General features: G+C 44.0%; 1 long non-coding RNA gene across 1 annotated transcript; it reads right to left on the minus strand.

Annotated features, from left to right (window-relative positions):
* Positions 1–41536: 41536 nt before the first annotated feature.
* Positions 41537–52466, minus strand: LOC145723366 (uncharacterized). Its single transcript, XR_014148303.1, has 5 exons — positions 50714–52466; positions 50530–50624; positions 49371–49530; positions 45914–46099; positions 41537–44358 (listed from the first exon to the last, which is right to left on the minus strand). It is a non-coding gene; the product is annotated as an uncharacterized LOC145723366 (long non-coding RNA).
* Positions 52467–70212: the final 17746 nt, after the last annotated feature.

The raw sequence follows: 70212 nt of genomic DNA on the forward strand, positions 1-70212 counted from the left end.
AAATCCTGGCCTAGGTTTGCTCACAAGCGATTGGTGGGGAAGGGGATACCAATAAGCAAGGACAGGATTCTATTGAGAATCACAGAAAAGAAGGCAACAGAAGGCAAGCTGGGGAAGAGTAGGGTCTGTAGTGACATCCAGATGCCAGGGGCATGATCCCTGGTCTTAATGAAAGAACAGAGACTTTCCAGGTGGACAGTGTGAGGAAGGGCATCCTAGACAGGGAGAAGCATGAACAGACAGAGGAGGCATGAAAGATTGAAAGACTACAGTGTGCTCAAAAAGCAACTGGGCTCTGTAGTTGGGGTGCTACAATCATGCTTGTGGGTGGGAGGCAAGGGGGCAGGAAATGGAATTGGAAAATCGTCTTGGGCCTATTGCAAGGGGCTTTGTAAGCTTCCAATGTAATTGGTATTGCCACAGGTTGAATTGTGTCCTCTCAAAAGAGATATGTTGAAATCCTAACCCCCAAAACCCCAGAATGTAACCATATTTAGAAATAGGGCTTTTACAGGGGCTCCTGGGTGGCTCAGTTGGTTAAGCGACTGCCTTCGGCTCAGGTCATGATCCCGGAGTCCCGGGATCGAATCCCACATCGGGCTCCCTGCTCAGCAAGGAGTCTGCTTCTCCCTCTGACCCTCCTTTCTCTCATGCTCTCTGTCTCTCATTCTCTCTCTCTCAAATAAATAAAATCTTAAAAAAAAAAAAAGAAATAGGGCTTTTACAGAGATCATCAAGTTAAAAAGAGGTCATTAGGGTGGGCCAAATCCTCTATGACTCGTGTCCTTATTAAAGGTGGGAGATTTGGACACAGAGACAGACACACAGAAGGGGAAGACAACGTGGAGACAACAGGGAGAAAGTCTTCAAGATGTAGGTGTGTAGTGATGATACATTTGCAATCCAAGGAATGCTCAAGACTACCAGCCGTAGGAGATGATGATGGAATGGATCCTTTCTAGCAAGTTCAAAGAGGGCGTGGTTCCACTGACACCTTGATTTCGAACTTCTGGCTTCCACAATTATGAGACGATGCATTTCTATCATTTAAGGCACCCAAGTTGTGATATTTTTATACAGCAGCCCCAGAAAACTAATGCAGATGTATACTGCATGCTAAACTGCCGGGGATGAAGGCTTCTGCTGGATTGGAATTGCCTACAAGACCTCGGCAGAATGCATGACCTACCTTCTCAAAGGGCTAAGGGGAAGGAGGGCTTAATGGTTGAGAGCTGAGCCTCTGCCATCAGTCTGCTTCTCAGTCCCTGCTTTGCCTCTTTGTAGCTATTTGACCAGCACCTCAGTTTTCTGATCTATTCAATGGGGGAGATGCTAGCATCTAAAGGGTTCTAGGGAAGAGTGAACCACGCATATGAAAGTAGCCAGCACCATGCCTGGCACCAGGAAGTGGTCAGTAAACTCTGGCTCTCATTACTGAGTCTATGTCCCTTTGGGTCTTCCTCAATTACAACTGCTCTTTGCTTGATGTAATTTGCCCGCAGGCCTCAGTGTGACAGGGACTCTTCTAAGAGTTTGTTTACATGCATCAAATTACCAGCATTTTCCAAGAAAAGTGTTCCCTTTCACTTGAGTATTTACTTACAAAACCTAGTCCTAGCCCAGGGAAAAATGATGCTTGTGGCTGGTGAGCTGGTCCTTGACCCTAAGCCCCTCCCTCGTGGTTCTGCCCAGAATTTCTAGAATATATCCCAAAGTAATCAAAAGCACAGGCAAGCATGTAAAGCGAGACATGTGGTTTAGTAGGAAAAAAATAAAAGAGTTTCGTCTGGGACCTGGATTTGAATCCCTTCTCTGTCACTGAATAACAGTATGAACTTTGACCCATGACCACGTCTTTAAGCCTCAATTGTCTCATATGCAAAATGGGGCTACTGCTCGGTTGGCAGTGATGCCTGTGGATTTCATGAGGCAAAAACAACTGTGATCCTTGCACATGGCTGGCACTCTTCAGGCCCCTGGTGCCCAGTCATTCTCCGCATCTTTCCCCCTCTGGTGAGATCAGTGCCGTAGTCCTAAGGGGGCTGGGGAGAAAGAAATGGTGCTTGACTGTGAGACTGGGCAGTGATCAAGTCTCCAGCAGCCAGTCTCCAAATACTTAGCAGCCACAAGTATGATTCAACATCCATAAATTAAAGAATGCACTGCTCACGACTGTCTCTTTAGCATTATTTTTATTGAAATCAAATTTCAACCTTGAGCCATTAGGATCTTTCCTGTAATGTTGGAAATGATTGACCAGCCAGATGTCGGGTATAGAGTATCAGGAGGTTTCGGGTTTGCTCTCCTGAGGAACCAAAGAGGGGTGACTCACATGGGCTGGCAGGACAGCGGGCTGGTGGCTGCCTGGCCAGGGTGGGTCCCACAGTGGCAGTGCCATCCACACTGAGAAATGACAAAATACGAACCTCATCATTATGATCGTCAGGAGAGATAAATTAAGTGTTTTATACAAATCAAAGCAACCCTTTGAGGTAAAAACACAATAAAAGGTCTACCCTCTGAACAAATTATTAGGGACACGATACTTGTTAACTACAGGCACTGTGTCCTACAGCAGAACTCTGTAACTTGCCCATCTTATTACTGTAATTTTATACCCATTCCACAGTCCCCATATCTTGCTCTTGCCCCCCCCCCACCGCCCCCTGAAGAAGCAACAAAAACAAGAACAACAAGAATAACTGAAGGGACATGAGGAAACTTCTGGAGGTGTTTATACGTATATGTTATGTGCTATATTTATATGTTATATGTTTATTACCTTAATTGTGGCAATGGTAAATGGGTATATGAATCTGTCCAAACTCATCAAACTGTGTATATTATATATACCAATCATCTCTCAATAAAAGGGAAAAGAAAGAAACAATCTTTTTTTTTAATTCCATTTATTTATTTGACAGAGAGAGACACAGCGAGAGAGGGAACACAAGCAGGGGGAGTGGGAGAGGGAGAAGCAGGCTTCCCGCCGAGCAGCGAGCCCGATGCGGGGCTCGACCCCAGGACCCCGTGATCACGACCTGAGCTGAAGGCAGACGCTTAACGACTGAGCCACCCAGGCGCCCCAAAAGAAATAATCTTTAAAGACTCAGAAATCTGTTCTCAGGGCGATTTGGTTTTTGAGACACTGTGGCAACATCCTTCCAACTTAATGCTACAAGTTACACAGACCTGTGTGTAATGAGGGAATGTGGTATATAGTAAAACTGAGAACTGTTCACACACCTAACTGTGCCTATAAATGTGATCTGTTTGCTGACAATGTCCTCACCTGAAAACTGGAATCACAGCACTATCCCCAGGACTGTCCTGCGGTTGTAAAAATAAAGAGTAACATGCATTAACATGCACAGTGTCTGACAATCAGTTACTCGTCAGTAAATGGCAACTCCTTTTGATTTTGTTCCTTTTTTTTTTTAAAGATTTTATTTATTTATTTGAGAGAGAGCACATGAGAGGGGGGAGGGTCAGAGGGAGAAGCAGACCCCCTGCCGAGCAGGGAGCCCGATGCGGGACTCGATCCCGGGACTCCAGGATCATGACCTGAGCCGAAGGCAGTCGCTCAACCAACGGAGCCACCCAGGCGCCCTTGATTTTATTCTTATAGTCATCATTATATGTAAAATATTTCGTACCTGTTTTTATGGAGCCATTTTTCATAAAGCAACTGCGCTATTAAAATTCTCCAGCAGAACTAAGGGCAGGTGGTTTGGTTTTTCTGGGGCATAAGGCATGCAGAAGGTGGTGGTGAGGGATGTGTCTAGGGCCAGGACTTACGCTACAAGTGGCCACGGTGTCAGGTGAAGGTACCAGAGAAACGAGGCCCTGGGGATGCACCTGGCTTCCATCATGCACCTGGTTCTGTGGCAGCCCCTTGTACATGTCTGATTATTTTCTGCTGAGACTCTAAGCTGGATGACTTTCACACGAGACCCACTCCTCTGGTCAGGCCCTGCCCAATTCCCATGGGGCTTCTGGAACTCTAGCCTTCCAAGAGAGGCAAGCGGCATGCAAATGGTATTGTGGAGCTGATCCTAATTGCTCAGATTTCTAAAGAACAGAGAAGTTAATAACAAGCTTTAGTTCTTTGTTACTAGTGACTTAACACGTATGCCTCATCACACTGAGATCGATGCTTACTGGCTGGGGCAAGGAATCACACAAAGGTATAGAGACCAAGGTAGGAGAGAGGTAACAGGTGCTGTAGAGTCAGAAGGAGCTGGTTCAGAGGAAAGAAAGTCAATTACTGTGTAGGAGGAATGCTGAGGTTTCTGGAAGCAGGTGGTTTGAAATACTGAAGGACAGAGATGTAAACATGTGCAAATGAGATGAGGAGAGGAAATGTCACCAGAGAACCACCGGAGAAGGAGCCCCCATCAAAGACCAGATAGATCTAGTGAGAGACCTATAGAGGGCTGTGAATATCCAGGTAAGGATCTGGAGCTTCAGTCAAGATATAACGGGGAGCCACTGAAGGTATGTGAGTAGGAGAGAGAGTCTGGAGCTACTCTGAGGAAGACTCAGGGCTGAGTATGGTGATATGATTAGATTGGAATAGGCAAGGGACCAGGACACCTTTGTGTTAATGCAGGTAAAAGGAGTGCAATCCACTTAAGACAAGGAGTGCAGTCTTACTAGGAGAAGGCTGGTGCTTCCAGAGACACTGGGCAATAATCATGACTATCATTCAGCGAGCAATTATAGGTGAAAATGTGTTCACAGAAAGGCCAAGCAGCTCACTGAAGCTCAGGTGGCTGATCCGTGCTAGCACCAGGATTTGATCTCAAACAGCCTAACTCTCAGGTACCGCAGGGTACCATGCTAAGGGGCGTGATCCTGAGAGTTAGGCTGTTTGAGATGCTAAAGAGAAGAGAAGCCTAAAACATATGCTGCCCTCACAGCTCACAGAAGTCCCCATCTGCTCTCATGGGGAGCTAGCAGAGTCAGGAGAGGTGGGTCTGGTGTGGGTCCAGAGTCAGGATCGGGGTCCCTTGATCTCAGGTTCCGATGGAGCATCTGTGGCAGGATATTCATCAGGAGACTGGGAAGGAAGACAGGAAGGTGGGAGAGACCCTGAGGAAGAGGGGTCTCTTCCTCTAGCTATAGAACTAGCATTGATTTTGCATTTCTGACCTCCACTCCATGGAAAACTTGTTGATGGATGTGATCTCTGACAGAGAGAAGCAGAAGGAAGGAGAAAGTGTCATGGGGAGAGCTGTCCCTGAGAGAGTAACAATTGGATGCTGAAGCCACAGGACCCTGGCTGGAGGGCATTTTTCCTGTGATAGCTGGGGATGAGGAGGGCCTTTGGGAACGAAGCAGAGCACACTGTGTGGTCACTCTGTGGAGGGGAAGAGGTCCCGATGTCACTCTCAGTCACTGCATCTCCTGGACGTGATGGATGTGCTCTCAGGTGCCAGTCCCGGCATCCAGATGCTAAGATAACGTGTGTGTTCATGCAGGAGGGGCTTGTGTTGTCACAATTACCTGGAGACAGGCTTCCAGTCCCTGGGTAGTGACTTGCTAAAGATCCCAGGTCCACCAGGAGCTACAGTGAGGGCACATCTAGGCCACAGGTAGAAGGTCAGGCGTGCTGTCTGCCACAGGAGATGCTCATCCTCACCATCAGGCCTGCTCACACTTGGCACTGGTGATCACTAAGGACAGGATTACTCTGGCCCACTCCCTCAGCAAAGAGCTTCCTTACCTCCCAGGCTGGGTGAGATGATGCTAGAATGCAGCATCTCCCTGGAAAGGAGTGCTGGGCCTGACAGCCCCTGGAGATCTGAAAGGGGATGGACAAATTAGGAGTTTAAAGAGGTGATGGATGGCCAACAGGCTCAATGTTGCCGAAAAACTCAGAGGGGGCAAAAATGAGAAGGAGCCAGAATGTGGCTCATTTGTGAGTGTGGTATACAATATCCATTCTCCCCTCCTGCCTGGTGGGATCAAAAACAACCCAGAAAAAGACTTTTTTAGCCTTGCCTGTATGTAGAATGGTCATTGAAATAAGTCTGGTCAGTGCAGTATGAGGGAAAGCATTGAGTGGGACTTCATAGGTGGACGATATTATGGGTTGGATTGTGTGCCCCCTGATTCATATGTTAAAGTCCTAACCCCCAGGACCCTAGAATGTGACCTTGGAGATAGGGTCTTTACAATGTTAATGAATTAAAAATGACATCTTAAGAATGGGCCCTAATCTAATATGATGGGTATTCTTAAAAGGGGGGATGGGATTTGGACACATAGAGGGAAGATGATACCAAGAGGTTCAGAGAAGACAGTCATCTACAAACCGAGGAGAGAAGCCTAAAACATATGCTGCCCTCACAGCTCACAGAAGGAACCGCCCCTGCTGACACTTTGATTTTGCACGTCTGGCCTCCAGAACAATGACAGGATACACTTCTGTTGTTTAAACCACCCAGTCTGTGGTGCTTTGTTAGACAGCCTAGCAAACTGATACAGTTGCTTAAAATGACGGGTCCTAAATCATGGGGGACCTCCAGGATGGAAGTCACATGAAGAGGGTAGTAGAGCAGGAAGGTGGGGGATGCAGGCTCCTTCTGACCTCATGGGGCCCTGGACCTCTTTTATGTATGAGAAGAAACCCTTATGCGTATTAATCCTTGTTAGGGGGATAATTGTGTCCCCTAAGAAGATATGTTGAAATCCTAAACCCCAATAACTGTGAATGTGACTTTATTTGGAAATAAGGTCTTTGCCAATGTAACTGAGTTACTCAGCATGAGGTCATGAAGGTGGGCCCTAATCCAATGTGACTGGTTTCTTTACAGGAAGAGGGCAATCTGGACACACAAAGGAGAAGGCTATGTGGGCACAGAGGCAGAAGCTGGACTTGGACAGCTGCAAGCCAAAGAGCATCAGGGACACACGTGGGGAGAGAGTAGGGCCCTGCCAACAGCTTGACTTCCGATTTTCAACCTCCAGAACTACAAGAAAATGAATGTCTTTTGTTTAAAGCCACCCAGTTTGTAATACTTTGTTACAACAGAGCAAGCAAACTAATACTCTCTGTTCCCAGCAAGCAAACCTAATTCCTAACTAATACAGAAGGCCACTGGGACCCTCAAGCCCACGATTTTATAAGAGCAATGGGAGCAGAACCCAAATTGCAAGTAGCGAAGAGTGGGCATCTGGGGAGGAAGTGATTATGGTGTAGATTCCTTGTGCTTAAGCTCTTTAGGTAAAATATGTAACTTCTCTAAGTATCGATATCCTCAACTCTAACATGGAGATAATAGTAACACCTAGATTTGTGGTTAAGAAAAATAAATGAGCTATTGTCTGTTAAGTGCTTAGTGCAGAGCATGAAAGGAGATAAGCAGTCTCATGTTGAGTAAATGGAAACAATTTTTAAAAGAGGTAAATACTTAATATACATTGTAGATGGCAATGGCTGAGAACTTCATTAGAGATTCAGTAATTCACTCCCTTGCTCATCAAATATTTATTGAGTTTTTATTGGGTGCCAGCCGCCATCCTAGGCACTGGGTATACATCTTGGAAGAAAAGGATGCAATTCTTATTTCCTAGAAGTCCATCAGTGGATGAAGTCATTGCCTCTGCTACTAATAACAAGGCTACCTCCCTCTCTGAGTATGAAAAGGCAGCCCTGCCGACAGTCAGGACTAGAAAATCAGCAGACCACCTATCCACCCGCATAGCTGAGAATCTGACAGCTTTGAAATAAAAACAGAATAGAAAGGATAAAAACGACCTAAAAGTAAGATGTTTTCCAAATCAGTAATGAAAAAAAAAAGAGAGAGAGAGAGATGAACAGTGTTTTCCTTGAAATGAATTTCATTTAAAAGTATTGCCAGAAAGAATTAGGGAGTAAAGACTTTGTTCAAATAACATCACGGGTTTGCAAAAGTGGCTTTTTGGTTATACAGGCATTGGGTTTGAAAGAGTTACAGCATAGTTATGCATCCTGTTGCCTCTGTGGTTAGGGAATTCTGAATTCCTCAAGAAAGGTCCATCTTAAGAGACTCCAAAATCCCTACTGCATTCAACCTTCCACCCACCAGCCAGCCTTAGAGTCTGTCTTTCCTATTTCTATTAAATCATGATCTCCAGAGTTGCTTACACAGATTATAAATACCACATAGCACTCAGCTCAGAGGTCTATCAGATTACTGAGCTGTACCTGGAGAGACCTAGAACCTGAGCAGGTAGGATGTGCACCTCTCATATTGTGTCATTCATGCTCTGTGACCTCGTCCATCTCTCCAATGACACCCTGAGCCCTTTGAGGGAAGGTACTTTTCTAGTTCATCTCCATATTCAGTACTTTGCACGGGTCTGACTCGGTGAATATTCATTAATGCATGAATGAATGAATATATACATGCATACATACATACATACGTAAGTGATGGAGGAAAAGCAATAGAGAAAAGACTGCCTGAAGGACTCACAGAAGACTTTGTCTAAGAGGTGACACAAAAGTGGGTCTTGAAGGATACTAATTCCCTAAGTAAGAGAAGTCAGGGATACATTTGAGATGGAAGAAGCATCCCATACACAACTCCCCATGGCCTGGCATAGCATGTTCTGTGCAAAGAGTAATAAGAACTTCAGGGTCTCAGAGAAGAGGATATGGTCATGAACTTGCCTGAGAGAAGCCTAGAGATTAGATCTGGACTAGACCCCCCAAAAATGTGCCCCTGTGTTGAACTTGGAGTCTCTCTGAAAGGCAACTGAGCACTCAGGGTGGATTTTGAGAACAGAATGACAATAATGGATTGCAGGTTTAGGAAGACCCTCCATTGCATAGGTCACATACAAAAGGAGGGGAGCAAGCCTAGTAACCAAGAGACCAGGTGAAAAACAGCAAAGGTGTGATTCAAGAGGATAAACACTGGGCAAAGGGAATGGAAGGAATCCCAAAGGTGTTCCCTAGGCACAGTTGGTGACCAGCATGCATAGTAAAAGAAAGGTTTTGAACTTTAGAGTCTGGGCAGATGGTAGTGCTAATCAGAGAGATGGGTAGTACTAAAGACAATGGGACAGAGAGGAGAAGATGGGGGTTCAGTTTGTTCAAACCACATGGGGGACAGCCGGGTGGAGATGTCGCACTCTAGCGCTTCAAATATACGGTTGGATTGTATTTGTTGAATCACACTAGGAGAAGATCTGCAGGTCATGAAGGAGCCATGGGACCATGACTGTATTTCAATATTGTTTTGAATGAACCTTCACTGGAGTGCACCATGTGAAAATCAACTCTCCACACTTTGAAGTTCACAGCATATTATGCAGCCTTTACACCTTATAACCCACGCACCACCATCACCGCCTACAGTACAGGGAGCCAGGTTTATAAATCTTATGCAGCCCCTCTGGGAAGAAGGCTTCTCTAGGGTCATGTAGCTCTAAGCATGCATCTTGGTCTCAACCCAGGACTGGATGACCTCAAATCCAACTTCACTCCACTTTTCCATCCCAGTGCTTTGGCCACTGACTCCATGATATGCTGGGCTGTGAAAAATGCCAGTGAGGTTTGCTGGTGGATTCCCTGGCTGCAAAGTGCATGGGGATGTCCAGCCTGGGCACAGACTAGGGGAGATGCTGGAGACTATAGAGATGTGTTGTCAAAACTGTATCTGTAGAGGGAAGGCTGATCAGGGATGCCTTGGTGCAAGGACAGAGACAACACAAGATTTCTCTGCATCTGAATAGGGTGGAAGGGGGACCAGAGCCACAAAGCAAAGGGCAGGTGCACTGGAGCTAGACGGAGTCAGGGTCCAAAGCCTACCTTCAGCACTTCTTGTGTTTGACCAAGTCACGCCAGCTCCTTGACTCCTTTTTTTTTTTTTAAATTTGACCTTTTCCAGATTTATTGAGATAAAATTGACATATAACACTGTGTAATTTTAAGGTATGTAACATGTTGATTTGATACACTTATGTATTGTAAAATGATCACCACAACAGCATCAACTGACATCTCTGTCACATCCCATAATTATTTATTTTTTTCTGGTGAGTAAATTTAAGAGAGAAGTCTCTTAGCAACTTTCAAGCATTATTAACTATAATTGTCATACTGCATGTTAGATCCTCAGAACTTATTTTTCTTATAACTGGGAGTTCGTACTTTGATCAACATCTCTCCATGTCCCCACCCCCAGCCCTGGTCACCACCATTCCCCTCCCTGGTTCTAGGAGTTTGGCTTTTTTACATTCCACATATAAGTGATATTAGATGGTATTTTTCTTATTCTCTCTGATGTATTTCATTTAGCATAATACCTTCAATGTCCATCCATGTTGTCACAAATGGCAGGATTTTCTTCTTTCTCTTAGCTAAATAATATTTCATTGTTTATATAGGTAGACATAAATAACAGATATAGACAGATACAGATATAGATTAACTTCTTTATCCACTCATCCACTGACACTTAAGTTGCTTCCATATCTTGACTTTTGTAAATAATCCTTCAATGAACATGTGATGCATTTATCTCTTTGAATGTGTTTTGTTTCCTTCAGATAAATACCCAGAAGTGGAATTACGGAATTATATGGTAGTTCCATTCTTAACTTTTTTGAGGACCTCCACACTGTTTTCCATAGTGGCTGCACGACTTTACATTCTCACCAACAGTGAGCCAGGGTTCCCTTTCCTTCACATTTTCGCCAACACTTGTTATGCCCTGTCGTCTTGATAATAGCCATTCTATCAGGTGTGACATGATAGCTCATTGTGGTTTTGATTTGCATTTCCCTAATGATTAATGATGTTGAGCATCTTTTCATGTGACTGTTGGCCATTCATATGTTCTACTTGGAAAAATATTCAGATATTTTGCCCATTTTTAAAATATTGATTGTATGAGTTTTTTTTTTATTTTAATTCCAACATAATTAATGTACAGTGTTATATTAGTTTCAGGTGTACAATATAGTGATCCATCAATTCTATACATTACTCAATGCTCATCAGGATAAGTGTACTCTTAATCCCCACCACCTATTTCACCCATCCTCCCACCCACTTCCCCTCTGGTAACCATCAGTTTGCTCTTTATAGTTAACAGTCTGTTTCTTGGTTTATCTCTTTTTTTCTTTGTTAATTTGCTTTGTTTCTTAAATTCTAATGAGTGAAATCATATGGTATTTGTTTTTCTCTAACATTTCATTTAGCATTATACCCTCTAGATCCATCGGTGTTGTTGCAAGTGGCAAGATTTTGTTTTGTTTGTGTGTGTGTGTGTGTTTTTTTAATGGCTGAGTAATATTCCATTGTACATGTGTGTATCTTCTTTATTCATTCATCTATCAATAGACACTTGGGTCGCTTCCATAATTTGGTTATTGTAAATAATGCTGCAATAAACATTGGGGTGCATATATCTTTTTGAATTAGTGTTTTCATATTCTTTGGGTAAATACCAAGTAGTGGAATTACTGGATCATACTATACTGGTAATTGTATTTTCAATTTTTTGAGGAACCTCCATACTGTTTTCCACAGTGGCTACACCGGTTTGCATTCCCACTAACAGTGTACAAAGGGGTTCCTTTTTCTCCACATTCTTGCCAATGCTTGCTGTTTCTTTTGTTTTTTTATTTTAGTCATTCTGGCAGGCATGAGGTGATATCTCGTTGTGGTTTTGTTTTTGTTTTTGAGAGAGAAAGAGAGAGAACACGCATGTGATTGGGGCGTGGGGGTGGGTAGAGGAAGAGGGAGAGAGGGAATCTTAAGCAGGCTCCATGCCCAGCGCAGAGTCCAATGTGGGACTTGATCTCACAACCCTGAGATCATGCCTGAGCTGAAATCAAGAGTTGGACACTTAACAAATTGAGCGACCCAGTTAAGGGGGACCACCCTGATACCACTCTCATTGTAGTTTTGATTTGCATTTCCCTGATGATTAGTTATGCTGAGCATATTTTCATATGTCTGTTGGTCATCTAGATGTTTTCTTTGGATAAATGTCTGTTCATGTCTTCTGCCTCTTTTTAACTGATTGCTTTGGGTACTATGGGCATTTTAACAATATATGTTCTTCCAATCCATGAGCATGAAATATCTTTCCATTTGTTTGTGTCATCTTCAATTTCTTTCCTCAATGTCTTATAGTTTCCAGAGTACACCTCCTTGGTTGAGTTTATTCTTAGGTACTTTATTATTTTTGGTGCAACTGTAAATGGGACTATTTCTTAATTTCTCTTTTCACTACTTCATTATTAGTGTGTAGAAATGAAACAGATTTCTGTATATTGACTCTGTATCCTACAACTTTACCAAATTCATTTATCAGTTTTAGTAGTTTTTCTGTGGGATCATTAGGGTTTTCTATATATCATATCATATTTGTAAATAGTGAAAGTTTTAATTTTCCTTACCAATTTGAATTACTTTTATTTCTTTTTCTTGTCTAATTGCTATGGCTAGGACTTCCATACTATGCTGAATAAAAGTGGTGAGCATGGACATCCTTATCTTGTTCTTGATCTTAGGAGAGAACCTCTCAGTTTTTCACCACTGTGTATGATGTTTCATATATGGCCTTTATTATGTTGAAGTATGTTCCCTCTAAATCTATTTTGTTGAGGGTTTTTATCGTGAATGGATGTTGTACTTTGTTAAATAGATGCATCTATTGAAATAATCATATGGCTTTTATCCTTTCTCTTGTTGATGTGATGCATCATGTGGATTAATTTGTGAATATTGAACCACCCTGGCATCCCAGGAATAAATCCCATTTGATCATGGTAAATGATTTTTTTTAATGTAATGTTGGATTCAGTTAATATCTTGATGAGTATTTTGCATCTATGTTCATCAGGGATATTGGCCTGTAGTTCTCTTTTTCTGTAGTGTCTTTATCCAATTTTGGTATCAGGGTAATTCTGGTCTCATAGAATGAATTTGGAAACTTTCCTTCCTCTTCTAAGTTTTTGAATATTTTGAGAAAAATAAGTATAAACTCTTCTTTAAATGTTTCATAGAATTCACCTGTGAAACCATCTGGTCCTGGACTTTTGTCTGTTGGGAGTTTTTTGGAGTTGTATGAGTTCTTTATATATTTTGGATATTAACCCTTTATCAGATATGCTTTGCCGATATTTTCTCTCATTTCATAGGTTACCTTTCATTTTGCTGGTGGTTTCTTCTACTCTGCAGAAGCTTTTTAGTTTGGTATGGTCCCACTTGTTGATTATATAGTTCCTTTAGTCTCGGATAAATGAGGGTATTGTTGGATGTTACCTGCTGGGCTATTACTCAGAGAAAGTGTAAATCTGTACACTGACATTCAACCACAGCCTAATATTGGTAAGTGCTTAGTAAGTTCACATGGTCAAAAGGGGCAAAGTTGCTTGGCCCACATTTATGTGGTGGGATTGCTTTCTTATGGGTCTTGCCCTTGTCTCTGCCCTTAAAGGCTCAAGGCTTTGCACCAGATGCCTGACAGCTAGTAAATGTTCAAGAAAAGAAAGAACAATCCCAGGCAGTAAATCAAAGGACAGTTTCTAATAAGAGAAACAACAGAACAAAGAATACAGGAAACATTTGAAAGATTCAGAACCATAGCATAAAATAATAGTGTGTCTGGACCTATAAATAATAACATGTGCTATGGGAGAGAAATCCTTCCTTTTTGATAGGTTTATAAAACCAGATGAAGGAAGCAGGGTAAGTATCTGTGTTTGGCGCCAGGAAAACACGTGAACTTCCATCTCTTGAGATTGGCACTCACCAAAGTAGTGCAGATGAGCACTGTTGCCTGACAATAATATGGGTTGAGAAACACCCTAAATGTAATAAAAATAATGATGCCTAATTTTCCAGGGGTTTAGTCCATGGGGTACAGGTTGGGAAGGACCTGGTCTGATTTTGCAGCACCATTAATAAATTGAGAGCAGGTTAATGAAGTTTGCCAAAGATATCCTAAATCATAATAGCCTGGGAACATGATCAAAGTGGGAGCCATCAGGCAAGGAACTCATCAAAACTGGAATTATGAGTTAAAAATGAGATGTAGCTTGGAAAAAATGCAAACAAACCTATCTGGAGAGAAAAATAGTAATCAGAAGCAATCAGAGAATGTACAAGAAAAGCAGGATCCCAGTGGAGATGGAAAGAAGGTTATAGACTACACACAGAAGAACAGGATGGGTTGCATGAACTGAAAAAGAACAAAATAATGTGTGTGCTCTACCAGAGTCAAGTAAAAACCTCATGAACTCAGCAAAGCATAGTTCTCTGTGTTTTTAGCTGGATGCATCTCAGAGAAATGCTGGATATAGAAAACTCCCAAAACTAAGAAACAGACCTGTGATCAGTGATCTTGGGCACATTTCCTGACTGCTCATGGTTCAATGTTTTCATCTGTAAGTCCCTCTAAAAATAAAAGTCATCCCCATGGTGCAGGGTTCTTGTGAGGATTAGGTGAATAAGAATGGGAAGAAGTTGAAAACTCCAAAGAGCTTTGCAAACATCAGCCATTATTATGGTTTCAAACAAATAAATTGACAAGCAAGTTTTGTAGATTCACTGACTTACCTGTCAAATGGAAATTTTTTCAGAAAGTACTGCCCCCCTGAGTTTTGGTGAGGATTAAATAAGTGAATATATGTGAAGCATATAGAAAAAAATCTGACAATAGAAAACAATGTCCAATGCATATTAGTGATTTTTACTACCATTATGTAATAACACATGATATATAAAGAATCACTATTTCTTTGTAAACCAGCTTCTTTCACTAGAATTTGTGCTCCTTGGGGGACCAAACCACCTTATTTTTTATCTTCTAGCATGGGGTACAGTATTTGACACATTAAGTTGCCCCTAATTACCAGAGTTCTAATTATAATGAGACAGTTAATATGTATCAATGATCACTTTGCTCAAGGAACTATACTAGCTCATTTACCTTGTTTCTCACAGAAACCATTCAAATTAGGAACTGTCATTCATTTTATTTTACTGCTGAGAACACAGGTACAGAGAAGTGCCATGAAATTCCTAAGTGAAACAGTAAGAAGTAGAGTGGAATTTAAAGGCTTTAGACAACACATCAGTCTGTGCTTCTCACCGCTAAAAATAAATGAATGAAATCATGAGTAAATGAATGAGTGAATGCATGAAAATTATGCATTATGCTGGAACTGCACCCTGCCCAATAGGACCTCAAAATCTTACTGGGGAGCAATGTGCACATAAACAATCCAAGAACAGCCAGAGGTGATACCCACATGGGTAGAAGAGGAAATACATGACACAGAAGAACTCAGAAATCTAGCTGGGAAAGTTGACTTGTTGGGTTCTTCTTCTACTTCTCTTGGGACCTCATTTAAATTTCTGACACATCCAAACCCACTTTCCTTCCCCCTTCTCCTTTAGAAATCAGCCACCTGGACACATTCCAGAAATGCCACGGAAACCCCCTTAATAAATGGGCTATTTCATTAGGAAGGTCTGAGTCGTGTTTGCTTCCCTCTGAGCTATTCAACCAGATGTTAAAGTTTGGCAAAAGCAAATTATTACAGAAAGTTTTATGAGTGTGATAGCAAGAACCACTTGGCACAATGCAAATCACAGCACCTTTCCATTGTGAGAAACTTCTCAATAGTAAAGCCTTGACAATGCCCGCACCAAGGCCCACTGTAAGCACTTGCTATCCGTACCCACTGTGGTGCCCGTGCGTTGCAGGGAATTTCCACTCATTATCTCCTTCTGGCCACAAAACTACAATGCATGCATGGTCATCTTGGTTTAGGTGAAAAATCCCGGGCTAAGTGCTTCCCTGACTCATACACAAGCATAGAATCCAGGTCCAGTCTCTCCCCTCATAGGACATCCTGCTGCCCAGAACTGTGCTCTAAGCAAGCACCCTTTATGCCCATCATTTATGGTCTGTTTTGTATTATAAGGTTTTGGCTACTGCTGTTTCTGGTTGTCAAATGTTAACACCTCTGAAGCTGCACCTCGTTAAACTTTTAATATCCTGCCAGTCTCCCCTTCGGAGCCGATCTTAACTCCGGGAGGTATATAGATATATATATATATTTTTTTTTTAATAGTCTTATCACCTTGGAAATGACAAAGGAGTTAATGTGACTTATTTCCTCCGCTACTTACTGCTGTTTATTTTTGGTCCTGCTCTTCCATTACACCATATGGTTTAAGACACCATGTGTTTGCCTTTTAAAATTGGGCAGTCATGATTGCTCACCGTCTCCATCAGAAGTCACTGAGACTACGGTGCCGTACCCCGGGATAGCCAGCAGAGATGGCTTCTCAGGAAGGTGTCTCAGAAGCTGGGCTGGCCTTCCTGAATGAACACCCACATCCCTGTTCTGCTCCAAACTCTGCCCATTTTGCTCAGCTCCTCCCAGAGGCAGAGCCTCTCCTCCTGAAGTTTTTCCATCTCTCACCAGTGGTGCTTCCTGCCCCACCTCCTACCACATTCCTGGAGGCCATCCTCCCATCCCACCCCTGCTTGCCTAGAGCTCCGTCCATACCCGCCTCCCTACAGACCTCCTCCCCCAAGATCCCACTGTCAACCAAGCCCTACCCAAGATCGCACCCCCCCATCACAACTGTCCCCTATCACTGGTCTGTGCCGCCTGTCACCTCTTCTTCCAGACACACCCCTGCCTGCCTGGTGGAAGACCCTCCTGATGTCCATCTGGCTGTGCCTCCAAACACTCCTTCATGGGGGCCTCCACCCTCTGCAACTGGCCTGCCTGGCAGTCCCCCTGAATACTCTCCTGACAGGCATGTGAGGACACTCAGGCTGCTCAAGGTTCTCTGTGTGGCCTGGAGTCCTGTAAGGGCCATTACACACCTGAAGTGGGGGTGGGTGTGCACTGTCCAGACCCCACCCCCATCATTACACCCTGTCCAGAAGCTCTGATGACCCATAAACTATAGGGGCCACCATGGGATAGCATTGTCATAGTAAACCAGGGACACGCTGCCAGACCTCAGGGGCCAGCTTCACTGCCTCCGCACTGAGCCCCGAGCTTGGCACATGGTGGGGGGATCTCAAATGTTGGCCAAAATCAGTTGTAAGTAAGGGGACACTGGGTCACATGTTCAGAAGTCGGAGGGGACGCAGACACAGAGGGGGCATGAGCAGAGAGGGGCAGCAGGACAAGTTGTCGAGACCAAGGCTGTGTGGGGGCATGCCTCAGTTTCTTCAGGAGCTAGAGGCCTATCACCATGTAGAGCTGGCCTCCTGGGGCAGTGGGAGGCTCCTGGCCCTGGCAAGTCTTGGGCGGGAGTGGGAATGACAGTGGCACAAGGGACCACTCTCAGTGAGAAGGTCTACCGGTTTCCTCCGACCACCAGAACAAATCACCACAAACTCGGTGGCTTCAAACAGTAGAAATCGACTCTCTCACAGTTCTGGAGGCTGGAAGTCTGAAATCAAGATGTCGGCAGGGTGATTTCTTTCTGGGGGCTGAGGGAGAGTCTATTCCATAACTTTGTGCCAGCATCTGGGGGGTCACTGGCCATTCTTGGTGTCCTCGCCATGGAGACACATCCCACTGGTTTCTGCCCCTATCCTCATAGCATGCTCTCCGGTTCCCTCCGCCTTGTAATAAGGACATCAGTCAGTGGATTGGGGGCCACCCTGCTCCAGTGTGACCTTACGTAAATGTGATCACACCTCAAAGACACTGTTTCCAAATAAGATCCCATTCTGAGGTTTGGGTGAACATGCATACTTGGGGGTCACAGTTGAAACCAGTACAGAAGGGGAAGGCCAATTCTGACCAAAATCATAAGGAAATTGTTCGTTTCTAAAGAAACATCAATTCCAGGGCAGAGCATCAAATCCCATAGCAGATAGAGCAGATGAGAGAGGGTCGTCTCAGGCCCAGGGCAGATGCATAGGCCAGGCCAGACAGATGGGACAAGTCTGAATCCAAGACTGCACATTCCCCAATAAGTGACACAGTCCACACTAATTTATCTCCCTATGCAACAGAATTCGAATCAACATTACAATTCCTAAAGCTTGCAGTCAGGGGCTACTTTAATGAGAATATAAAACTACACACTCATCAATGTCTCCATGCCCTTGTTCCTCAACCAAAAACTACCCAGCACACAGCAGAACTGAACAGAGGTGAGAAGGTGTTACCCCGAAGCATGCTTCCCCCAGGGGGCTTTGTCTCCATGCCCCTGCCCAGCAGCCCAACCCGGGGGGCACGGCAGCAAGTTTCCTTTACTTCTTGGCCAGTGGGCAAAAAAAAGTTGTTAATTAGGAAATGAATATAGATTGTTCTAAGGCACTATTCTGGGACTAACAAAAAAAAATTGAGAATAGGGAGAATTACACTAAGTTTTCCTGGCACTATGTTTATGGGGATCTTACAGCCTTCTCTGGCAAAGAGTCCCCCCTTATCCGAGGGGCATGCATTCCAAGACCCCCAGCAGATGCATGAAACGGTGGATAGTACAGAATCCTGTATATACTATATTTTTCCTATTCATACGTACCTATGATGTTGAATTTATAAATTAGGCACAGTAAGAGACTGATAATAATACTAGTAATAAAATAGAACAATAACAACAGTATACTGTAATAAAAGTTAGGTGATTATAGTCTCTCTCTCTCTTAAACTATCCTACTGTCCTGTCCTCACCCTTCTTCTTGTGAGGATGTGACATGATGTCAAGCCCACGTGATGAGAGGAAGTGAGGGGAGTGACGTTGGCATGTGACGTAGCATGAAGCCACTATGACCCTCTGACCACAAGTCAGAAGGACGGTCATCTGCTTCTGGACCGTGGTTGACCACGGGTGACTGAGCTGGCAGAAAGCAGAACTGCAGGCAAGGGACAAACACTGTATTTTCATTTAGCTCACAGAGACAGCTGGTTTCTGGGCGTCTGCCGCAGAGCCACCTTGGTGAGAGAAGTAGAAGAGGGTGGGACCAGGTGTCCCCAGAAATGTAAATGATGGATTAGGTCATTGGGGCATCCTTGTAGCTCATCCCCTGCATGTCCATTAGCATAGTCTTCAAGTCACACCGTGGCGTTCCCCATCCTTTCCATGAGGGCCCTGAGAGCCCCTTCCCGAGACCCTTCCCACTACCACTTAAAGAACTGGCCTGCTTACAGCCAAGCTCATGGATTCTGGACTTAAAGCAGGCATGTTCTGAGAGCAGCTGTATGAACTTGGCCTACCTACCGGGACTCTCCTGCCTCATGTGTAGAACGCAAGATTAATGACACTGTGAGCCCAAACTCTCACAACACATCTCAGCATGAGGAAAGTGCTCCAATGCCCATATTTCAGATGGGAAAACTTTAAGCTGGTTGAACACTGGACTTCTGAGGACGTGGGGCCATTTTCCTTGTCCCATGATCAGCAAGGTCTCGGCTGCAAATGCATTTTGTAGGAACATTCAGAATGAATTCTAATGTCACTGGTGGTACTACCTTTGTGCACTTAGCTACAGCTCATCACCACTGTGCAGACACAGCGGACGTCCACAGCTTGACCATGCCACATCCATGGTTCCGCACCCTTACAGCAAACTTCCACGGCGGAGACCCCTTGATAGGCTTTGACAGTTAGAAACCAGAAACAGAGAGTTTAAGAGCCCTGCCCAGAGTCACAGCCAGTAGGTGGCTAAGCTGGGACTTGAACCTACAAATCCCAACTCTGGGACCTGGGCTCTGATTGTCTACCATGCAGGGTTTACCTGCAGCCTGGTGGTCAGGGTCATTCATCTCTGTATTTCTGGTGCCTAGTCCCTAAGAGTCAAGAATAAATACATGTTGAATGAATGAATGAATGAGTGAATGAATAAATTTCTCATAGTGCATCATCTCCCAACATTGTTAAGTCTGTTTCACCAGGACAGGGCCATGCACAGACAAAATTGTACAATTAATTCCCCCGGGATAAAGATCTTGTAGAATGTGTCTTTGTCTACCCACGGCGTAGCATGGTCACAGTCATATTTGCAAGGTGTTCCACATATGTTTGTTGAATGATGGGATGACTATGTAGTTTGTTAGTTTGTGTTGGTGGTTGTACTAGTTTCCTGGGGCTGACATATCAGAATGCCACAGACTGGGGGGCTTAAGCAATTAGAAATTTATTTTCTCCCAGTCCTGGAAGCTGGGAGGCCAAGATCAAGGTGTCAACAGGTTTGGTTTCTTCTGAAGCTCCTCTCTTTGCCTTGCAGATGGCTGCCTTCTGGCTTCCTCTTCACATGGCCATCACTCTGTGGGCCTCTATCCTGGCATCTCTGAGCGTATCCTAATCTCCTCTTCTTATAAAGGCACGAGTCATATTGGATTAAGGCCCATCCATATGACCTCACTTATCCTCAGTTACCTCTCCCTAGGCTCTAACTCCAAATACAGTCATATGAAGGTATTAAGGGTTAGGGTTTCAACATATGAACTTTGGAGGTACACAATTCATCTCATAACAGTGAGTAAGATTTAAATTATTTCTGGTTATTCTTTATTAAGATTTTTTAAGATTTATTTTATCTGAGAGAGAGAGGGGGAGAGCACAGGAACAGAGGGAAGGGCATAAGGGACAAGCAGATTCCCCACTGAGCGGGAGCTGGACGCAGGGCTCGATCCCAGACCCTGAGATCATGACCTGAGCTGAAGTCAGATGCTCAACTGACTGAGCTATCCAGGCACCCCAATTTCTACTTATTTTTATTGGTTAAGAACATACATTCTGGAACCACACTGCCTGGGTTTGAATCCCAGCTTTGCCACTCACCAGCTGAGGTGCTATGAGGAAGTTGTTCAGTGCCTCTATTTCCCAATCAGCAAAATGGGTATAATACTAACATCTACCTCCTAGCATGGTTGTGGGGATAGAACTAAGAGGTGAAACTTGTTTTGAACAGAGCATGGCACATTGCAGCCCCTCATAAATAGTAGCCACATAATTATATGTCCCTTTATCATCTGATTATTTCTGCCACGAATATGCATTGCTTGAATAACTGGAAAACAAAGGCAAAGTGCTGCACACATGCTAGATATTATTATGTTTGCAGATGTCATGATGAATTTATCATTGCTGCAATGATATGGGATACTATCCTATCTCAGAGACCCTTTTTGGATTTCTACAAAAGATCATCTCCATATTTATTAGTTTTCGGAAACCCTGGAGCATCTAGGAAAGCGGTCTCCGTGCAGAGATTCACTGAGGTTCACCGACTGGGGACAGACCCAGCTGTCTTGTTGTTGCTTCATGGAACCTAAGGGCCTTTGGTGCCTAGGGAAGTTTTAGGCTAAAGGGAATGAATGACTTTATGGTTCTAAAGTCCCAAGTATCTTACTGACTACTGAAGTAACACTGCAAATAACATTTCCAGTTGTCTCTGGTAACGGACCCTATCTTTCAACCAAATCACTAGAATCTAAGAAAAAAATATATTGATAAAAGCCATGCAGCCTCTACGTCTTTTGAGAGCTTTAGGAACTTTCCACCTCCATGGGAGGTGAGCATGTAATCTTCATTTGCTAGAAGGCAACCCTGAGGTTCGAGGAGACTGTCATGCTGCTGATGAGTAGCAGAACTGGGGACATAAGCATGTGTCTCAGACTTTGCAATGTGAGCATCCTCTCTGACTTCAGGGAGATACTATCATGTTAGCCTTAACCTTGGGATGCTTAGTCAATAAACATTTATTGAGCACTTTCAATGTGCCAGGCATAGTTCTAGGCTCCTATGCTTTAGCGGTGAGCAAAATAAATTCCCTGCACCCATGAAGGACAATCGGGCTGGCTAAGACCCAGCTATTTGTCTGACCAATCGATGACAAGATGAAGGAGAAAGATGAAGGGGAAGGAAGGTGTGCACTTTCTCAGTTGTGCTGAAATTGCTTTATCAGATTTTCCAGACACCATTCCTTCGTAGTGGGAACAGTGAAGAAAGAAATTTAGCAACAGTTGGGAGGGCGTCGTTCAAGAAGCTCCCAGTTTAGACAAGGAGTTTGTGGGCTACTTCTTCCTCTGCTTTGCTCTTCGTCCTTGTGCAGTTCCTTCTCTGGCATACCTTCACATTCCCTGGCCAACTTCTAGTCATCCAGTATGATCTAGACCAGGCAACAACACGTCAAAGAGGACTTCATGAATTTTTAGGTTTGCTTGGAAACGCTCACATGCCCACAGTATTCCATGTTTATCCCTATCAATCCCATCACACTGTTTTCCAATTCTCTGTTCACATACTTATCTTCCCTATTAGATGGTAATCGTTAATGTTGAAATGAACCAGTACCTTGCATGTAGTAGGTATTCACTAAATGTTGGTTGAATGAAAAAATATTTGGTGGAATGGATGTTACTGATTGCCTAGAATTGACTATCCAAGGACAAATCAACTAAGACCCCAGTTAAGGTTTAAATGGGGAGTCAGTTAGGAAAAAGTCCTCTTACTGATAGTTTTATGTCCTCTCACATTTCTAGCTCAAACATTGTCATTGGCTCCCTGCTGAAAAATGCAGAACAGCACTGACTTCTTGTCATGGTTCTTAATTTTAGGAGATCAGGTTTCAACTTTTTTTCTAAAACTTGCTCCCCCCACGCACACACACACACGCACATACACAGCATTCTAGCCAAGTAGGTTGTGGCTCATCTCCAAAGTAGCTCAGGGGAGAACCCCCACTATGCCTTCACCTATTCTGCCCCCAGGAGTGCCATTTTACCAGGCCCTTTTGACTAGAAACTTTGAGCTCAAAGTTTATTCCTGACTTATTATTCAGTACCCTTCCTTTTGACTGAGATGGAACTCACCTGATGTGAAGCAAAAAACACAGGATTGGAATCATACCAATCTTGGTGTTTGTCTTAATTCCACGTGTACTGTACTCTCTGAGTCTCAGTGTCATCTATATTATGGGGCTAATGTGGCCTGAGTTGTAAGGTTATTTACAAAGCCTCTGGCACTTTGTGGACACTCACTGAAGCATGAGGGTGTTTGCACTGCATTTGTCAATAGGTATGTGCTTCCTGGTGGCCAGATGGATAACAGAACGGTCAGTGGTGGATGACAGAAGCTGAAGGCAGCTTTGAATTCTATTCACCAAAGGCTATTTGTGGTTCTTGAGCAACTCGCCTCAGGGCCAGCCTTTCCTCCAGCTTGAATGGGGAGTCAGCAAGGCAGAGCAAAACCTGAGTTTCTTCTGCTCTGAACTGAAATGTGTAAACAGCTCTCATAAACTGCCATCCTGAAACAGGAAAGGTATATGTAGGTGGTACCATGAGTCAGGTTGTAGCCGGGAACCAAAATTGGGCTGATGTGCACAGACTTGAAACCTCTCCAGCAGAACGTTTAGACAAGGAAGAGTGTCAACACAACTATATCCAAAACATTGAAAAAGGTCAAATAAATAACCTGGTGTGATATTAACCAATGCACTTGGTTCTGGCTGTAGGCTCTCTCGGAAAGGGCCAAAGTGAGGATCAGCAAAGTGTAAAGAGAGAGAACATATTCTGGAACCCAGAAAATTCTGGCTCCAGCATGGGCTGAGAAAGTGACCTTGGGGAAAATGGCACGAAAATTCAAACTTTCTGTTTCTTCATCTGCACGGGGGGTGGAGAGACAAGCTCCCTTAACCCTATATGCAATTGTGCCTGGTGGTATTTTGCCCGTGCGGGGTGCACAGAGCTTCTCCATGTGCAAGAGTGGCCCCTAGCTGGGGAGTATTCATGCACAGGAAGATGGAGGTGGCAGAGAATTACTTGGGGAGCTTTTCCAAACGGAGAGGCCCTACCTCAGCCTGCTGCTGTGTGTTAGGGCAAAACCCCTCTTGTCATTTTGCTGGGGTGCCTTGGGGGTGGTGACGTTGCCCTAGGGATAGGGTGACCATGAAATGCATTGTCTATACTGGGACACCTCGGATAATGAATAGGGCAGAAGTGGGGGGTTACCAATGATTACACTGCTACAAAAAGCAAAAGACCATGTCTGCTGTCCCCGGGCCCTCCAGACTTAGCACAGGGCACAGGGCCTGACGCACAGTGACCACTCAGTGAGGCAGGGATGATTGGGCAGCCTCTCCCTGATTTGGGAGAATTTGTCATTTACACTTTACTCTGCTTTTACCAACATGTGTTGCAGAGGATCGAAAGCAAATTGAATGTTCTTCACCACGTCCAGATAGAGTCCCAAGTGAGCATGAACACACATGTGCATCCATGCAGCAGAGCTCAGCCCGGGGGACACTGGGACAACTGGGGCACAGACTCCGCTGGAAGGAGCCCAGAGTTCTGTATGGGAGACACTTGTGGGAAGCTGGCCAGAGTGGGCGGAGGCTCAGAGTAGGATGGGAGCCGCGGGGATGACTATGAACAGACTCGGGATATGCCCTGAAGGTAAACCAGCAGGATGCCTGGACAGACTGGATAAGGGAGTTTAAGGAAAGAGAAAAAGCAAGCTCGATTGTCAGGTTTGTGGCCTGTCCAAAGGGTATATGGTGGCACCAGAGACTGAGACGGGGAAGAATTGAAATGGGACTTGGGGGCAGAGAGGAAGCCACAGGAAGACAAGAGTTTTGGCCCTTCAGTCAACCAAATAAAGATGTCAAGCAGGCACACTGGATTCCTCTGGAGCTCCTGAGATGAGGTCCTACTATGTGCCGGGCTCTACCCACATGCCTACAAAGCCACATGCTGCAGTTTTAGCCACAGTTGGCTTATTTTAGTTGTCCAGCACTCCATGGGATGATCTTTTTCCAGATCTTTTCACAGTCCTTGCTTTTGGAAGGTCTGTGAGTCTCAGGGTGGATGCCTCCTCCTTCAGGCAGCCTTCCCTGATGTCCTAGGCTTATTCATGTGCCTTTTCTTGGTAGCCACACCACATCCCATGCTTGGCCTCTATGTCCTTTATCATGCTCAAGTAGAATTATCTAGATGTCTATTTTTTTCCAGTCAATATCAGGTCTCTTAAGAGTGAGACTTTTTCTCCCCATTGTGTGCTATGGGCAAGCCTAGGACATGGCAAGGTGGAGATAGCTGGAGGTGATCCATTGGGGGAAGGAGCACCCCCAGCGGAGAGGCGTGGGAGCAAGTCGCCACCAAGTGGAATCTCTCTATGTTAAATCGCATGTGTCAAGTATTGCCCTTGTCATGAAAAACAGGCCTGTGCCGACCAAATTTCCAATACATATGGATTACGACTTCTCCAGTCAAAGTAATTAAGAGACCATGATAAATTAGAGGTTGATAAAAGGCTCCAGTCCAAGATTTATGGCTCTTCCAGAATTCTTTCAAGTTCTCCCAAACGTACCGGGACTGGTCTGTCTCCTGCAGTTGCAACATCTGAGTCCGGTTAGCACGCCCCTGCCTGGCAGGGAGGGCCCCCATCTGCTGAGAGTGAGCGCCATCCTGCGGTGCACATTCCTGGGCCTGGGAGACTAGGGCTGGCCCTAGGAGGGGGCTTTTCTGAAGTGCGTGTCCTGCTTGTCTCTTGTGCCTTGAGTTTCTGGTCAGCTGGACCCAGCCCACAAAGTTCAGACTTTTTTTACTGTTCTGTACGAACCTTCTGAGATCTCCGGGAGCATTCTCCCCTAAAGAGGTCAGCTGTGCATGCACATGTGAGTGTGCCTGTGTGCCATGAGATTATTAATCTGTAACATGGGGTTGACGGTATCAGTTTGACCCCAGCAGGAGGATTTGCAATAATATACATAAGGGACCATGGCCTAGGATGATCTCTGTGCTCCACAAACAATAGCCATGGTAAGGTTCATAAAGAGTCCCTAAGGGGCACCTCAGTGACTCAGTCGTTAAGTGTCTGCCTTCGGCTCAGGTCATGATCTCAGGGTCTTGGGATCGAGCCCCACATCGGGCTCCCTGCTCAGCGGGAAGCCTGCTTCTCCCTCTCCCACTCCCTCTGCCTCTTCCCCAGCTTGTGCTCTCTCTCTCTCTCAAAAAAATAAATAAAATCTTTAAAAAAAACAGAGTCCCTAATAATTTCTCCTGGTGAGTTACTGAGCATATGCAATGTGTCAGACACTGTCCTAGTTTTGGGGCAACCAGAAGTGGACAGGATCACCACACCCCATGCTTTGGTGCAGTTGCCAGTCCGGTGAGGGGGTGAGAACAGCCGACATGCAGCAAGCACTATTTAAGCTAATTCCTGGGGATGGTGAATGCTGAGGAACACCATGAACCGGAGTTGTGCAGTAGAGGGTGATGAGCCACAGGCACAGGAGTTGGCCCCTGGGGGGCAGCTGCTGGAGGCCTCTGAGCAGAAGACAGATGACAAGATGGGGCCAGCCAACAGCAGATGTCCAGGAGGGAAGAACTGACAGGACAAGCAGGATGGAGACGTGGGAGGGAGGGAGGGAGGGAGGAAGGGAGGGAGGGAGGAGGCATGCTTGTGAGCATTTACACAAATCCCCTCCTCCCAACACCCCTTTGCCCTTCGTTCCTTGAACAAACACACATCAAGCATGCACCCTGTGGGCTGGGGTCTCCAAATCAGACCTAGTTCTTGCTCTTAAGAACTTGAGAATCTCACAGAGGAACCCCATCCAGGTGATGTTCCTCTAATTTGCTGTTTTGCTCTTCTGTGGTCACGGGCTGTTTCCCGCCTTCCTTACAATTCCTTTGCCCCCAGTTGCTGCTGTCTTCTGTGCCTCATCAACGGTACTGCAGCAACATTCTCAGGGGCAAAACTTGAAACCTTCTCCAGCCGAGCATCCGCCCCCTCCGGGTCCCCTGACCGAGATACTTCTGCCCACAGCTCTGAATAAACCACCCACCTCCCCTGGCTTTCCAGGTCATAATTCATTCAAACAATCCCTGTTCAGTCCCATGTTTCATCTGCTACGTGGAGCTCAACTTTCTCTGCTTCTTCGCCCTGCATTCAAGTGTTCTGATCAACCAGGAGCAGGTTTAGATGGTGAGTTTTGTTCTTAGAAGGATTTCAGCGGTCACCTCCTCATATCTGTCCCTTAATTGGTGTCAGTCTCTTTTGCATACCTGCTTCAGATGTTGCTTTTTCTACATATTCCTAAGGCTTAGAGCCACCTATCGAAGCTTATTCGTGAGGTCAGAATCCCTCAGATTCATGAGGGAATCACATCTCACCTGCGCTCTTTTGTTTACAAAGTGCACTTGGGAACAGCACCTCATCAGACCCTTGTTGCTTACTTGGAGGTAGATCCCCTTATCCTCATTGTATAGAGCAGATGCCTGAATTCCCAGGAGGTTGGGGCTGGAGCGGGGAAGGGCGATCTAAAACACTTGAGATATCCCAGTCCTTCTTGGGTCTGGCAATGGGCCACAGGATTTCTTCCAAGGATTTTCTTGGCAAGCCCATTTTATAGACATGTATTAATCACCCAGTGTCTCATCATGACAGTCAAGACTCCAAGCAAGGATCCAGACTCTTGGACCATCGCGCTTGCTTCTTCAAGATGCCGCCTTCATCATTCGAGAGACAAGCCCAATGGCCCATCCTCATGTGGTGGTAGATGGGAGGCCACAGGGAGAATGGCTGGATGTTCCAGGCTCCACAACCCCCCATGGACATCCCTGCTGATGTTGGACTGAAGAAGGAAAGGCCCACAGACTATTTTAGAATAGCAGGTCAAATCCAGACCAAAAGCATAAGGGGTACGTGAAGATTCCAAAATAATGTGATTTTGTCCCATGTGTCACAACTAAAGGAACTTATGAACCAAATTCTCAAACTCTGAACCAAGAAGAAAACAAAGAAATCAGTTTTGAAGAAGTTTCTTCCCAAATCCCCTTCCATCTCCCGGCTAGCTCCTACTCATACTTAGGACTCAGCTCATCCATCACCTCCTCTCGGAAGCTCTCCCCAGCATGGGTCAGATGTGCTTCTCTGGGTGACCCCTGGATCTGTAGTACTTATCATCCTGCATTTTAAAGGTAGGCTTATATGTTGGTTTCTTCCATTAGCACTTGAAGTTGTAGAACATAATACGTGTGGGTCTTTGGTTCTTGGGAACATCAAGCAGAAATTCAACAGAGGCTGAAATGACATGAACTGTTTTTTTTTAATCAAGTGGTACTTGCCACAGTGAGTCCTGTGACTTGAAAGGTGTCAATCCAAGAAGAGAGTTCCACATTCTAGTATTTTTAGGAACATTCAGAGGAAGCACGAGTACATAGGCCTCTTTCTTGGGAACTTCTCAGAGCCGTTATTAGGTGTGGGAATGTCCCAGAGAAGCAGGATCTGTAGCCATTTCCACTTATTGCAAGTTACTTTTGTTCAGAGTAGGAGTTTGATAGAACCATTTTGGGGAAATACTATAATAGCTATCGCTCTCTAGAATCCAGGATTCATGACTCCCAGCATGCGTGCTGACCCCATCATCATCACTACCCTGCTCCTGGCAGAAAACCAGCAGCCTCCCTGATTCTCTCTCGCGCTCCCATTGCCTGAGGTTAAACAGCTAGCACCGGGCTGGGAGCTTCAGCGGGACAGTCTCCGGCAATGCCATCTATCTAAATGTCCAGAGGGCTGCTGCCTTTGGGACCAGCAAGTTCTCCATCACAGGAGCTCTTTCATGGAGGTTGGTGCCGGTGGAACAGAGAAAATACAAAATCCAAGTGAACTGGCCTCCAGGCCAGCAGATTTAGCTAGAGCAGCCACTTTTTGGCTGTGTGCCTTTGCGCAAATCACTTACCCTCTCTGAGCTTTATTCCTCATAGGATTCAATGGGTGAAGGAGATGCAGAGTGAAATGAACGTCACAGGTCTCGGGGAGCATGGGCTAAACATAGTTCCAGGAAACAGCACGCACTGAAAACTCACTGTGGCCCGGTCTCTGTTAGGCCCTTTCTCATTCCTTTTTTCTTTTAATTCTCAGGATCCTGGGGCAGGTATTGATAACCCCACTTTACAGACAAGAACCCTGAGATACCCATTAGCCTATGAGCAGAGACACTGAAATGGAACATGGACTCGGCGAGGTCCCCAACTACCCACAGCCTTATAATGACACGCATGGGTCTATATCTCGCCCATCCAGGTTGTCCTCCCTGAAGCTCACATGCCTCCCCAAGTCCAAGGCAAGTGCTCCAAGAAGGTCTACTCTAAAAAGCGTCCGTGGTGCCCTGTCTCACAGAAAAACAAGTTATCGCCAATCGCCGGGGCTCTGTGTGGGCTTTCTCACATGAGCCCCATTCCAGCCGAAGGCTGTGGCAACCATCTGTCCTCCTCCAAGGAGGTCCAGACACATGACAGGTACCACTAAGTTCTCTGGCTCTGGGGCACCAAGGTCTCCCTCCCTCTGCCGCTGTCTTGTTTCATCTCTGACCCCAACACTCAAGTGGGAAGTGTTGGAAGGGAAAGAATAAAAAGCCTTCAGAATAAAAACTCCATTTGTCAGCAGGTAAGGAAATGACACTTTTGTTGCACTTTGCAAGCCCCTGAGCAGCACAAAGATGCACAGAAAGCCGGTGCTTCCTTGTGGGAGGCAAGACGAGAATCCTGCTTCCGTGAGAAAACCCAGAGCTCATGTCAGCCATCTCCCATGGCTTCCTCACTCATTCCTCCCAGAGGACAGTGAATGTCTCCTCTCCTTGCATCCCTCAGTTTTTGGGGTTTTTTTAAAAGATTTTATTTATTTTTTTTTATTTATTAGAGAGAGAGAGAAAGCACAAGCAGTGGGAGTGGCAGGCAGAGGGAGAAGCAGGCTCCTCGCTGAGCAAGGAGCCCGATGCGGGACTCGATCCCAGGACCCTGGGATCATGACCTGAGCCGAAGGCAGACGCTTAACCAACTGAGCCACCCAGGCCTCCCTGCATCCCTCAGTTGAAAGGGGGCTTGCCACCCAGTGCACAGCCTCTGTGATCTGGCTACAACGTGCAGATTTGAAGAAAAGTCTCTTGCTTTGACCTGTGATCAGTCTGGTGTACCTGCAGCACAAGGTGAGTCGTCCAGCAAGAAGCCAGCTGTGTCGGAGGCGTCCAGCCCCCACGCTAACGCATCCCCCTTCCTTTACGTCTCACACGATGGGGTCTGGCATCCCCTACTCTCCTAGACACAGTCCCCGAGGGTCCCCCCGTTTGCTTCTGCTCCTATCCAAGACTGTGACCCTGAAGCGAAAGCCCTCCGCGGCGCCGTCCCGTCGGCCCAGCACAGGGCTCCACCTCCCTTGGCCCTGACATTGTCTTTCATGAATGTGACCTACAGCCACACTGAAGTTTTCAGTCAGAAATACCCCCCTTTCCTAAGAGGGAATAAAATGTTCAATAAGATAGTACTAACTCACAGTGACAAAGTTTCTGAACCGTGAGCGCCGAGGACCAAGTCTCACGCTCGGTCTCTCTTGCTACAGAATCTTCCTTTCCTTCTTCCCTTCAACAATGGGCCTGCTTCTCTCCCTCCTCTCTTGAATGTTCCTTCTCCAGGGGCTTTCTCTTGTCTCAAGACAAGCTGGCCCTTCGTAACAGCCTACCTGTGCTCCCTCTTTTTTATGCCAAGGAAAGGTCTTTAGGCTGGAAGGATTTCTTAGCTGAACACAGAAGGAACTGTTGGAACAGCCAAGTGACAAAGGACAGGAGTAAGCACCAGCCCCTCCTCCTCTGCCCTGTACCCTTAGCGACCTTCCAGGGGCACTTACAAGGGCCACTTTCATGAATTATTAGCACATTGATCTTTATCACAGCCCTATGAGATACAACTACAATTCTTGTCCCTATTTATGAGGCCTGGGTGCATGCACCTGCCCACCACCCCATAGCTAGGAAATGGGACCCTCCTCTTTGAACCCAGGCAGTGGGATTCTGGTACTCATGCACTTTCCTCTTAGGATAAGCTTCCAGAGTCCTCTGAGGTCCCAGCAGCCTTGGTCACCAGGTCCTAGCTCTTAAATAGAGGGACTCTGGAGGTCCTTAGCTCCACACTGAGGATTTTGTTCAGGAAATCTCCCTGCAGGCATGCCAATCACTTCTGCCCTCCTTTGGGGGGCTCCTCTCCTGGCCTAGCCTGGCCTGGCCCCAGAATCCTGTCCACAGACAAGGAAGGATCTGCCAGGCCAGGGAGGCAAGCTCTAACTTAGGACTTGAGGGAGATGGCGTGAGCTGGGGAACAGAAATGCTATGCAGCCAATGTACACTGGAACCTTCTAGGAGCTTGTGGGTCCTGAATTCTGTCTCTGGGGGTCCAGGACTAAGGGTATAAGCCAGCTCATTTAAATGCCACTGGTTCACCTCAGAGACCTTTCAATGATGTCTACACTCATGTGTCTCTGGTTCTGGATGCCCTCCTTCCCTCTTGTGACGTAGCCAATGGAGGCAAAATATTCCCTTTGAGGCTGATCTCACAACACAGGGGCAAGAGAAAAAAGAACAACTGGAACTCGTCTAGGACCCCCATAGGGAACAGCTCCCAGCCTCTTGAAATTTGGATTCAAGCTGCTACCATTTCCATACATTCATGTTGGAACACAGAAAGGTGGACATGATTGAAATTTGCATTTAAATGGAAATGGATAAAGGTAAAGACCCAATGTTTAGAGAAATGAGAGTATCCATTTTTCTAAGAGGGAGGCCGACTGCTACTGTATACCATTAAGGTGTCACTGAGCCGAAATATGTTTAGAAATATTAGACGCTGGGGCCGCACGCAGAGTGGTAACTGGCATTTGGAAATGACTCCACGCTATGAATGAATCTAAGCGAGCCCTGCATCAAGCACAATTGCTCATAATGTTGCCTGCCACCATTACTTAATTCCAGCTCTGTTCCCTAAACAGTAGAAGTTTCTATTAGACAGCTTTCTGCTACTTTTCAATTGTAATAAATGCCAGAACTGGTTCGTCAACATACAGCTTGGCCACACAGACCATCTTCCATGTGATACAGATATACAGACCTTGAAATGTTTGGCTGATGTCTCACCAAAAATGTCACAAGGATTTAAGGGGCAGTTAATGCGTCATGATAATAATCCAAAAAGGAAATCAAGGTTAGTGTTGTAGAAAGTCTTGTGCACCCTTACTATACCCTGGATTATATACACTGGAGTCTGGATACTGTGGTGACAAGAAATTCCCAGACATTTGTAACTTACAGCAACCAAGTTTTATTCTCTTTCTCATGCTCTATGTCTGTCTTGGATCCCACAGGGCTCTATGTCTTCCCTCCTGACTCCCAAGACTCACCTTGATGGGTCAGCTGCCATCTTGACCATGCTGGTCACTGAAGCAGTGGGATAAAGAGACCTGGAGGGTCTTTCACATACAGAGAGTTTAGCTGGAAGTAACCCATATTTCTTTGGCTCAAGACTCTTGGCAAAAACTATAATGTAGTTCCAGAAACAAACTTACCTGGTTCCCAGAGGGCAGAGACTCAAAAATATTTGGTGAGGTACAGTAATGGCCACCCACGCCTCCCTGTGAATGTTATCAAGTAAGGAGAAACTAGGGAGGCTGCCTATGGGCATGTCAGTGGGAAGGCAGAGCCCCAGACTGGGAATGGCAGCAAATACAAGTGCCACCTCAAAAGTTATCGTTCGGAAGGACTGAAACAAGGAAACCAAAATAGAACCAACAAAGAACCAAAAGAAGAATTGAGTCCAAGTCAACTCGGAAGTGTTGAGCCAAGAGGAAGATTATAGCTGGAAGTGAGTTTCATGGCTGAGACAACTAGGAGAACAGAAGGAGGGGTACATGGGTGACCAGAAATTGGAACACTGGGATTCTTGTCCCCAGACTCCTGCAGGTGGAGACCTTTTACACGACAGAGCATCCCATGACCCTTGCCAACTCAGGGACGGCTCCTTGAAGGAGTTAGTTTGAGCCAAAGAGCCGTGTAGAAGGCCACGCTAGCAGGTGCACTGGTTATAATTTTCAGAGAGAATTTGTTATTCAAACTAATAAACAAACAAATAAAACATAACAAACTGCATCCAGAGTTCTTGAACTGTCGTCTGCTGGTGACCCCCAGAGTTCTTCCTTTTGGCCAAGCAGGGGTGCTTGGTTGTCTTCCGGGTGTCACACCCCTTTTTGTAAAGTGAATACTCATTAGTTCATTCATTTAACAAGTACTTTTCAAGCTCTCTATGATCAGAGCTTAGAATGGTAGCTAATGCACCCTAGGTATTAAATTTAATAAGTGTTTATTGAGGGGCTTAATGAGTGACTTCTGACTCTGATCCAAATGCTGTACTACATACAAGTTGAGAAATAAGACTGACATCAGACACCATTCCAGCTCTCAAGGAATTTACCCACAGACCCACATCACAGTGAACCAAATTACAATGGGATCAATGCTGACATAGCAGTGTGACAATAGTCAACTCCACATACCCTACGCTGGGCACTCTTCTAAATGCCCTACCCATATTAATGCATTCAATCCTCAAATCAGCTACACAAGAAGAGCATGACATCCATACGCACTATACAGATAAAGAGACTGAGACCGAGAAGGCTTAATTGTCTTACCCAAGCAGAGATACCAGGATTTAAACAAAGGTGCCTAGTTATAGAACCCATGAGTATGAGGATAGCATTATAGAGGCACAGAGGAAGAAGCCCTTATTTTTGCAGATGGTCAAGAGAGGACACATAATCTGGGAAAATATCTCAGGAGAGCTGCTATTTAATTTGAGCCTTGAAGGATAGTGTAGGATGGCTCCAAGAAGAAAGGGGCAGTCAGGGAAAGAGGACATACAGGACAGGCACCCTCTCATTCTAGACTGTGAGTCCTACAGAGCGAGAACCATCTGTGCTCATCTGTGCCCCTGCTTCCATATGGTCCATGATTAGCACACAACCATCTTTTATTGAATCTAAGATACCATTATTTGTGAGATGGAACAGCATCTTATGTACCACCAAGAAAAAACAGCAGAGAAAAAGAAAGCATCGGCAATGGAACGACAGTGCAATGCTCTCTTAGTACTTAGAAATTTCATTTTATACTTATAGGAAGAAATCCTTTAGCTGTAAGTAGACAGATTTTTATCATTTATCATTCTTGTGATAGAAAGAAAAATATGGTTATGGTAGTCTTCCAACTTTTTCACAGACAGCAACTTTCCCAGATCACTCCTTCAGTTAGGGTCTGTGTTTTTTCCATACAGTATCAGCTTCTCTGCCATCAGGAGTGTTGGCGATGCAGCATTTCTTTAAAGAATCCATATAAATTTAAGGTCATTGGTGTTGGGCTATTAAGTCAGCTTCTCAATGATGTAGTTCTTCCTTGGGAACTGTTGCTAAGTCTGGCTGGTTTGCCACCTTCCCACAGCTGTTTGGGTCCTAGAGGTTTAGAAAGGTTCTGTGTCATCACCTCTTGGTTATTGTCCGCAACTCTGCAAGCTGATGTGCACGCATGTGCCGTGACCTATGACCGCCCCTGGTAGAGGGGAATGGGAACGTGCCATGGGAGCACACCGTTGGTTGGAAGGTACATCCCAATTTCAGAGACTGCTAAAGTGCGCTTCTGATAATCCTTGAAAGGTAGTAATACAAACTAACAAAACTCTGTTGCATAAATAAACGAATGAGAGTTTGAAAGACCCTGAATATCAGAAAAAAAGCAATCTGAACTTTATCCTACAGATTGCAGGCAGTCACTGAGGCTTTTGAAAGGGGCGCACCGGGGGCACGTGCTGGTAGGTTCTGATCTTGATTTTAAAACCAAACACTACTGAACAGAAAAGAAAATCCTCAAAACTTAGGAATTCCGTTGCCTAAAATAATGAGGGGCTTTTACATAAGACCAGATGGAGTTTAGCTGAGCTGATACTATGGATCTTTCCTGAGAGACCTGTGGGGCTGGCTGCATGCCCAGAGTGCCAGTGGACAGGATTTGCATGCTGCCCCTCTTGAGGGCAGGAGGGGGTCAGATAAGACTCCCCCTCCAGGTCCCTTCAAACCCAATGATTCTGAATTCCATAAGCAGTGCTGGATGTCCTCTGTGATTCCAGACCAAACGGAGCCTGGGATTGCATGAAGACCCCTGGGAGGGATCCAGGGGCTGTCTGAAAAGTCCTCAGGACTTTTCAAAGCTGTTTAAAATATCCTAAGCTTTATGTTTATGGATAGAGTAAGCCTGGCCTCATTTGCCAAACCCTCATGCAAAGAATGACTCTAAAAAATCGCTCAAAGTTGGAACGGCATCATCTCAAAGCAAAAGGTAGAATATAACTTAGGACAAGGCATACTTAATGGTAACATTAGCCAACATTATTGGACACTAGTGAGGGATCAGAAATTCATTTATTCATCAGACTCATCTTATGAAATAGATACAATTATAGTTCTATTCCCCGATGAGGAGACTGAGGCTCAGAGAGGTTTGGAAGCTTGTTCTGTTCCTGAAGCTGGCAAGTGTTAGAGCCTTGATTTGAGGCTAGACGATTCAACTTGTGGGTTCCGGATCTGTACTTCTTCATGGCACCCGGCACATTTCCACCTCTAACCCAGATGCGCTAGTGTGTTCTGGATCTGCTGCTCGTCAGCTCTGTACCCTCTGGCGAACTAGTTAACTTCCTTAAGATTCACAGTTCCCTCATTTGCAAAGCGGTGGTGGTAGAAATAATACTTGCCTTGCTCCCTTAACGAAAGGGTTAAGGAGTTGGAAATGCGTGCAGAATGGTGCCTGACTTGCAGTGAGTGCTCAGCAAATGTTAGCTCAATAAGATAATTGAACTCTGTATATGATCATGAGCCTGTCATTCCCTCTACTTAACAAAACAGCTAACGGTTAACTCGGGATGCCTCTGTATTCCCCCATGCGACCTACCTGTCTGAACAGGACTCGATGTTGCCCTCAGAACTCGGAGGATGAAAGCCCTTTCACAGTTCGGACCCTGTAATTCTTTAAACTACTTCTTTAGTAATGAACCCGATGACCTGATGATGGTATTAAAGTATCATCTTGATCAGCGGTTGGTAAACTACTATTACCAGCTCAATGGTGACCATTGCATGGTTTAGGAGTTAAGAGTGAGTTTTACATGTTTTACTGTTTGGGTTGGGGGGGAATCAAAAGAAAAGTCATATTTTAGGACATGAAAATTATAAGAAATTCAAATCTCAGGGACACCTGGGTCGCTCAGTCAGTTAAGTGTCTGCCTTCGGCTCAGGTCATGATCCCAGGGTCCTGGGATTGAATCCCACATCGTGCTCCTTGTTCAACGGGCCATCTGCTTCTCCCTCAGCCTGCCGCTCCCCCTGCTCGTGCTCTCTCTCTTTCTCTGACAAATAAATAAATAAAATATTAAAAAAAAAAAAAAGAATATGACCAAAAAATTCAAATCTCAGTGTCCATGAGCAAAGTTTTCCAGGAAAACAACTGTCCCACTCATTTGCACACTGTCTGAGGCTGCTTTTTTCTACAGCTGCAGAGCCGAATAGTTGTCACAGAGACTATATGACCCCCCAAGCCTGGAATCTGTACTCTCTAGTCCTTTACACAGAAGGTTTATCGACCTTTGTCTTGGTTGTCTGTGGCAACACCGGCAAGGAACATTCTAGAACCCACACCTCCTCTCTTCACTGAAGAACACGCTCCATCCTTTCCGTCTGCCCTCTTGTCCCGCAGGGATGACACAACACAGCCCCGTGGACGTAGCAACTTCTTGCTCCTGTTTCCTCACTGGCTGACTTAAAACTCACATTTTACACTTGCCTTAATTTTACTTTGGAATGTAATTGTATATCCCTTCACGTTTAGTTTGACTGACAGATTGATTGATTGATCTACTGTTTGATGCCTGACTTAGTCTACGATTTAGCACAGGGCCTCGGATCCCAGGCATGGACTCCCACCAGGCTGATTCCATAAACTCACATGGCTAACATTCTCTCAGTCTGGATCCTGGCTTCTCTCTCTTTTTTTTTTTTTCCACCAGCTTTGACGAGATAACCCCGATCCTGCACTCAGCATCTCAGAAAGGTTTTGACAAGATATTCAGAAAGTTCCAAACGCCTTTTCCTGTGTTTCTCTCCTCCAACTCCCTTAGCTATGATTTCTTAAGTACTGGGGGTGGCTTTGCAAATATTCAAATGGGAGCTCACTGAGAAAAAAATCTTGTAAGAGAGAGTTCACCAGGGTAAGTCACCCTTGCCTTTCCACTTCTGTAAGCTCCACATCTCTTTCAAAATATTGTTGTGTCATTTCTCCCACACTTGAAAAGTAGCCCACATCCCATGTAGAGAATGCCCATTAAAGATGTCTCAAACGTCCACCTACTGAAATGGTGTTTTTTTTTTTTTTTTTAACTTGGAAAGACTTCAACGGGTTGCACTGCTGGGGACCAAAAATAAGATTTTAATTGAAATACAGATAAGATAGGAGCCTTTAATTTACCTTCTGCCTAAGCAACAGGACTTTCCTGGCTGTATCTGATAGATGGTCCCCCCCTCCCTTTTCTTTCTCAGCCTAGGCTAAAGCAAAATTATTTTATCTTCAGATGAAATATTTTAGGGATTTGGGGATTTTGTGTGCCTCAGGACAAAGGACAGTGTTTGTGAAAAGATCACTGTCCTCTTTTGGAGGCAGCAAATTCCATCCTTATTGAAATCCTGGTGTTAGAAAAAGTCTACCACCTCATAGCCATCTTGCTTGCCACACATTTTATGTGCTCTTATAGATGGGCATAAGAATATTAAGGGCAAGAGAGAGAAAAGAACACAAGATTTCCCCTGCAATCATGTCAGATGAGACATTTTTCTCCACCAACAAAAGAGTTTGTATAAAATGTGCTGCTATAAAAGTGAATCATGTTATTCTTACTGGGGGCTCCAAGGGACAATGCATTCTGTACCATGAGATCATTGTCATCACTTTCGAATAAATAACCCAGGTTCTCCTTCTCAGCCTTCTGTCCACGTGCACCCCAGGCTCTGCCCCCTCCAGCCAGCCCAGCACCACCATCCCTAGGTCTGACTGAACAGCAGAGACTGATAGAGAAAGGCACATAAACCACACGACACAGACTTCCAAGGCCAAAGATAATTGAGTTACCTGGTTGTCTGCGGTGAGGAATACAAGTCATAGAAACAGGATGAATAGTCTGTTTTTACTGCATTTCTGGCTGCAGTTCCAGCTTTTAGTTTCCATGCCGCCACCAAATGGCTACAACCCCACAGTATCAGGCATTTCCGGCCCGTAATAATTCCTCAAGCACCACTTGAAATGCAGCTTTGAAATCGCCCTTGCATTTCATAGACACTAGATGATAGTTCATCACTTCCGTATGGGATGCAATTTTACAAAATGTTCGACTTTTTGATTTCATGAATTATGCAACTTTATTAGTTTTAAATTGGGTTCGAAGGCAAGTAATATTTGTTAATAATCTGGAATTTGTTATTCTCTTTCATCCTTGCTGGTCAGATGAATTCCACTTACTTTGATTCAGCAGTTCCAACTTTCACCTCTGTGGCTACTTGGTAGACTCCGTGTAAACAATTCCCAGGACCAAGCATGTGTTCGGTCCTGAATTCAGTAGAGCAGACACTGAGGTAGACCAGAAAGCACACTGGAGGGAAACATGGCCTATTGGAGAGGGCACACGAATTCGTGTCTGAGCTCCATTGGATCCGAGTCCTCGGTCCTGGGAAGACACTAAAAATCTCAACTCCCTTGCTTCCAGAATAGCAGATGTAATGTTTATCTGAGGAGCTGAAGTGGGGCTGAACTGACCTAATGCTCACACAAACACTTGGCATTGACTCTGGTACAAGTGACCCCCACCAAGCTGGAATTCACTCCATTTTCCTGTTTTTAGGAGCTGCGTTAGCTGAGCCAGAAATTACACCATTTCATTGTCATCCTTCTTTGTCTTTGTTTGCCAGTTTATTCTCCCTCCCAGGAGAAATGGGAGGTTGGTAGGTCTCTAACCTATAAGCACTAAGAGAGCAAGCACATGTGTTTGTTTATCACTGGATGGTAAGCATCAGGCCAGGCTAGGCCAGGCACACGATACCTCTTCATTCAGAGCCTGTGAGGATGTACCTTAATGGCAAATACTCCCCATTCTATGAAGAGACTAAAGCAAGATATCACCTCTGCAGTCAGCTCTGCTATAATGTGACATAAGTGTTCCTAAAAATCACTATGCCAACTTGTGCAATAAAAACCACAGGATTCTGGGGGAAGTTAGGCCGGAGCACAACAGTCAAATACTTCATCAGTGGCACAAGGAGAAAAACTGAGATAAGACCTACTAGAGAAGGTAACACATTTTAAGAAAAATATATGAATACTGCAATATATATGGCATCTTCCCTATTCCCTAGAAAAAGGCTCCAAGTTTGCTTGTGAAAGTGGGTCTTAGTTATTGTGAAGTGGTAGAAGGAGGACATTCTGGAATCGGAAGGAAAGTTGTAACATAGGAAGTGGATGGTTGTGAGTCATAAAATACACAGCGAGCCAGGGCAGTGGAACGGTATTTGAGGGGCGCACACTCGTGCGGTCTGTGCACTGCTATGTGGCTCCATCCAGCTGGAGGCAGTTTTCTGCTTCCACTCAATGTTTCTTGCAGAAGAAATGGCACATAAATAAATATGAAATTTTTATAATTTTTAAATCGTGCCTTAATATATCAATCACATTGAAACAGGCATTTTCAAAACAGGAGTTACAGCAGAACTGGATGTATTTTCAATTATTTGAGGGGGTCTCCTACAGAAAAAGGAGCAGGCTGGTTCCTGGTGTCTCAGATGGTAGAGCCATGGGACATGGATAGATATGAGAGAAGATAGAGAGCTCTGATCTTAATATGTAACACTGAGAGCTGTCTGGTCACCAGTGTCCATGGGAGGCAGGCAGTGGGTCCCATGTCACAGCGAGGTTCGAGAGGATGGCCATCTATAAGACAGCAAGAAGGGGGGCTCTCAAATTGGCCTCTGGAGGTCTCACTGAATATAAGTCTTAAAATTCTTAATAGTATGCTTTATGTTTGTACATGGAGAGGCCAAGAATAATCAGGTGAAAAGTCAAATTTTAAGTTAATAAAATGATCGTCGTGTCCACAAAATGCCAGATTTCTCTGTGTGTGTGTGTTGGTATGTGTGTGCATGTGTCTGTCTAGATGTGTGAGCTCTTTTTAAGTGAATTGCGTATACTGTGGGGTAAGTCATGGATAAGGTAACTCTGGCCACTAACACGGATAAACGCTTGAATATCTGTGATTTAACAAATTAGAAGCTTATTTCTTGCTTGAGTTCACTCTAAAATGTGTCTTCCTGAAGGAAAGAGTGGCTTTCGTATTTGCCATATTTTTCTTCATCAAGCCAGAGGGGGAAAGAACATGAAGGACAGTGTGAGAAGACCCAGCAATGCCTCATGTGGTCTAGCTGGGTGCCCAGGATGGTGGGTGCAGACTTGGTGATCTTCTGACAACCTCGGCCTCACGTTGTCCATGTCAGTCCATCAGTGTCAATGTATTGAGGCAGAGTCAACTCATCTCAGGGAAGGGATAAATAAAGCCAACACTTAGGAAGAATCTCTTCTATGTTGACTCTAATCCTCATCCCTGTGTGCATATTATTCTGTGTAATAATTATAATCACAGTGCCAGTTGGATATTGTTCTTCCCAACTGCACATGGGGAAATCGAGGTCAGAAAGATGAAGAAGAAAGACAAGACCACACAGGTATTTATGTACTAGAAAGAGGACTTCAGCTCCACCTAGGAGATACCCATTCCACCTTCTTTCACTGTGGTTCCCTAGAGGCACTCGACTGGTCATTTTGGCTTTGGGTGGGAATGAGTCTCCAATGGCCAAGTCATACCTGGATGTGTCTTCCTAGAAGAGGAGGAACAAGAAAATGGAGGGGAACCCAGACATTGAGAGGGAGCCGGTTCTCAGTTTCCTTGTTAAATATGTATAACTGGGGCATACAGCTTGTTATCACCAAAAAGTTCACACCTTGGTTTCTAGACCGCCTTTGGCCACTTGTGACTGCCTGACTCCAGTTAAGCCAGCCATCCTCCCTGGGTTTCAGTTCCTTCAACTGAAAACAGATCATCAGCAAATAATCTTTCTTTTCTGAAGTGAGCTCAGAGTACATTAATAGAGAGCGTGCAAGCGAATGTTTTTAAGCCCTTAGGTGCTATATAATTATCATCATTACAGAAAATAGCCATTTGTTTTGCAGGAGAAAAGAACAGCAAAATCATATTCAGGTTGTTTATGGGGAAAATACAAAAACTTGATCCTGAATGCAGAGGGAGAAAAAAAGACGGTCTATTTTTCCTCCTGCTGTTTCAATGACAGCTATTAATGTTTTTAAGTCTTAGAGATTGGTGTTAAGGACTCAGTTTTCCGAGGTCTTGTTGCAGCTGAAAGCCCATGGGAGCGATTTCCAGTAATCCAAGTTAATAAACTGTAAACTAACTTTTTTCCCCCCAAAGATAAAAAAAAAAAAACTATAAACTTTGACAAAATAATTGTAGCAGTTGTAAAATGCTGGTTAGCAGATATATCAAGGCATTAATGTGGAAAACAAACAAACAAAAATTTCCAAAACCAGAGGATTTATTTTGTAACTACCTGTCTTCTTTTATTTTTTTCTCCAAGCTATAACTCTTTTTTGAGCCATCAAATGTCTGACCAGTTTCTGATGATGCTTATCCATATGGATAGAACTTGAAGGGAGAAGAAAGAATTGGGGCTTCGTTCACCTTTCGCACCGATTCTCGCTCTGTGGGCCTGCCTTCTCAGAGAAAATGTTCTGGAGTTTGCAAAGGCAGGAGGAACTGTAGAGCTTTCCTCCCTGAGGTCTGCTTTCAGAATGAAGGAGGAGGAGGTCTCAATGTTTAGTCCATGTTTGCCAGGGAACAGGTCAGAATTTAACACATCATTCAGTTCTCTCAAGTGGGCTACAGCATAAATTCCATTCCTTCTCTGTAAAATTGAGAAAAGCAAGGCTCAGGGAGGCAAGACACCCACGGCCCTTAAAGCATTAGGAAGCATCCCTACCAGAATTCCAACGCAGGCAGACCTTCAAAGGCCTTTTTTCTTAAAGAGATTGTCTGGTGCCTAGCATCATGAACCCCTCCAAAGTTGGCTGGACTTCCCTTTTGTGGGGTGTATTGTTCAGGGTTCTCCAGAGAAACTGAACCAACAGGATGTATATATATTTAAGAGAGAAGAGATTTATTTTTAAGGAATTGGTTCACGTGCCTGTTGAGGTTTGCTCAGTCCAGACTCCGCAGCACAGGCCAGAAGCCTGGAGACCCAGCAAGAGCTGAAGTTCAAGTCCAAAGGCTACCTGCTGGCGCAATCTTTTCTTGTTCTGGGAAAGCTAAGACTGTTCTATTGGGGCTTTCACCTGATTAGATGAGGCCCACCCACATTATGGACGGAGATCTGCTATGCTTAAAGTCCACTGATTTAAGTGTTAATCACATCCACAAAACACCTTCAGGGAAACATCTGGAATAATGTTTAACCAAATATCTGGGCACCATGGCCCTGCCAAATTGATCCATGAAATCATCATGTGGGGGTAATCCACAATGAGATCCAGGGTAACAAGAAGAAAATCCCCGGAGTCTAGAAACACACATCCTTGTTCAAAAACCAGCTGAAATCTCATGTTCTCATGTCCAGTTGCCAAGGCTGAGGTCCACTGTTGCTGGGAAATGACAAAGACCCAGGTGAGGAAGAGCACAGAAGATGTTATGGAACCAAAAATATAAGACAGGTGTCTATCATCTATGAACCCCGCATTTCTTAAATCATCTCATTGTCACTTTTTATTCAAATTAGTCACCATAAATTCCATAATGCAAGACCATCCCTCACCAGCATGTCCTGCCTCCTTTATGAATTTTCTCTTTTTTTGACAAATGAGTCTATTATTTTGGGGTCACACAAACTGTTGACTTGTTGCAAGTGTGACCTTAGAGCTGTTGCTTCCATCACCAAAGAAACCAGCACATGCTGAGTGCTCCCTGCGGCAGGGCTCTGGGGGTCCCATCCCACACTCTCTCGCTCGGCCCCACCGCACGCTCATGCCAGTTAGTTACCTGCACAACCTTGCGGTCCTTATCCTCGTAACTGCGTTTTGCAGATGAGGAAACGAAATGTCAAGAAAGGTGAGACAAGTTTTAGGAACACACTGCTTGCAGATGGCTGTGCCAGGCTTCAAACTCACGCCCGTCTGTGATGAAGCCTATATATGCTTGAAGCCACTGCGCTAACCTGCCTCTTTCTTCCACAATCGTTTTTACGTGTATCATCCTTTTTATCTCTATGATATCATTTTTCCTGTGTTTATTGAGAAGGTGCCCTGCTCTTGGGTGTAAAGCACGTGTTTAAGGGCACCTGGGTGGCTCAGTTGGTTGAGCGTCCGACTCTTGATTTCAGCTCAGGTCATGATATCAGGGTTGTGGCATCAAGCCCCACCTCGGGCTCCATGCTCAGCGTGGAGTTGGCTTGAGATTCTCTCTCTCCCTCTCCCTCTGCCCACTCATGCTCTCTCTCTATCTCTGTCTCTCAAATAAGTAAATAAAGCCTTTAAAAAATACATGTTTATTCAATGATTGACATTTACAAATACTCTACCTCCAGATCTGGGTGGTATCAGATAAGTGTGCACATACATAAACCTTCATCAGCCTATGGACTGAAGGTTACCGTGCTTTCTAGAAGTATGTCAGACCTCAATAAAATAATTTAAGACCAAAAAAACCCCAGAAACTTAAAAATTAACAACCAAAAGACAAAACAAAGGAAAAGAGCAGCACGAAAAAATCAGAATCACGGGATTTTAGACCCTCCACGCCAAAAGAGACTCCTGGAAACTTTGCTTTGCTCTGACACTTGTATCACGTGACATCGTCAGTGCTTGGGGGGTGTTCCGGTCATGTGGGCAGACCACGAGCTCATCAAGGACAGAGCCTGGCAGGTCTGACCCTCCATACAAGCTGGTGTGCTGGTGACATCGTTTTTCTGCCTTGAAACATTTCATTTGCACAAGTGAGCCTGGTATGAGTCAAAAACCTCATCATATTTACCAATGGGCACTCTGCGGAGACATTTATCACATACCTTAAATTTGCAAGGTTATCTCTTCGAGTATTGCTGAGCACTCACCTTAATCTCACCGATCATCTCCTCTTTACCCCGTTAAGTGCCCACTCACCTAAAACACACTGGGTAATGATGTTTATTACCCAACAATGAAAATATTGTTATTTATGGTTACAATCAGGGTGTCATCAAATATGAATGCTCACATTCGGTGAGGCCCTTTCAACTGATTGTTTATGTAAATGAAAGCGTTCCCTCATCATTGCATCCATTTGGGGAAGAAACAATCAGCCAGGCGGGTTGTTTCTCCCTGTAATATCTTTTTAATATTCAGTTCACTGGAAGCCAATCTGCAACAACAACAAAAAAAATTAAAGAATTTAAAGCTAAATTTAAATCTATAGCAAAACATGAAATTGGCATTCCCTGAAACTATTGGACACAACAGACAGAAGCTCCATAGCTATTCCTTTTGCCGGAAAACTTGCAATGAGCCTCCAAGCAGGATATACTTTCCAATAAAGACACAGCCTCTCCATCCTAAGTTCTCCACCCCCCTCCAGGACCATGTGGAAGAAGAGATCATCCTCCAACAGATGTAACTGGCCCAGCTCTGTAACTGGCCATCTTGATGTCTCGGATGTCACGTGTGCATGCTTTGCAATGTGCAAGTCTTTGGTAACTTATCTATGACTGGAAAAAGAACGTGTCCATAATGACCATCTCAAAGGATAGATCCTATTATATCCTTAAGAAGGGGGAAAATGTTCTGGCTCTAATGCTTGGGGTGATTAATACTGAGGCTCTAAGTTTGGAAGAGAAAGGAAGGAAGGAAGGTAGGAAGGAAAGAAGGAAGGAAGACAATGAAGGAAAGGAAAGGAAAGGAAGGAAAGGAGAAAAGAAAAAAGAAGAGAAGAGAAAAAGAAGGAAAAGAAAAGATAAGAAGCCTATTGCAGTATTCTCTAATAGATTATACAGTTTTTCTATAAAGGACCAGGGAGCAAATAGGTTAAACTTTGTAGACCTCATAGTCTCTCTTGTAACTACCTGATTCTGTGGTACAGAAGGAGCCATAGACAATGTCAGCAGACAAGCATGTCTGTGTGCCAGTAAAATGATTTACAGAACAGGTGGTGGCCCAGATTTGGCCTGAAGACTACAGTGTGCTGACCCCTGGTCTAAAGCATCATTACCCACAGTATGATCCATGAAACTTTATCCATACAAGCTATTCTTTGCAGAAAAAAAAAAGACTCTCTAGACAAATAAGTTGGGAAACACTTCACATCTTGTCTCTCTTCGACATTTATTATCTACATTAGCTCCTTAAACGAGCCAAGAAATCCTACTACAAAGAAACTGTTGAAACCAAAATTTCCCCAAACTTTATGCGACCATCCTCTGCACGTACCCTCTGTTGGCCCAAAGGACTCCTGCCTTTGAGAGGTGCTGCCCTGAGGTGTGTGTTTTTCCACAGGCTCTGGGATGCTGAAAGAGGAATTTTTTTACCCCTCCTTCTAACCCTCTTTGAGCCACCTTGTGAGGGACAGGATTGGGATCTGGGGAGGGGAATAGATCCAGCAGGTAAGGCCCACGATGAGTTGGTTGGGATACTTTGTCTTCATGGGCTAAAGACTAGCCAAGAAGCAGCCTTATGAACTAACGGAAGAAAGAATCAATTTAAGAGGCCCAAGCCTGGCCCTTCATTTTGCCATTAACCAGCTCTGTGGTTCTGGGGCCCTCCCTCACCTTTCTGAGCTCCATCTGCAAAATCACTTCCCTCAGCTGCAAAAGGAAGAGATTCGCCAAGGAAATCCCTGAGGGTTTTGTTGTTTTGTTGTTATTGTTCCAACTGTATGATTCCTTTTTTCTTTAAGGGGAGGTAGGATGTGAAGGCAAACTTACTGGATGATGAGACTCACAGAAGTAAAGACTTGGGGCACCTGGGTGGCTCAGTCGTTAAGCGTTTGCCTTCGGCTCAGGTCATGATCCCGGGGTCCTGGGATCGACCCCACATCGGGCTCCCTGCTCGGTGGGAAGCCTGCTTCTCCCTCTCCCTCACTTGTGTTCCCTCTCTCGCTGTGTCTCTCTCTGTCAAATAAATAAATAAAATCTTTAAAGAAAATAAAAAATTAAAAAAAAAAAAAGAAGTAAAGACTAGCACTTCTTTCACCATGGACTTGACTTCTTGACTTTTTTTTTTTCAAGTGGACACAAAGCTTGAACTCACGACCCTGAGATCAAGACCTGAGCTGAGATCAAGAGTCCAACGCTCAACCAACTGAGCCACCCAAGCACCACTTGACTTCTTGACTTCCCATTCCAAGAAGACCAAGTGGGCTGAGTTTTGTTTCTGGATGGAGAGCCCCACGGGTCAATGTCTCAGGAGGAAGCAGAGGTGGCAGCAGGACTCGCTGCGCTGGCACTCCGATGCAGACGTCCTGGTCTGAACCCCCGCTCTGCATTTATGATTTATGGAGCCCCACAAAATATCCACACTTCTTCTCCCCCCGCCCTCAGTTTTCCAGTGTGTTGCTGGGGAATATGTTAAGGATTAAGTGCTACTTTCAAAAGTGTTGTCATAAGCAAAGGACACTATCATTAATACCATTACTCTACTGCGGTAGCCACTCTGCATAAAGTGTAAAAAAACAAAACAAAATTGCTTTGTAAATATCAAACGCTTAATATACAGCTGGTGAAGCCACTGAGAGATCTGGCTTTAGAGCATTGCGCATGGTGCAGACCAGCCTGCTCCTCTGCAAAATGGGGATGTTTTAAACCCCCTTCTCAGGGACCTGTCGAGAGACTGACGTGTGACGTCTCGCACACTACTACATGTTTCTGACACACCATTATATTTAAAAACAATGGTGATGATGGTACTGATGGAAAATGCATCATGTAGGACCAGGGAGAAAATCTCAGTCTCTGCAGGAAAAATATGCTGGAGACCTCGGGGCCGTCTATCCTGCTGAGGGATATGAAGAAACTGGCCTTGAATCCAAAAGTTTGCAAGGATTAAAAAAAAAAAAAAAAACATGAATTTGCTTTCTTGAAAATGTACCCAATTGAATTTCCTTTCAAATAAGAACTGAATGATTCCTTCATTTCAGTTAGAGCCTGGCTTCATAAATACCATCTCTGCACAGTATATTACGCACATCATTTATTCAGTAGATATCATAATATATTCAGGGCTGCTCTTAGGGAGAGAAATTTCAATATTAGATAAAAATAGTGAGATGACGGCGGTAACTGTGTTTGTCTGGTACACGGAGTAAATAGGATTGTTAGCGATTGCTCAAGGCTTCGGGAGAAGATACGGAAACAAAGATAGCTCCTGCCCGAAGCTGAGCCAAGCAGTGGCAGAGGTTCGAGGAAGCTTGATTACCTTCCGCCACCGTGTACTTCTAAACAGGGCCCAGAGATGAGTTCCCCCTTTCTTATATTTTCTCATAAGAATAGCTGAATGTTATCCTAATTAGAAATCTGCTCAGATTTGGAAACAGGCTGGTGTTGCCTTCTCTCCCCGTCCCTCCATCCTCCCCGTGTCTCTCTCCCCCACCTCTCTTGTTCTCCCACACGCACTCCTGATAAAGTTCAATGTCACGAAGAGTCAGAGGTCTTGGCTGGACCCCCATCTCGGGCTGGCCACACGATGTGGCTTCAGGTTGGGCTCCCAGCCACTCTGAACGTGTGTTCCTCAATCCGCAATGCTGGGATTGAACCCAAGACTCTCTCCAAACCTCCCGGCTCAGATGCTGTACATTTAAGAGCTGGTTTATATTGACCACTAACCATGCCCAGAACTGGCTGTGTGCTTTCCATGCATTCACTCATTGAACCCTCCCTACCCCCTGGGACATAGGCAACATGAGTCATCCCATTTCATGGATGAGGAAACAGGCACAGAGAATTTGCTTCATCGGCCCAGGTCCCATCGAGGAATTGGCCCAGCCGGAACTCCAGCCCGAGCCCCATGTTCCAAAGTGCAGAGCAGAGAGCAGTGCATGGGCTCCCACAAGGCACTGAGCTGTAGTGAAGGAGACTCCGTCAGACACTCGAAGGCAGGACTTGTGTAGAGACACTAATGTGTGCATGGATTGATGTGTACGACACTCCACTTGCACCAGACAGAACTGGGAATGGAAAAAAGCAACCCAATGTGTCATCAGGAGCCCTAAAGCTCAGGTGGGAGGAACTGATCTAGGGACAAAGAGCTGTCATCTGGGGGAAGAAAAAGTTGTTACAGGAAAGGAGACCCTTCCAATGCCAGACCCAGGGCTGAGGGGTTAAGGGGCACCTAATGAAAGATGAGTTTGGCCAGGGCCATGAAGGGCAGGCCAGGTGGGGTGAAGAGTGGAAGAAAAGCACAGGGCGGGGACGTGAGAGGTGCGTGTGTATAACAGCAGGGCGGCTGAGCTGAGAGCTCCTTCCTGCAGGGGAAGGGAGGCACGAAGACTCTAGGAGCAAACCTGTTTTTCTGTCTTTTTTGTTGCCCATACAGCTGAATGCCACGGGCGTGCTTGCAATGTCTGTGCGAAGTCTGGCTGAGTTTTTGCACAAGGATTCCCAGCCACGTGGGTGATGGGCAAGTGTGCAGGCAGAACCCGTAATTACCAAACTCTACAACAGCCCTAAGCAATGGCACATGATGCATTTCTTTATTATCTTCTGTACATGGACAACGTGGAGTAACATCTAAGAGCACAGTGTCTAAATTATTGCGATTAACTCACCTCCAATCTATGCTTCTCATCTTTCCTTCTGAGGCTACCCAGACGTGGGTAGAATAGCATTTCACTGTGCACAGCCCTGCCTGTTCCTTTCCTTCTGGCTCCCACCCTCAAGGCCCAGTGGGGCCCACCACTCAGGAAGAGTGGGGTGTGTGGGGAACGTCAGTTCTTTGTGGGACCAGAACCTGCTCCCCCAGCCACTGTTTTTGCCTCATTAAGAACTTCCTTGTTGGGTGCCTGGGTGGCTCAGTTGGTTAAGCGACTGCCTTCGGCTCAGGTCATGATCCCGGAGTCCCTGGATCGAGTCCCGCATCGGGCTCCCTGCTCGGCAGGGAGTCTGCTTCTCCCTCTGACCCTCCTCCCTCTCATGCTCTCTGTCTCTCATTCTCTCTCTCTCAAATAAATAAATAAAATCTTTAAAAAAAAAAAAGAACTTCCTTGTTTCTGCGCCCACCAGTAATAGTCTCTGTGTTGTTGTTTTCTCAAGCTTTCTGACAGTTTCAAAACCGAGAAGCATGACTCAATCCTAGTGGGGGCTCAGCTTGATTCTCCTGAATGAAGGAAACGAAATTACATATGTAGGAAGATTCTGGAATCTTGCTTTTTCCACTCTGCTCACTCACCTTCAGAACTAACCCCCATACTGAAGTCAGCAGGTGCCAACGTGTGTCTTTCTCGGGCTTCCACCTCCTGGAGAGCCCAGATCCTCTGTCATGAGGCTGGAAGCCTGCATGGCCAGTTTCCCACTTCAGCCCCCATTATTGCCACAGGTCACTGCTTTATCTGCAGGGACAGATGAGAAAATTGAAGTTCAGAGTCATTACACAGAGCAAAGAAATAGAGGACATGGTTTAGAAAGAAGAAAGAAGAAAAGAAAGAAAGAAAGAAAGAAAGAAAGAAAGAAAGAAAGAAAGAAAGAAAGAAAGAAAGAAAGAGAAAGAAAGGAAGAAAGAAAGAGAAAGAAAAAGAAAGAGAAAAAGAAAGAAAGGAAAGAAGGAAGAAAGAAAAAAAAGAAAGAAAGAAAAGAAAGGAAGAAAGAAAGAGAAAGAAAAAGAAAGAGAAAAAGAAAGAAAGGAAGGAAGGAAGAAAGAAGAAAGAAAGAAAGAGAAAGAAAGGAAAGAAAGAAAGAGAAAGAAAAAGAAAGAGAAAAAGAAAAGAAAGGAAGAAAGAAAGAAAGAAAGAAAGAAAGAAAGAAAGAAAGAAAGAAAGGAGGGAGGGAGGGAGGGAGGGAGACAAGGGAAGGGAGGGGTTGGGAAGGGAAGGAAGGAGGGAGGGAGGGAAGAAAGGAAGGAAGGAAAAGAAAAGAAAGATTCAAACACAAGTGTATGTTTGATTCCCCTGAGTAAAGAAAGCCCAGTACACCTGCAGGAAGCTTCAGCTAGGCTCCAGCATTTATTAGGTCCGACGGTAGAAGGTTACTCAAAAGCTGATTGAGAAAGCTGAATTATCCACAGTTTGACAATTGCAGGGGATGCTGCTGCAGGTGCAAGTGACAGCTGAATTTAAACCTGGATCTTCGACAGGAAGGAGGAAAGGAACCTGACAGTTTCACTGGGGTGCAAGCTCTGGGGAACAAGAAATGCCCAGGTACACTGCTGCTGGGAGACGTGGGAAACAGACTGGAGCAGTCAAGTCCACACAGCTCATTAACAGTGATTCGATCTCACATCAGGTGCATGTGGCTCAGGCTGCAGGTTGCTGCCCGAGGGCCAGACCCCACTAGACCCTCAGCTGTGCTTTCCTCCTTCCCATCTTCTCAGCCACCTCACCCTGTCCACTTACTGTGAAATAACAGAGAGAAAACTGGCAATGAAGGGACCTGGGTTTGAACTGTCCTCCTCATTCTCTTTTGTGTGAGTCTGAAATTCCATTTCTTCCTGCATAAATGACAGGGCCGGAAATGATTTTAGGACTTTTAAATGGTGCTGTCTCCCCCCAGCACCCCCCTTTCCCTCTCTACATTCACCTCCTCCTGTTGCCCTGTGGTCTGAGGGAGCTCAGGGGACACAAGCAGAAGGTGATGCCCAGCACACCCAGATTTGCAAACACGGGCGCACAGAGGACACGGAATCTGGATTCCTCCACGGGGTTATCCAGGTAGATTTAAGGTGAAGGCTCTCAGCCACTGCACAAGGATTCTCAAAGCCTAAGTGTCTCCAGCACATGAAACTTGGTTATCGTTCTGCTCTGGAGACAATCTCCAACCCAGACTGGCCTCGTGGAGACACCCACAGAGTGAGCCATGATTCACACTTCCTACTGCCCCTCTCTGGGGTGTCGTGTTCCCTGCTCCCCCTTACCAAGGAAAAGGAGGGAGCAAAGCCAGAAAACGGGATTTACAAATAAGGGAGGGAAGAAGGAGATCCAGGGAAATGGGAAAGACAGACAAGAAAGGAATACAGAAGACAGAGAACAGGCACCAGGGAAAGGGGAACAAGCAAGCAGAAAGAGAAGGGAGACTGGAGAGCATGAGAGAGAGAGACAAAGAGAAACAGAAAATCGGGACACTGGGAGATGCTTCAGACTACACACAGTTTGAACCCCTGTGGTCGGGTGTTTTGAAAACCCGAATTTATAATGTCAACCAAATTACACTGGAACTTACTATTTACAGGACAAGTCACCCTATCACCATACTTCCTTCATTTCGTCCCTGCAGTCTCTCTGTGGGAAGGACTGTTACTTTCAGCCATCACGAGGAGGACACTGGATCTTGCACAAGATCATTTCCCTGAAGCTACTTAAACTTCAGCCCAGACCCAGCCCTGTCTGATGCCGGAGTGCAGGGCCATCCACCAGCCTGGGCAGTCCGTCTCCAAATTCAACCCAGTTCTCACCAAAGAATCTCAGACACACAGGCTGAACTCCAAAGCATGGAAATCACTCAGAACTTGGGAGGGAAGACAGTTCTCAAATCTGATGCAGACACAGCAATTGACTTGGGGGCTAGACCCCAAATGCCCTAGAAATATATACATATATTTTTATCATGGGCCAAAAAAATCAACATTTTCTGGAAAATCACACACCCAAGAGGCAGCTATGACTGCAACTCTGACAATTAATGTATTCATTGTGAATATTAACAAAGGGAAACCTCACTAAAGTGGAGTCAGGAGGCGAGAGGGGGAGCCAGACCACTCAACATCAATTACCAGAAGAACTGTCAATTACAGGCCCAGCAGAAGAATGGTCAACAGAAAAGAACCATCAATTCCCCCACAGGGAAAGATGTACATTGTATCTCCCACAAGAAATAGACAGCCCGCCCAGCTCAGCCACTGAGAAACCTCAGCGCCTAGAATCCTTGCTTCTCTCCAGTGGACTTTTCACTCAGAACAACCTCTCCCAACTTCCTCTCTCTTTTCCATAAAATAATATTTCTTTCTTTTGTTCTTGACTTACCTCTGGTTTTGTCTTAGCCGGCCTGCCCTGGATTGCAATTGTCTATTTCCAAATAAACTCATCTTTTGCCAGTAAAATAACAGGAAGTTTTATTTTTAAGGTTAACATTGTTAAGTCCTTTATTCATCATTTAACCCCAAATATGCAAATAGCTGTGGGGTGCAAGCTCTGGGAACTAGACAATATTAAATCATGCCTGTCTCTGCCCTCCAGGAGCTTACCATGCAGTGCAAGACTTAAATACATCTCAAAAAAACGTGAAAAAGGAAAAGTTCCAGCAACCTGCACTGTCGAGCTAACAACACACGATTTAGTGCTAGTTTGATCTCTCCTTCAGCTTTAGGGGCAAATCAACTTTTAAATCCCCAGTTTTGTCATGTATGTAATGTAGGAAATAAGAGCTATGCCACCCAGTTGCCATGAGGAGTCAATGGGATGCATCCCTGTACCCAGCTGCCCGAGCTGATTTATTATCAGGCGCCCTGTAAACGTACATGTCCCAGTTCCATTCCAAACAGGGAATATGGGTTTTTTGTTTTTTTTTTTCTTTTTCCAGTTTTGAGTTGATGCTATTTTTTTATCTGTGGTTTTTGTTTTTCTCCTCTTCTTCACAAGTTTAATAAAAGGGACAGTGAGCTGGAAAGGGAAAACATGTCAAAATGCGAAGAATTCTGAAAAGACATCTCTCCAAACCGTGCAGCTTGGTGCTGGCAGGATGACAAGGGCCCCTACAACCCAGTGCAAACACGGTGCTGCAAAACCACGCAGCTTGCGCGTGCGGTATATGTATGTTACGTGCCAAGTGCTAAACAAGTGCTTTTAAACAAATGACAAATATGATAAGCTACTTGGAGGATCAGGCCAAGTGAACGTGAGGGTTTCCTGGATTCAGATGTGGACATGTGCTCATCTTCTCCCCGCCCGCCAGCCCCGAGCCCAGCCAAGGACCCACATGGGGAGCCCCCTCTGCTTGCAGCCCCTCTCTTCAGGCATGTGTCCGGTGGCACCCTGAGACACACGTGCGCAGACCGTCAGGGACACGCAGCAGGAAATCTTCCCGATGTTCAGCACTGGGGCTGGAGGACACCGGACAGCACTTTTTTCCCCCCCAATCAACTTCATAAACTTAACTAATAATTGCATTCGCCGCGTGACAAATCCACCAGCTCGTGCGGAAAACAACTTAAAATGGAACGGGTCATAAAAATTCCCTTCTATGCCGATGCTTGATGCCATCATTAAAAGGGAGAGGAGGATGACAAAGTGAAAGGGTTCTTTGTGGTTCTTTTATGTGAAGATTACATTTAAAAATAAGCAACTAACCGTCTGCACTTTTCGGGGGCCTGACGTCTCGAAACGCATTTAGATTGATGCAGAGCGGGGCTGAGGTTCTCGTGCTGAGTAAACAGTCAAGTGTTCTTAATAGGAATTGCAGTTTCTCGACATCTGTTAGGGAAAAGGGAATGGAGAAACAACAATTTAGAGTGAGATTGGTTTTGTTAAATGCATTTAAATTCCAAGATTAGTGGTGTTCTTTCTTTTTCAATTAGCATTTACTTGTAGAAAGGTTACAGCTGAAAGGGCTGGGGAGGGGCTGGGGTGGGTTTTTCTCCTCGCTGAGAGGGCACTCCCCAAGCACAGTAAAGCGAAAATAGGAAGGGAGAGAAAAAGACTGAAAAGAACCTAAAGCCGGTGCCAAAACGAGCCGGCAAATCGTGAAGGGGAAAGCATTCAAAAAAATAAAATAAAATAATAATAAAACGAAGTCGAATTGGGATTTGATGCTCCTGTCTTCTGGGCAGAAAAATCATAAATTGCTCTGAGAAAATAGAGAGATGTGTATTTTCCAAGCCGGTTACTAAGTGAAATTTGCATTACTTCCCAAATATATACCACGCCTCTGTTTGAGTGTGTAAAGAGCTGTAACTAGCTCAATTTTTTTTTTTTTGATAGAAACATAAACAGAGACGAAAAATGTAGGGAATGTTTCACCTGTTTTACTGCCATTAAATAAACCTCATCTGCTACCAAGCTGTTTTGGGTGACATTTGTTAAATAAATACATTTTGTGGGAGACTGGAACTCGAAAGTACAGACATGCCGCTCTGTTCTCGGATAAACTCTCTTTGCTGCTCGGCACCCCTAGCCTGGCCCTGGGGGCCGCAGCGTGAGCTGGTAAATTCAGAGTTCTGTGTTCACAGAGGTAGCTCAGGTCTGAACTCACATGGCTACAACTACAAGGGCGTGTTGTCCTTGGTAAAGTTTCTTTCCACTCTCTGTCCCTCTGCTTCCACCCCCATTTCTCCCCTCCCCGCCCTCCCCTTTTCTTCCCTCCCTCCCCTTTTCTTCCCTCCATAAAAACACCTTTATTCACTGGTTTTCTTTTTAATTAGGGACAAACTCAGTATTGTTTCTGCAGTTGCATAGGGATTCCATTTATAAATCTATCAGTGTATATTTTGTGCATGTCCGCACCCTTTAAGATGCTGTTAGGTCTTCGTGAGGATTTAAAAATATGTGTATTGAATATTTGCTTAATGTAAAGCCAGTCTTACCATTTCTAGTTTAAAAGGCCTAATTAATAAATAAAACATTAATGTCTACTAAGACTGTTCTCTGTAGTATCTCCGTGGATACTCTAAGAGGCACCAAGATGGCTTACTGTTTGCTGATGTCCTAGGTAGGGTCTCTGTAATTTTGCAGCGATCATAACTGGAGAAAGGGATGGAGAGGAAGTGCTGAATAGAGAGAACTGCATTGGTTGGAAGCAGAGGACTGTTTTCCCAGCCCCCAGCAAACAGAGAACGCTTCTGATGATAACTAGAGGTGTACAGTTCTAGAACATTCTGCCATCAGACTTTGGGCATAGGATGCTCCAGGGGCAAGGTTCTTCTGGGTTTTCAGCTCGCTTCCTCTAAGAAATTTCATATGCTGATTCTTTACAATTATCTGTCAATTTTCAAAATGCAAATAGAAACATGCATGTCATCACTTTGGTACTCACCAACTGATTTCTTCCAAGCATCCAGACCATAAGTGAATGCAGTTCAATATGTTCTCCTCCCTTTTTTAAGTGGAGTTAATATTACTGTGCAGATTTTGGTCAGCTTCCAGGAACCCAGTGTGTGGAGAGGCAGAATTTTATTTTAGAAGCACAAGTTGGTTTGAAAAATGTGAACTCAGCCCAACTATTTCTTTGTTTCCTCTTTCTTGCTAGACATATTTTATTTTTCTACAAAAAACATTTCTTCATCTATACACACATGCACACACACACACACACACAATTTTGGCCAAATTATGATTACTGCTGAGAATGTTTTTAATTCTTTTACATGCTTATGATACAAAAATGTATAAGGAAAGAGCAAAAAGTGGCCTGTAAACCAAAGACAAGACGATACCCGATAATAAACATTTCAGCATAGTTTCTTTGGATCATCTTGTACTCATAGACATTTTATAGAGTGGGGTTTGGGGCATTTTGCCCTTAACCTCATCAATAAACATTTTCATATGTCATTAAAACTTACTTATTTACATAACCTAATAATATGTATATATAATATTTTACCTATTCACCTGTTTGGGGGCATTTTGTAGTTTCCTCTTTTCTTTATTTTCATGATTACAGTAATGCTTGAATAAACCAATTCATGGAAAATGCCTTTCTATGTTGGATTATTTTCTTAGAATGGATTTCTGGAACTAGAATAACTAGGGCAAAGGCTACCAACATATTTAATGTTCCTGATGCATGTTGGCAAATTGCCTTTCATAAAAATTATACCAATTTACCCTCCTGCAACTAACATATAAGAGGGCCTGTTCACAGCATCACCTCTATTCCAAGACATTTTTTTTAAGGCTCTGCAAATTGAAAAATGAAAAACAAAATGGTAACTCTTGCCTGGAATAATTTTTAAAACATACACCGAGTAACAGATTCATTTTTAAAAATACCTCAATCCATCAAGAAATTTAAAAGTTTGTATCCAGGATGTTTCCTAACCAATCAATGCTACAAAACCACAACACTTCATCATACATGGTAGACGGCCTTGTTAGAAGACCGGTTGCATTTTGCATGCCTCCAGAAAAGTATACTGAGTCCAGGAAATATTTCATGGAAACAGGGATGACACACTTTTTTTCGCATATAATTGAAAGCAGCTTGCACTGGATTCTAAGCATGATTGAATGAGGACATCTTTACACGTGGAGTTTTGATGACTTCATATGACCAGGCTTGGTGCTCTGCCAAAGAGGGAAGCTAGACGGTGCCCTTGGTATTTGGACAGACATTTTGTGTTAAAGGATGAAAACAAGAGATGTTTGAGAACTTGGTTTAAAACAGTCTTTTTGAGATGTAGCCATAAGAGAACACTCAACCACACAACTGGGAGAAAGCATCCAGGAGACTATTGAAAGGGGAAAAAAAAAAAAAAAATAGCAACAAGCCCAGAAAACAAAGGGAAAAGCTTCTCCTGCTGGAGGACCTGCCAAATACCACCCTGAGGTCATTGAAAAGCACCTTTGTGCTCTGCCTGCTGTAAGGGTCAAAAAGGAAAGGTTTGGTCAACAAATGCTGCTTTTGTTTAAATGTGCATTATTCCCCCAGGCTGCTGTGTTTTCCAAGTTAATGAAGTCCGTCTTATTCCTTGACATTTTTTGCCAGGCACTTAAGTTCCCTCAAAGAGTCCGCGAACAACCAAACCTAAAAGATCTTGAAATAGTTCTAAGAACTGAAGGTGGAATTTTGTGGAAAGGGAAACAAGCAATCGCTCTTTGAACAATTTCAACATACAAATTAGCACCCAGAGTATCTCCATTTATAGGACCCTAATCATTTATACTTCCATCAGCAATTGCCGGCAGTCTCGAAAAGGTACTCCTGCACCACTGATTATTCAAAACCAAAAAGGAGGAATAAAAAAAGAACACAAGAAAGAAGAGCAAGTACCACCACGGCAAAGAAGCATGCTCCCCCCTCCCCAAATCCTCATTTCCCTTAACTGCCGGATTTGTTCAAACTGAGCATGCCCTCTGGGACGATGGCATGTTACACTGTAAGAATATTCCTCCTCACTATAGTGATCCGGCGCCCTGCTTAATGAAGTGTTCCCTAAATTAAATCTACCCTTTCTGAAAGGTTACTCCCCAAACAAAATGAACAGGAAAATGCCTCCGGTCCGTATAAATGTCATCCTGCCCTCCAGTAAATCTGTTTTAATCACTACTTTTAAGGAAGCAGCCCAGTTGAATAGGAGGGAAACTCAATTACTCTGTGTACCAAGAAAACTGTCAGAGAGGGTCACACATAGTGCCTGTCAGAGGAGGCATCCTCTAGGAAGAGGGAAGACACACTGTTCTGCACAGGATTTCTTTCTTAGAGCACTGCCTCCTACTGGGGAATAGAGGGAAGACAACTGTTGCCAATGGAGGGCTCCCTGCACCTCCGTGTGCTCTGCATGTATTTTTCACGAATCCTTTACCACAAGATCCTTAAAGAACTGCTTTCCCTTCTCTTTATAGAAATGGAAACGGCGTCCCAGAGGGATACAGTCCACTTCAAGGTCACCAGGCCAGCAAGAGAAGAGATGAAACTTGCACCCAATTCTGTATAATTCCAAAGGTTTCGCTCTGGCTCAGAGACACCAGCTCTGTTTCTCCCTGAGCTTGATAAGCCCATTTAAAAAAAATAGTCAGTGTGGGAGGATGAATCAGTCAAATTACTCTTAATAGCAGAGTTGGGCAAAACCTGCTTCCCTGACACTTAGAAGTACATTCTTCAGCAGAATTCCTGGTGTCTGCAGGACGCCAATGAACCAGCAGAGACAGGAGGCAGGCCAAACCCAGGACAAAGGCTTGCTGATCCCAAACCAACTTTTAAACATCAACCAAATAGGATTACAAGTGACCACTCCAGAGACATTTTGGTTAGGAAATGACAAACAGCAGGTACCCCTTGATGCGGATTCCAAACAAGCGTGTGCCTTGGACCGGGTTTTGGCAAAGGCGTTCATATGCTTTGCAAAGCTAATGTGCAGAGGCAGTCTTCAGTGCTTATGTTTTTTGGAATTAAGTTGCATGACTGTGCCTTGCTCTCTAAAATGTGTAAATGTGTAAATTATGCTAAAACAGATTGCCAATGCAAGTTGAAGAAATGAAAAATATGGTGCACTCTCACGGTAAGGGTGCAGGGGTGTGGTTTGCCGCCTGATGTGAAAGACAACTTCCAACTCTCCATCCTTGGAGGCTCTGGAAGGGATTATTAGAAGGGAGTGAAATGCAAAGTAGCTGGATGGCTTTTTCAAGGGCCCAGCATCTGACACAGAATCTCTTCAACTGGCACAAAAGACGTTATGTAAATTATGTGTTTATATAAGCCCTATTTCCAGGTCCTATAGAATGTCCCCAATTCCCCATGTCCTAATAGAAATATCACTGTCACATGCCAGGTCTTGATCCCTAGTGTGCTAAAGAATATAAAGATAAGGAAATGCCCCCACCACATCACTAACTCCAGTGCTGTGTTTGTGTGTGTGTGTGTGTGCACTCTTGTTACTGTGAATGTTGCCTCAGTTATTGTGATGAGGATACCAATCCCATCTATGATAATGCCATGAAGTCATAGATATATAGCCCCTTCCTTCAAGGAAATGAGAGGAAACACACCCTCCAGTATTTCATAGGTTAGGAAGAGGATGACAATCATTTTTGTAGCATGAGACTCTCTCATGAAATGAAGAAATGATATGAAAATTGTTTTGGGCCAATAATGACTTTGTGAGTCTCAGGACCAAAGACATTGCCTGTGACCGATGAGTCATACTGCTAAAAGAACCCTTTCATTGGAAAACTAAAAACACCAGTGACTTCTCAAGATCACACAGTGAGTCTGCTAGAATACACCCTGACCTCTTACTAAGCCCTGTCCCATAATCTCCTCAATACAAATTATTATTTAGAGATTCAACAAAATCATTTTGCAAATTGAGCCAGACTCTATTTTCTCAGCTTCCAAAAATGCTTCAAGAATTAGCAATGACTCTAGTTTTAGATGAAATGGATAATCAACATTGCAAATTTTCCTAAAGGTCATAAGTTGTACAATGAAAAGGAAGAAATTTAGATACTATATTTATAGGTAGGTCCCTACAGCTTAGTCAAGAAGCAGAAACATGATTCTGTAGAAACCCGTTGACGTTTGCAACCAGTTTAATTGGCAAGAAGATCTGGAATCGGAATGCTGAAAATAGTGATGTCTAATTGTGCACCAAGGTTTCAATTGGTGTTCAGGAAATTTCCAGATTTGCAATTTCCATCCCCTTGTTTCTCCCTCCCTTCCTTTGTTATTGTTCCCTCTCATTTCCTTTTATCTGCCATCATGAGAAAGAGACAAGGTGCTGGAGGTGACAACTCCGAATTGGCAGTGCCCTGAAGATATTTTCCCCTTCTAATCTTAATATGGACCACTGTCTATATTGTGAAGTATAATAATGGATTCATGAACTTCACCTATACTTCTAGTTAAATTCCTAAGATAGTTGGACCCTACAGAGAAGAGGGACAGGCATGTTTGCATCAATGACTTTGGACCTTACATGGTAATGGACACTTGAATCAAAATGTCCCATTGATTTCTCACAGATATCATATCAAGCAAGCAGAGGTATTCCCAGTGTCTATATCAGAAAACAGCATCTCCTTGTATACACACAAGATTCCCAGGTTTGTGCAGGAATTCTACTGGTTGAGCTAGAGGGGCCCAAGATCAAGCACATAAGGAAGACCTATGACATCTGGTCTACCATCGGGCACTATGCTTGCCTATCTTAGCCAGTGTTTGGGATCCAAGGATTAGTGATGATTCAAGGTACTGGAAATTATCTAGAAACCTTAATAGAATCTCCAAGAGAATTTGATCTTAAGCTACCATCACTTACAAAGAAATATAATTACTGTCTGAAATACTTTGTCTCAGTTATTCTGTGAGTCTCCTGAGATGGGAGTATACTTTTTATCTTTAAAATTTTTAAATCTTTAAATCTTTAAAATGTTATCTTTAATTAAAAAAAAAATTTATATTGTCATCACCTTGCACACTGCTTGGCATTCATATGCATCTAACAAATATTAGATAAATAAATAGATGAAGCAAAAATCAATCAAACACAAAGAGACTAGTTTTTATAGGGAGGGTTTAGACCTCTGATCATTTGAAACAGTCCTCTGCTATGTTCCTGCTTATTTTCTCAAATGATTTTTGCATCTGTACATCCTAAGTCTAGTTTAGTTCATTCAACATTTCAATTTAAATATCCAAATTAAATCTCCAAGGACCATCATGAAAGTTAATATATTTATTAAGAAGGATGTCCTGCAAGTTATTGTAGAATTTTATTTGTATTGAAGGTAGATAACTATAAATAACTACTAGAAATAATTTTATTAAGCTCTGAAGCACACACTGTGTGGCAGATGTCATCCTGGGCATTTTCCTATATGTCATTTAATCATCCCTTAGCTACGCACCTAATGTCAACCCTATTCCACCTCCTGACGTCTACTCCAGAATGAAGGGCCACATCCAAGGTCATTCAGATACTGAGGGAACTAGAATTTGAATCCATGTGTGTCATTCTTTGCGACCGCATATCAATATAAAAATGAAATATCATTTTAAAAATAATTCAAGATTCTTGAGGATCAATCATGAGTGTACTGTATTTACCCAGCCGCTCCGTCAAAGAATGCCATTTATCAAGAAACTACTTTACAAGAACTTTAACAATTTAGCTTCTCGAGTGATTGATTTCAGAGTTGACTCTCATTAGATTCTTGCAGGCTATGTTTAGCAAAATGGATTATGTAATCCATTTTTTTGAACTGAATTTTTATTATCAAATATATTTTCTAGTCAACTAGTCATGATTGAACTTTTTGATGGCTCCAACTTCAAAACTACATCTTACATAATTCTGAAATCCGGCACTAAAAATATGTTGAGAAACATAAATTAGCATTTCTAGAAGGAAGAATGATGTGCATTATTCAAGTGTTCTCTGGAAGACAGTGAAGTGTAGGGGCTAATGTGGTATAATCGCTCTGACACTTCACCAACGTAGGCTTGCAAAGTCCATTTATGTCTTCAAGCCTCAGTTTTCCCGCCTGTAAACTGGGGATAACAAAACACAAATCCTTTCAAATTTCTTGTCCAATTTGCTACGAGGGCACAGAGGCAGCAGCTGTGAAAAGGCTTTGTGAAACTCCAAAGTGAATGCAGGCTCAAGAAGGAAGTCATGGTGCCCTGGGTCCAATCTGCTTCCCACATTGGCAAGAGCAGGCCAAATGTTGACCGGAAAAACGGTCACTGGCACTTGGTAAAGAACCGATGCATGCCCGTCAGTAATTTTGATGGAGTTCATCTAGGTAATGCTGTCGGCACTGATCCATCATTTGTTATGAATTTATCGTTTTCAACTGTTGTGACCACTGGTCTTTCTTCTCAACCTGAGAAAGTTACAGAATCTTTATTGAAAACTATTACAGTTGGGCGCCTGGGTGGCTCAGTTGGTTAAGCGACTGCCTTCAGCTCAGGTCATGATCCTGGAGTCCCGGGATCGAGTCCCGCATCGGGCTCCCCGCTCGGCAGGGAGTCTGCTTCGTCCTCTGACCCTATCCCCTCTCATGTGTTCTCTCTCTCTCAAATAAATAAATAAATAAAATCTTTAAAAAAAAAAAAAGAAAACTATTACAGTTATTAACATCATCATAATTACCTTATAGTGATTAAGATGATCATAATTATATTTTCAGTCTGTCTTCTGTTTAAAACACAGTCTACGTGGGAGAGAGCCCCCACGATGCCTTTGCAACAGTCCGGAGTGTACCATCCTAACCTGGCATACTTCCAGGCAGGGTAATTGCATTCTGCTCACCAAAAACTCCCTGTACTTTTCCCTAGAGAAGGTCTCCTTCATTTCCTGTTCAAAACCAGCTGTGCTAGGGGGCTGGCTAGCAGCTGCCATGTCGCTACCCAGAGGTGGCTGTGTTTCAACACGGATAGGAAAAAGGCTTGGATGTTTCTGTGGCCAAGGCACCAGAGGAAACCAGGGGAGTATTCGGGCATTTTCTCTTGCTGTAAAAACAAAAACAAAAACAAAAAACAAACTTCTCAATAATACTTATCAGTAGATGTTATAATTCAGGGGTGGTGGGAAGAAGGAAACATGGCTTTATTTTTGCATGCATTTTAAAGTAAGAAAAGCTCTTAATTACATAAGATCATGTACCTCCAGCTGCCACATCTCCAATCAGAGAACGAACAGTCTATTTTATTTTAATAGTTCATAGTTAAAGATGACCTATTGTGCCTCTTAATTGATGACTGAGTTCCTTGTAAGATTCTCTAGTTTAGAGCTAAAGTTGATACAAAATCTGGACCTCTTTCTGAACTGTGATCTTGCAGATGTATTTTTGAATAAGAACATGATTCTGTTTACATGATGTTTAGTGAAAGGGACGACGTGGATGTTTGTGGCTTCATGTGGGCCTCCCATAAAACCCCATGCAGAAGATGAAACATGACACCCACTTTGTAATCTATCCAAGACTCCTACCCAGAGTCCATACGTTTCATATGTATGTAATCAACTTTTATTGGTTCTTGAATTACATTCTGCTAGCACAGAACTCCCCTTTGCCAATTTGAACACAATAACAGAGCTTGGAAGTGTCATTAATAAAAGGCAGTGTGGCTTGGGCACAGTGAAACATTTATAAAAACTCTTGCTCGTATCAAGGCTTCTTTTGGTGGAAGCAAAGCTTTAGAAAAAACACTTCACAGAAAAATAAGTCACCAAAATTAGAACCCCCATAGACTAAAAAGTCAGCAAGTGTTGATTCATTCGTTCCGCCTTTGCAAAGTGCTTCCTGTCTCAAAGGCAGAGTTGAAACATACACGACCTGGATCTGGCCATAAGGAACTCACACAAGGTGAACCAGCCCTAGCAGGCGAAAGATAGTGGAGTGTTATCATGTGAGAGAAAAGCATGTGGCTACAGAGGAATATTTCTAGAAGCAGCTGAATACATCATGGTCCAAGACCAGAAATTGCCATTCACCTTGCAAACTCACGAACTCTATCAGGCTAGAGGAGACAACTCATCGCTTATATCTGGACTCCTACTAACCAAGCTCAAAAAGCTAGATGTATAGCTACCAAAATGTTAATTGAATCAGTTTCAGTGAAAAATTGACCTGACAGTGACAAAATCCTCATGTTGACCAAAATATTTACTCTCCATAGGCAGCTAGACCAAGAAAGTCACTGAAGCTCAAAGGTTGCTAGGTGAGCATGGCCATGGGGTGCAGGCAGTGAGTGGGTGGTTCTGACATCGGGCCAGGACAGCCTCACACCTGTATCACCACCAAGAAAAGTTCTTGGCCAAGGAGTGCTTTTGATGGGACAGTTCTTATGGGCACCACCAGGTCTAGTTGGCTGACTTCCCAGTTCTGTGTCTTGGCCTGCTCACCTGTCAACTAATCATGTAAGTTTTTTCCTGATAAACATTACAAAGGCCACAAGGAACCCACTCCCTAAATGTTAATTTCATTCCAGCCCTAATTCTCAGACATTATTGCTGATTCCTTGATTTGGGTTTGAACCATGCCCCAGCTCCAATGCACATTTATGGTTTGCTGGGTTTGTGCCCACAGACAGCTACTCTACCCATTGTACATAGATATGATGATTTTAATTCTCAGAGGCAAATCTTGATCCCAGGATTAGGGAGCACTGTGATCTCTGGAAAAAAACTAAATTTCTGTGTAACCCGAACCTCATCTGTGACATAAAACCCACAAGCACATACCCTTGTGCCTGTAGTGTTCTTCATTATGTCCCATTGGGTCTCGCTCTACATTCTTGGTCCTGCACATGGAATTTCTAGGGCATTCACACCATCTTGGCTTCTCTTTCACATTGGACAATTTCATTGCGTGGTCCTTCTTCCATACATTTCTTGCATCTGCCTCTTCTTGGCTGTCCCATTGCTGTCATTATGAATGAGTTCCTGGCTACTTCCAGACTGACGTTCCATAAACATCGTATTGCTGTGGGATCAAGCCTCCACTACACACAACTCTGTATTGTACCCCAAACCCTGCCGGAGGTGGGGGGGTGTTGTCCTCAGCCTGACTCAAAGACACCGCCATCTGACCACTAGCTGCATGTGGCCAACAGAGCACATCATGCAGTGTCTGAGCTGAGGATCAGGATTCTAGGAGCTTGATAAAGCCATTTCAATGCTCTGAACTTCGGTTCTTTAACGCTATGCTAGAAAAACCAGTGCCTCTCTCCTAGAGTGGTTGAGAGAATCTCAAGAATGAGATCCCATAGCTGCACTGTGCTTTGCATACCTTTCCCTGTCTTCCATTGCTCACTTCCCAGCTTGCACCCCATTTCTAAGGCAGACTGGGGCCAGCCCTTCCTCCCTGCCTGTGGGAATATTTCAGAGTCCAGACCTGTCACCAGTCCGCTCTTACCATCTCTCCTGCGTTTAGGTGAATTGGAGTGAATCCCATGCCTTTAAGAAGGATCAGGAAAAGCAAGATCATGTTAGTCAAGGAGATTAATGACAAACCATGGCAGCCCTAAAATTCTGGAGAAATCTGGCCTTTATTCTGTAGGCAATGGGGACCCTGTAAGGTTTGAAGGATAAGTAATCTCAATATATTATGGTACCTGGGACGCCTGGGTGGCTCAATTGGTTAAGCGACTGCCTTCGGCTCAGGTCATGATCCTGGAGTCCCGGGATCGAGTCCCGCATCGGGCTCTCTGCTCGGCAGGGAGTCTGCTTCTCCCTCTGACCCTCCCCCCTCTCATGCTCTATCTCATTCTCTCTCTCAAATAAATAAATAAAAAGAAAAAAAAATCTTTAAAAAAAATATATATATATTATGGTACCTGCTAAGGATTATCTGTCCCTTAAAAAATGGAGATACAAAGGACCATAAATAAATTCAAGAGACATGTGCAGCTCTAGAAATTGTCCTGGGCATGCTAAAGAGACAATGCTGGCTCAGGATACCACCCACCACTGCTCAAATCCTCCAGCCAGACCCCTACTATAACTAAGATTATATGAGTGAGTCAAATTCTTTCCCACCTCCCCTTCTAGTTCTTTCTCCTCTTTCTCCTCTTTTCCTGCTTCCTATTTGCACAGTGCTTTGCTGTTTACAGAGAAATGTATTCTTACCTGCCATTTTTATTTGTTTCTCACTCTTTGAAGTAAATAAGACAGGTGTGATACCCCTAATTTAGAGACTATGAAATCAAAGTTCAGACAAGCCTAGTAACTTGTCTAAGGTCATGGCAGCTGGTAAATGAAGATTTATGACCTGAACTTCTGTCTTCTCGCCCTAAGATTCATGGTCTTCCTTCAACAAGAGTGCTTTTATCACCTTGCACTCAGCTGACCACAAATATTCCACATTTTAAGCTCTCCGGCAACTGACAAATTTAGGACAAATCCCAAAACACTGAAAGAAAATAAAGCAATGTTTTATTTAATTGATTTAATAGATATAGTAATGTATTTCTATGTAACTCACAAATTCATCTTGTCTTCCTTTTCGAAGGAAGATACAGAAACCACATTTTTTTCTGGAACAACTCCTGAATTCCCAACATTTCATACCCAGAACTTCCATATATTTGTACGGCAGGAACACAAGCATTCTCTCCTAAACATTCCGGCCTGAAGAGTTAATATCAATCTTCTTTCCAAGATGAGATCTCAATGGCAAATGGACATGAGGTTGCCAGCAGAACTATCTCACCACGAGAATGGGCTTCTTCAGAATAATTACCATTCATTTACTACATTAAGATCCTTTTTAGGACTTTTCCCCATTGTTGCACCATGTTCTGGCTTTTCTTCTGAAGAGAGATTTTCCATCTGTGCTAAGGATACTTCATTAAGAATGCATGATATACCTGCATCCCTCCTTACACTGGGATTCTCTGAAACTTCCACTGGAACCCATGATTGGAATCCAAAGAGGACTCACCATTGCTTTCTCATCTGAAGGGCAAAAAGGGTTGGGGGAAATGGAAGAGAAGAAAGATTATCAAGTCTTTGGGGCAAACTTCACATGGAAGCAGGATTTTTAGTCAAAGTGACACCAAATTTCTTATTATCCCTTTACTTCCAAGATGGCAAAACAATTTCAGGAAGAAGTAATTTGCACCAAATCATGAGGCTGGTCAGTGGCAGTTGGGGACATCCATTCCTGCATGTTTTTCCTCAAGTCAGAGGTCCCAGATGGCTCTTTCACTTGTCGTCATCTTGTTTCTAACAGGTGATGGTCATGTACCCCTAAAATACTCTCCACCTCATTGTCCCCTCTTCCTAGAATGTTCTTTCCCCTTTATGTAGCTTACTCTCTTTGGTCAGGTCAATACTCAAATGCCACCTCCTCAGAGACACCTTCACTGATCATAACTTTCTGAAATAGATTCTCTCTCCACTGTGTCTCCCCTTACCCTCCTTTACACTCCTCTGTAGTCCCTTTCGACACCTGAAAATGTATTTTATTTTATTTTATTTTTTTAATTTTTATTTATTTATTTGAGAGAGAGAATGAAACAGAGAGAGAGAGCACGAGATGGGGGAAGGTCAGAGGGAGAAGCAGGCTCCCCGCCGAGCAGGGAGCCCGATGTGGGACTCGATCCCGGGACTCCAGGATCATGACCCGAGCCGAAGGCAGTCGCTTAACCAACTGAGCCACCCAGGCGCCCAACTGAAAATGTATTTTAAACTTGTTTGTTACTTCTTGGCTCTATCCATAAGTAAACTCCACAGTAGGAGAGATTTTTACATAAAATAGGTACTCAGTATTTGACCAATGAGGGTTGCAGGGTTGGGTGGTTGGATAGAGGGTGTCATGTGGCAAAATTGCAAGAATCACATGATCTTATTTGACTCATGAAAAACACTTAAAAATAGGTAGCCTCTGTTTGATTTAGTTTGGTTTCCCCACAACATTCTTGCAAAGCAGGTACTTAAAAATATTTATCTATGTCCAGGAAGAGTGAGTAGCTTTGGGCTTCCAGCCATGTGTCTTGATGAACCTCTCTGTGGCCCCCCAGAAGCTCAGCTGCCTTGCAAAAGCCAAAACATCTTGGCACCAGCAACTGTGGCTCTCCAAATGCCAAGGCCCCTCCAAAATTCCCTAAGGATTTGCTCTGTCTCTTAATGGGCAGGAGAATATTATTCTACTGATGATAGCGAGGGCTGGTAAGTACAAAGAGGAGCCCAAAGCCAAATTAGGATTGCAGACATAGCAAAAGGAGTACTGAGCATGAAGTGGGAGGGTTGGCTCTCAAAATGCAGTGGTCCGGCTGGTGCTTCGGAAGGGGAAGATGGAAGACAATTGGGAATTGCTCACTGATGGGATGACATAGGCTTCCTCTCTTCTGTTTTGGCTACATCCCCATATGTACTTAATGACCTGTAAGTCATCATAAAACGTTGGCAAGTCTGCTACTGACTTGCAACAAATATCAGAAAACCTTTGTTTTGACCTGGGTCTGCCTTGGCTCATGCCCGCTTACTGAGCCTACTTCCCCATCTGCAAAATGGCCATAATCATTCTTGCCCCATCCAAATGAGAAGTGTGGGGAACAAGGGGGCTGGCTTGCCTAAATACCTCTGAGGTCATGAAGTCCTACACAAATACACAGCCCCACTTATCCGCCACAAAATCTCACTAAGCAGTGTCTTCCTTTGTTTGGTTTAGTTGTTCGGGACGAAATGTTTATCCTGATCTTGCATTCTGAGAGCTCACAGGAATTTTAAATTTAATTTGATTTCTCTGATTCTGGCTTTCCCTCGACTTCCTATTTCAAGAGCGAAACTAAAGGAGGATCTATTTCTCTTTGGTTTCAGGTTCTAACAATGGTCTCTCTCTTTTTTTTTTTTTTTGGCATTCTGATTGCAAGCTCAGCCTAACAAATCCATATTTAAACGCAGAGAAATGTCACTTACATGTTAAAAAGCTCACAGAAGCAAGTCTGTCTCTGCTGAATCTTTGAAGATGCTGTTTAATAAAACCGAGGGATCTTTCTGACGCTGTCCAACAAAACCTCTGGTAGATTTGTTCTGTGCATATTTTTGACGGTAGTGATAAAAAGGTGCAGGAGAGAGAGGCAGGGTGCATCATAACAATCATTTTTCATTACAGTCAGATATCCTCCAGCTTCAGTGCAACAGAGTCGATCCGCAAAGATTGGGTATTAATTATGAAGGTGCACTTCAATTTATCAGCAAAGGATATCAAACAGGCCAAACGCCACAGCCTCTCATATAATTTATCTCTTCCTTGTAGGGAGGCAGATAGCAACGATTTGCAAATTGCCTCCTCTGCAAAAAGAAGGGAGAAAAACATACACACACAACACACAATTAAAAGCAGATAAGCATCAGGCGATGTGTCACATTTTCAGCAGAAAGCCAAAAGTGGAGGTCTTAATCTCCGGGGTTGGTTTGCTTCGAGTACTCACTGATACTTCCCTTGATGTGACTACTTAACTCCTATTAGAATTAATAGGGGTCAGGCTTGATCATCAAGGGAGAGAGGGCCTCCTGGCGCTTATAGGCTTCAAGTAATAAGGATTTGGTGATTACTATATTATTTGTCTGTTCATTTTCAGATTATCTTGTAAGTGTATGCTCTTTGTGATCTTTGGTCCAATTATAAAGAATAACAAGTCGTGTAGGATCTATTTTTATTAAAGCAGCTTTCTTCTCTTAAGAAGCATATAATTTGAGAGGGCATATTGACAGGATCTTAATGCAAAGAGCTCAAAACTTACTTTCCCCCCAAAGAAATCGTGTTAGTTACTGTCTCTAACCTAGGCATACTTTTGTGGGAACCTAGACCTAAAGTTTTGAAGAGTATCAGTTCATAGAAAAACCCAACTCACACATTTCCTGGGTAGTAGAAGGAGAGGGTAAGTTTGCTCCAACCTGTGATCTGAATTTGGAGTCAAATGCAAAATCCATGGCAACAATAGTTACCAAACTTCTTTGAAACTCCATTTACTCTTCTATTAAATGGGTATAAAGTCACCAGCCTCAACGTTGTATTAAAAAAAAAAAGACCATGTTTGAGCATAGGGTGTCATATATAAGTGATAAATCATTGATTTCTACTCCTGAAACCAATATTGCACTGTATGTTCACTAAGTAAAATTTAAATTAAAAAAAAAAACTTATTTTGACAATTGCAACTCTCATACATAGCTTGTGGAATTATAAAATGGTAGAACCACTTTAGAAAGCTGTTTGGCAGCTTCTTATAAAGTTCGTGCACCTATCCTACGAAGTGGCAATTCTACTCCTAGATATTTACTGAAAATTAAAAATATATATTCAAAAAAGAAAAAAAAGACTATGTTAAACTCTTTTTAAAAGATTTTATTTATTTATTTATTTGAGAGAGAGAGGGAGCACGAGCAGGGGTAGGGGCAGAAGGCGAGGAAGAAGCAAACTCCCCGCTGAACAGGGAGCCCAACATGGGCCTCGATCCCAGGACTCCGGGATCATGATCTGAGCCAAAGGCAGATGCTTAATCAACTGAGCCGCCCAGCCGCCCCCCCAAAAAAGACCATGTTTATAAAAGCACCTGGAATGAAGAGCCACGGCAAACATGACAAAAGTTACCCAACATCACAGTCTCTGATCTGTGCATGGAAGAAGATCAAGAAGAATCAAAGAGTCAGAATCCATTTGCAGTTTTCTTAAGTATTGCCAACTTTGAATTTTGTTCATTAAAGAAATGAGAATAAAGGGCGCCTGGGTGGCTCAGTTGGTTAAGCGACTGCCTTCGGCTCAGGTCATGATCCTGGAGTCCCTGGATCGAGTCCCGCATCAGGCTCCCTGCTCGGCAGGGAGCCTGCTTCTCCCTCTGACCCTCCCCCCTCTCATGTGCTCTCTCTCTCTCATTCTCTCTGTCTCAAATAAATAAATAAAATCTTTAAAAAAAAA

The sequence above is a fragment of the Leptonychotes weddellii genome, chromosome 9 (genome assembly GCF_054177405.1).
Source record: "Leptonychotes weddellii isolate Sample4059 chromosome 9, ASM5417740v2, whole genome shotgun sequence".
In the NCBI taxonomy this organism is placed as follows: domain Eukaryota; kingdom Metazoa; phylum Chordata; class Mammalia; order Carnivora; family Phocidae; genus Leptonychotes; species Leptonychotes weddellii.